Source organism: Cryptomeria japonica, chromosome 8, assembly GCF_030272615.1.
Source record: "Cryptomeria japonica chromosome 8, Sugi_1.0, whole genome shotgun sequence".
In the NCBI taxonomy this organism is placed as follows: Eukaryota; Viridiplantae; Streptophyta; class Pinopsida; order Cupressales; family Cupressaceae; genus Cryptomeria; species Cryptomeria japonica.
The window spans coordinates 168,359,916-168,432,004 of record NC_081412.1 but is presented as its reverse complement, the minus strand read 5'-3'; positions in this window follow the sequence as shown (position 1 = coordinate 168,432,004).

Below are 72,089 nucleotides of genomic sequence, written 5' to 3'. Positions count from 1 at the left end.
ATACTTCACAGGTGTCTCAAGTGCTTGTTCAAGTTCATCATCTTCTGCATTTGACTCTTCTTTGTCTTCCAAAACATCCTTCTCTTCTACAACAATAGGAGCATCCTCTATCTCAACCTCAGGTTTAGGTGCAACATGATTCCATTCTCCATGAACTTTTAAATTCATACTTTCTATAATCTTCTTTAGGCTCTTTATATAACATCTATATGATTTGCTCTTCATAGAGTATCCAAAGAATATTCCTTCATCTAATCTACACTAAACTTTCACAAATCTTCTTTGTAACACTTGCTTGAAAATATCCTGAAATATTTGATAGTAGGTGATCTTCCATGCCATAGTTCATAAGCTTTCTTTATGTGATTCACTCTTACTTGTACCCTATTAAGAATATATACAACATTATGCACAAGTTACTTCGAATACATATTAGGCAGGTTAGAATATTTCAATGTAGTTCTATACATCTCAACAATAATCATATTCTTCTTCTCAACAACTCTATTATGTTGAGGAGTCTTAAGTACAAATAATTGCCTTCTAATACCATGTTGTTCATAGAATCTATCAAATTCATTTAGTGTAAAATCTCCTCCTCTATTAGACCTCAAACATGCGATATTAACATATATTTGACTCTCAACCATAGATTTGAATACATTAAATTCATCTAATTATTTATAGTTTTCCTTTAAGAAAGTAACCCATGTCATTTTAGAATAATCATCAATGAGAAACAATAAATAAATTTCACCATTTAGTCCTCTTGTCCTTGTAGGTTTGTATAGATATGTATGAATCAACTCCAAAGGATTTTTAGTAGAGTACTTGTTCTTGATTTTTTTCCTTGTTTTCTTTCTAATCTAACATTCCTTGCATATCATATTAACAAGTTTGACAATATTTGGTAAATATCTCACAATATGAGTAGAACTAATCTTCACCATGCTGTCAAAGTTAGCATGTCCCAACCTTTTGTGCCATAAAACCAACATTCACTTCTCTATGCTAGCAAACAACCACTTCCTTTATTTTCCTTCACATATTACACATTGTCATTTGTTCTTATATCTTCTACAACTAATCTTCCAAAACCTCCGTTTTTGATCTCACATCGAGATGAGTCATGAAATATGAGCTTGTAGCCATTACTACACATCTAACTCATACTCACAAGATTGTTTCTCAAACATTTAACATAGTAAACATCATTTGCCTTATGCTTTCCATCAATGGATATGGTTCCTTTACCATAGATAGGTGCGGCCTCCTCACCAACAAACTTACTTGATCCATCATTATACTTTTCAAAGTATATGAAATTTCTTTTGTCACCTATCATATCATTTGAGTATCCCGAATCAATTATCCAATCTTTAAGGTTCCACTTTTGCATGGAGTGTAGTCTTTGCAATTATTATTCTTTCACTATTTATCACAACATGCAAATTATCGTACATTTCAACATTGTTCTCTTCAATGGCTAAAAAAATTGATTCTTCATTCTATTCATCACCATCTTCATCTTCAGATGAGTAGGGTCTCTATTGAATAAAAAATCTTCTTCGTCTTATCTTTGTAGATCCATGTTATGACTTTTCCTCAATAGCATACAACTTAGGTTTTTAGGTTCTAGGCGATGTCCTCATTACTTTTCTCACAACTTCATTTTCCTTCAATTCTCCACCAATACCTTTGATTGCACTTACTATCTAATTTAACGGGTGTAGGTAACCTTCAATATTATCATCTTCAGTCATCCTTAGTGTCTTAAATCTATACATTAGATTTTGTATCTTGATATTCTTGGTCTTCTGATCTCCTTCATAAATGTTTCTCAACTTATCCCAAATTTACTTTACAGTTTTGTATCCATTAACCTTCAAGAACTCTGAATCACTCAAACTAATAATAAGTATATTAGTTGCCTTGTTTTCATTCTCATGTTTCTTGATCTCATCCAAAGTAGTAGGTTCAAAGTAGTATGACCAAACTTAATAATATCCCATATTCTAAGTGACAAAGAATTCAAATGATATTCCATCCATGACTTCTAAGAATAATAATCTATGCCATCAAACTTTGGTACCTTAAGATTGATCTTTTGAGAAATCTCGAAATATCCTCAAGTGGTTAAGCTTATCTTAGAGGAACCTTTCTCTAATACCAATTATTTAACACACCATAAGACTAAGAGGGGGGTACATTAGCTTGAGACTTAATACAACTTACTTATAATCCTTAAAAATTTAAATAACAATTAAATTATCTCTACAATTATGAAATGTGAAACCATGAAATATTATACACACAAGAACAATATATTTACATGGAAAACCCAAGAAGGGAAAAACCATGGTGAGAATCACACTCACAATACAAATAGCTAATTACAATGTTTTAGGATCAAGACTGAGGTAGCTCACTGCACCTGACAGGACTTGTGGGGATAAAGAACACAACCTTAAGGAAAGATATATAAGGGAATTGCATTATTAAGATGCACAATATTAGGGAAAGATACAAAGGACTTACATTATTGAAGTGCATTTCTCTAGGCTAAGATACAAAGGTTGCACAAGTTTCCAAAAGGACTCATTTTCTTCTAACAAGTATAGACAAGTGATGAGTTAAAATAAACAAGATCTCCTAGTTCTGAAACTATCTTTGAACCACTATGCCAAGCAAATAATATTATGAAAAACATATCTCACTTCATTCACTATCTCAAAACACTGTCACACTAAAGATATGATCATCAAATCTCATCACAAACTAAAATTTGCACTTCTACTTCTTCAAATATGCTTTCATACCATTCAAATGAAATTCACAACAATCCACACATCAATTCATGCATCTAGACTTCCATTTATACTGGGTTATTCATTGAAACCCTTAATTAGGTCAGCCACATACATGAATTACATAAAGTCAGTCACCACAAGAAACTATAAACAATGTGGTTCACTCCAAAAGATAAAGGGGGCCTAAATACATCACAACATATTTTTTTGAGGAAATTCCAATCAGCTACACACGGAGCAGTATATCCTCCAAAGTCAAATCCATTGTAATGTGTAAAAAATTAATATAATTTGTTAAATAGTCAGCCCAAAATAATATCTCAAGGCAAATTACTCAATGTGGATCTACAAACACTATGGTAAGACCCATATCAACCTTCTAACTCAACCTCCAATCCATAGCTAGACCAAAAAAAGAGTATAATTCAAACAAGATAAACTAACTGAGTTGGTTAGAGACCAATAGAATTGAACATGCCAAACCATAGATCAACATAACTTCACTTGTCGATCAAACCAACACTTAAGGTTTGAATTATATCACTGCACTAACCATATGAACATGTCCTCCAAGCCATAACACGTCAAACACACATACAAGAGCAATTTAGAGCATTCCCTATACTAGTCTTAATAGACAACCTCACTATCAACAAGCTGCAACAACTAATATTCACAATTTGAGCAATTAAGTACTTGACAACATAATAGTATAACATCCACATAATATAAACATTATGTCTAGAACCGCAATCAATAGTCTTTAAAAATCAAAGGAATGCGAAGAATTATTCCATAAGGAATTTAAATACTCTTTCCTACATATTACAATTTTCACTATTGTTACCTTTCGAAAACACCTCATACTTACTCAACATCACCAACAAACAACATTATAATATATAAACACTCATTTTCAAACCATATACTAAATACACACAACTAAACAACTCCAACTTCCTCTTCTCATCTTATTCATTAACACTTTGTGAAATTAATTTGACAATACAACTTAAGTTTCTAACAAAAGGACTTCAAGGCATAGTGATATTCCTCACTTGAGGAAAATGTTACAATAGTCATAAAGTTTGAATTGGCTTACCCATAGCCTCAAGATATTGAAAGGAGATTATACAAGGAGCTTTCATATAGGTTGAAAGTGTAAAGACACTAGATGATAGTCTATGATCACCAAGGTGTCAAAGTGATAGGCTTGGTAGTGATAGTATTCTCCAACTATAATCATACAATTTTAAAATATTTTGCAACCAAGATATTTTGTTGGAATAATGAATCAACTTCCAATTAAAAGAGTGGTAAGATCTCTTGAAGACATAATGATAAAGTATGATAATATTGCTTCCAATTAAATTTTTTTTAAGGTTTCTTAATATGAATAAAGTCCAAAATATGTATTAGTGAAAGGAGGAAAGGTGTACTATAGACTAAAGGATAGTCCCCTAGTGGATATTGCATAGTTTATGACAGTGTGAAGATGTAATGGGTAGAGAAAGAAACAATCCAAGAATATTTTGAAAGAAGCAAGAAATTAGGTCTTAGAGAACATAAGATGACAATCAACTGCAAATTATAAACATTCTTAAGGTCATATATAAATGCAAGGAAGAAGGCTCATTCCAATTATACAAATATGTTTGGAGAGTCACAATCCAAAGGAATGTTTGCTAGAGACATCTATCACCAAGAAGTAAGGAAACCAACTAAGAATCTTAAGTATTGAACAGAAGTTTCCAGTGACAGTATGACACAAGCTATCCATCATGCATGACAATTTTTTAAGAATATGACAAGAATGGTACATATCATTTTCAAGGGGTATTCATGTAACAAGATAGAAATCTCATGGGAATCTTCCAAATGATAGTGATTAGAGATGGAAGATAGTTTGTGTTACTTAAATGAGTAAGACTATGCTACAAACAAATGATGACCTATGATGGAAAATACATTGATATGGGAAAATATGTGACCAAATACAAGAAGAATGACAAAATATATAAATATGACAATTAGAAAAGACATGCATAGAAAGATAACAATGAGAGAGAGAAAGTACCTAAAATGCATTAGTAACAATAGTCTTATGACTCTTTATTGGCATTTTTGATATGAGTGAAGGTTCCTATTGGGTATAGATTCATTCAAGTATTAGTTTATGGCCTTAATGATTGAGTTTCAAGTAGTTTGAGGGGTCTTTATTGTCTACAATCTATTTCATTTGACCCAAGAAACTTAGGAGGCTTGTTGTAGTCTTTTAGGAGATGGTTGATCAAATGGATGAGGTGGAGACATCATGAAGAGCATCTAAGGTAGATAGGTGAGTTGCTCAAGTGGTAGAGAAGATTTAGGCAGACAATGTGGACTATTTCCAAAGCATTTTTAGGCATCTATAAGTAGATTTAAGGAGCTTCTCCATAGACAAGTCAAAGAGGGAGGTTTTACTTTTATAAACACCACCTTTTCGAGTAGATTTGAAGGCTCAAAATTAGCAATAAAAATATTACATGAACAAGAAGATGATTAAGCAAGTAATAGACATCTTCTATAAATTTAATATTCTATAATGATGTAAATATTTGTTTCCTATCTATAAAGAACATCTCCTTTATTTATTTTCAATTATTTCTTTCTTTCTTTCACAACATATTATGGCTTCAAGCTCTTTTAGGCAATCTATCAATATTGTAACTCATTTACAGTCACTTTGTGACTATCTTCGCATTCTAAGTTTTCAAATTTGAAAGAAAAACCATATAAATCCTAAATCTATGTATGTATGACAACTTTATGCAATAAAATTTTATATTTTTCCTTCCATATGGCTATCCAAGTTGTGATTAAGTGATTAATAGGCATATTTTTTCTGCACATTAAGTTTCAAGACCTCTAAAATATGATCAAGAAAGCATTCATAGGTAATTTTAAAATAATTACTAACATGTTATAAATTGTGGTCACGCTCATAAAGCTATCTTATTGTGAAAATTCACATTTTCCTTTGAAAATAATGTTGTTGAATGTCCCTTTTTATAAAATATTAATTTGAGTGATGTTGAAACAATAGGTTGTGCATAGAATGGAGTTTTCTTTGAATCATTGTAAGTTTGAAGAACAAGTATAATTTTGATTTAGCTAAGTGCATCACCAAAATTAGTTATAATTTTTTCTTAAGCTATTTAATCCCCATTCCTATAAAATTTAGTAGTTTAGGAGTAGGATTTAAGTGTGTGAAAATGAACTAGCCTTCCCTGGAGGTTGATCTCTTCCTTTAGGTTACCCACAACCATAGAGTTCATCCTATGCATCAATACATAGTTGAATACAACATTAACAAGGTGCATATTTGATTGATAGTAGGTATGTTAAAGAATACAAATATGTATTATAGTGGAAATTCAAGATAAATTCATATAATTTAGATAGGCTCATTTTTATGCAATTATTTATATTTTATGGAAAAAAGCATGAAACTATTTTTTTTTGGATCATTTGAATTGTAGATATTTTATTTTTGGTAAGCATCATTTATGAAAAAAATAATTTTAAAATTCTTTAGATATAATTGATGTCTCTATAGAAAATTGGTGCAATAGTCTCAAGTCTCAATTAAGTTTATTTAAAAAGCTTGTTCAATATTTTTAAAATATAGAATTCTAAAAGAAAGTGTACACTTTAACTTTAAACTATTAAAACTATTTTCAATGGTTACTCATGAACATACAATAATAATATCAAACTAGATCACAACTCTAACAAAATTGCTTTTGAAAAAGGTGCTATAAGAACTAAAAAGTTAGAAAGTCTAAAGTACTATTTAACAAGATGTTAAAAAAACAACTTAGAAATCTTGAGAAACACCATGTAAAATGTTATTCCTTACATCCACATCAACAACCTTATACTCATTTGTTAATGTTCAATTTGAGTAGCACTTTAATGTTTTTTATTACAGGAAAAACAGGTTTTGAAGGGACCCTAAAACCCTTTACATCAGATTACATAAGATAGATCAAATAGAGTCCAAACAAAACAAAATTACAAAAACAAAAACCAAACAGGACTGAGAGATGACAGAAGACAAACAAAAGACTGTTCAACCCAAAAAAATGACAACAGGCTAGCAAAATTACAACAAAGAACCAACAACAGAAAAAGATGAACCTAGATTTTTAAGGTTCTCCTCAACATCAACACTAAGCTGATGGATCTTCTTGGCTGCAATCTTCAAGTCCAGAATGTCCTAGGGCAGTTCAATGCCTTTCTTCTTCATACTGGCACGAGTGTGCTTTCCCGGAGGACCTGAATTATCAACACCAGCAACCAACTCCTTATCAACGTCCACAACAACCCTGTCCATATGAGCCTTCTCCAGCTTGTTGACCATGGTTGACATAGTGTCTGCAGAAGCCTTCACAATGTTCTAACTAGTTTCCATAATTCCCCTGAGGGTAGTCTCACACTTTGCAATTTTAGACTCCATATCCTCAATTTTTTTGTCAAAAATTTCCTTAACACATTTGAGTAGCTTCCATATTCTTAGCCAAACAATCTGTCAACACCTGTTTTTCACCTTCAGTCCATAAAACACCAGCCAAAGTACCCTCAACCATCTCTTTACCAGCATCGACAAGGTGAGCTCTCACAGTGCTATGCGACAAATCTTTAGCATTAGCCTGTATTACTTCCATCTTGGATGATAAAGAACACTACTTAAGAATGATGTTATAGCACTTTAATGTTACCATTGTTAATTGTAATATTTATAATCTATATGTTCATAACTAGATTGCTTTCAATAATTAGCAAAACTTAGATAACTACATCAGACGAATTCTCATTTTATAGTGTTAATAATAGACTTGTGGACACACTCAACATTTATACATAGACTTAACAATAAGTTATGTTCAAGACTTGACATGACTCAAGCAAATTAAAATGTAACAAATTTTAATATGTATCTTACTTTCATAATATTGATATTTTCTTAATCATTTTATAATATAATTAATGAAATCGATGGACTATAAAATTTTGTTTTTTTTTGTTTTTTTTTAAATTGCAGAAATGGAGTAGGCCTACTATAAATTGTAATGTGAGAGGTAAAAATTTTAGCGTGATTGATGATGCTAGCATGACACATGGGTCGAGGGGAGAGTGGACCTCATGATCTCGTTCCTACCACATGAACCTCTTGTGAATCGAACGAAGCCCCCAAACCAAGTTATAATTAAACTTGAAGCTCAATCATTTTTGTAAATTATTCAAATTGTTAAAATTAAATAAACATTTTTAAAAAAATGATTGTGAGATAAATATATTTATGTATTCAATTTAAGGTTAAACCATTAAAATATAACCTTCAATTAGTTGTCATAATTTTATGAAGGTGAGATCATTGTAGATAAAAGGATTTAGTGGAAAATAGTATTTATTATAGTTAAACTAAGGCTTTGTATTTGTGAAAATAAAAGAGTAATCGAAGGAAGTTTTAATAGAAAATTTTGAACTTATTAGATTTAAGGAATCTAATTTTTTTCCAGTAATCATTTATTTTTGCTAAGTAGGTTGTATTTTGCATTAATATTAAACAAAAATATTACAGTAGTATAAGAGTATTCAAAAGCTGCATCATGTACCTCACAGCTAGAAGCTAGAAAACTAATAATAGTATGAAAAACTAATAATAGTATGATCGGCTCATTGAAGAGCTAAGCATAATAATAGTATGTCACTAAACTACTGCCTATATCAAAATAAAAGGCCAAAACATGCCTATATCAAAATCGTATGGAGAGTATGCTTTTTGTGTTATTTCCGCTCAGGGATCTTCAGTGTCGATTCCGTTCCATTACGCTTTCTTGGATGTTCCAAAGCTCCCATTTCGGCATAGGCCGCCAAAAACACAGTGAAATAAAAGGTGCCCACGGGCTGTGATCAAACATATAGGCCACGGTCATGAAATCCCAGATTAAATGGCTTTTATATAGTGAAACTAGCGGATCTGAAATCCCAGATTAAATGGCTGTGGATACCAATCTGTTGAATGAATGTGATGCGAAGGGGGAGAGGGGATGTGAAGGGGGGAGAGGGGGGAGGGGAGAGGGGAGAGGAGTCACGAGGGATAATTTTGTCAACATGTAGTCATCACATGGAATATCGTAAGATTTCTATATTTTTTTAAATCTAAAATGGACACTTAACTACTTACAACTAAGAATTGAAGTTGTGACTCATCATGCAACTCATCAAATAACACATCTAGTGCAAAGTGTCTAAAGAATGATTTTTTAAAGATTCGACCAAAACTTAATTCAAAAATGCCTAGTAGTTGAATAAAAAATATCATTTATAATTAATATAATATTATATTTTTATGTAAAATATAACTTATATGCAACTTAAATGGACCAAATTCCTATTAGTAATTATAAATGTGTGTTATCTTTAACTTTTATATCAAACACCAAGGGACCAATAGTTGAATACAAAATAATATTTGTTGTTATAAAAACAACATATTATTATATAAAATGCAACTTATATTGAACACCAAGGGACAGATTGTTGAACATTAAAACCTTTGGACAATCCCTCACATTTCTTGGGAGAAAACAAGGTATCTATTGTGTTCAACTATTATATTTGTGACAAGATAAATTATTATTATGAAATACTCTAATGCATATACATTGCTACCCCAATAATTGTACACATAAGAATTATATTTTTTCACTATGATAAGAGTACTTGTTTAAGTGAGCATCTTTTTTATAAATGACACACTTATGGTGGATAACTATAATATTTTATTTCAAACAAAAAATTATTTATTTCTCTTTTTAAAAATGTATTTATGCCTTTTTTATATAACATTTATAGGTTCTCTTGTGTTCAAGTATTAGTCCATTTTGACCAACATTTGGTAATTTTTTTATGTACATGTGGATTATTTATTTACAATATATAGTATAAATAGTTGGTAAGACTAGATATTATAAGAACAATTGCTATAACAACCATTGGACCCTGTTCAACTATTGGCCCCTCTCCCCTATGTCTGAAAGAAAAACCATGAGTCAATTTGAAAGTTGATGTGACTAACCACATGTACGAAAGTGGCAATGTAAAAACAATGGATGTATAGGTGGTTGCAAGATGAAATGACATTTGCCATCATGAAAAAAATGTTATGTTGACATTGTCCTTGAGTTGATAAAATAAATGAAACTTTGAAGGTATGGATTTGTTGTCACTCTTAGGAGTTCGTAGGCGACAACTCATCAACTTGTCTAAGGTTGGAAGAATAGGTCGTCATCCTATCAACATCTATGTTGGACAAGCGATTTGCTTCTTCATTGGCCTCATGAAAGATATATGATCAACGAGGAGATTAGGGATGTGTTTCAAATATGTTAGGGCCTCCTTGGATAGATTGAAATTTCTAGCTAGGTGTAGAATGCCTCCTTAATCCATTTATAACAACTAATGAATCCCCTTATGTTTCAAGGTGGGTGACTCAATGTGACACACTTATGTTTAAACCATGGAGGAGAGCTTGAAAGTTTTCTTCATTATTGGTTCCTAGAATGAAAGGGAGAGAGGATGAAAAGAGTGCTTTCCCTTGGGGGTTGTGAAGAATGTAGCCAACTCCAGAAGGTCTGGGGAGGTCTCTAGAATCTCTATCAAATTTTAGTTTTGCCCATCCTAGATTGGGTGGTGTCCATACTACCTTAGTGCATATAGAGGAGAAATGAGCCAAGATTATGTTTTAGAAGTCACTTTTAATGTATAAATTTCACTTTTTACCTGGCGAATTCCGAAAAAAAAAAAAAATTTGCATAATATATTGCTTTTTGGGCTGCCCAGTTGCTCGAGTTTGACCTGGGTCCGCCTGGTTTTGATCTTGGTCCACCCGGGTTCGAGCTACGTCGAACCCTCTCTGAGAAATTCGAACCTTGGTCGAACCAAGGCCTTACCGGACCCGAACGAGGGACCCAGACCAGACTGGACCAGTACTAGGGGTGTCTAGGGGTGAACCCAGTAAGTTTACTAATAAGTAATAACCAATCCTTTTATGCTTCTACAAATTTTGGCATGTGCCCACTAAGTTATCCTCAATTAGTTTTGACTATGATTACCACCATTTTTTGGTAGGTGGGAAAACCTTTAAAAGTGCAAATAAAATTCTTCACAAAAAATTAGTCTAACCAATCAAGCTAATTTTCTAGTGCATCAATTTCAATCTTACCTTCAAATGGAGGGATGTCCAAATTCATTGGAACTTTGAAAGGTGATGGCCCTCAAATGACTTGCTTCTTGTTGATGACTGAGTTGAGGGCATTAATTGTTGAAGGATTTGAGCAAGCTGGAACATCATGTCTTTCCCTGCTTCTTAAGTGTTTCCTTAAGCATCTCTTGAAGATGGTCTTGTCTACCTGCATCACATTTTATCCAAAATTGTCTAAACTGGCAATGTAATCTGAAAGCTCACACATCTTGTCAATAGTTCAATAGGACATAACATAGAGGAAAACAACTCTAATATCATTGCTCCAGATCCTAGGAATAATTTTGGGAAAAAACATTAAGTCAATGGAAATTTAATGTGTTATATAGTGAGGTGAAACTATGTTGTCATGGTCCACCTTACATGGAAAGGAGAAATTTGGCAGGAAGAATCTGTTTAAATTTTATTCATATGAAAGTTCTGATATGGAACAAAGATAGCATTGGGAGTATTGAAATCAATGCTTTTATTGTTGTTTATTTTTTTGCCTTTTCGGGTGCTGCCCCTCGACTTTGGAAAGGGCTGCCCCTACCCTTGATCCTGCAGGGGATCAAGGGAAATGGTAATGCATTGTTTGGGGTTTCTGGGTACTTGACCACTAGGGCTCTTAGAAATTCTTTCCAGACTCCCACTTGGACCATAAAGGGTCTTGACACCTTTGGGGTAGTAAACAAGGTTTAAATCTAGTTATTTTTATTTTCAAAACAAAATATAGTGAGGATTTTGCTTTTATTATTTATTAACCAACTTGGTAAATTTCTCTTCAGCTTGATGTACTTTGATCATCATCTTGCCTGACGTATAGAATTCAAAAATCAATTACATTAGACTCCAATTGACATGCAACATTTTAGTTCTCTTAAAAAATGAAATTCTTGGATTATTCTGGAGCTCCCCATCCCTACGATCATTTGAAATTGTATCCTTGGCCTTGTGGATGTTACTGCAATAATTTTTCTGGATTACACTGTAAGACTTTGTAGGCATCAACATTTTAGATGACATTCCATGATCCATCATCAGAATGAGAGTGAGAGAGTTGTAGGAGTGATCCATCATTTTACTCCTACAGCTCTCTCACTCTCATCTTGATGATGGATCACAGAGTGTGATCCAAAAGGTTGATGCATACAAAATCTTACACAGTGTAATCCAAAAAAAATATTACAGTAATGACAATGGACTGTGGAAATTTAATCACTCCTACTCGTAGATGTTATTAAAAACTTTTATTTCATTTCATCCTTGGAACCTGTGGTACTTATGTGTATCTTGTATATTCTGATTCTAGCTCGAATGGCTACTTGATTTTCCCCCTTAGATTTATTTGTTATTCACATGCTAAAGAACTATAATAGAAAATATTACTGTGTAGCTTGCATCCATCAGGGATCACACTGTGTTCCAAATGCTTCAATGCAGCCCTATATTGTTTGATTTTATAGGGTGGAGTTTGGTTCTTCCAATTAGTGAGCCACATCTTGTCTTTCATTACATTTTTATAGACAATGTGAATGGAGGATGAGATCCTCAATTGGTATGTCGTATGCCCAATACACTGGAATTTTCAGGGTTTTGTAAGGCTAGGTTATGGATATCTACTTTATTCCACTCGTCATTATTTTGCTCAAATTTTTCATGAAGTTGCAGTTATTTTCTGGGACTACTTCATTTTCCATGTAAGGACAAGTCATTAAATGTGTGTGACCTGTAGTGTTATTATAGTTTAATATGTATAGAATTTTTAGGCGTAGTAACCATATGCTAAGATGCATGTTTTTCTTTCTTCCTTTGTGGGAATGGATGTCTAAACCCAGATTATAGTTTTACTTTCCACTTGTCAGGAGATTTTAAACAATATAATAACTTGCATGCATGCCCGTAGTATGGCACTATTGGTATTTTGTTATGGTTTTGTCATTGATGTCAACACCTACTAAAACTCTAGCAATTTGGAGATCCAGCAACATTCACCGGCAAGCAAGTGACTTTTGCACAATCATCAATATATGGTACACCGATAGGAAATAATGATCACCGACACTTGGAATGACTTGGAAAACACTTGGTAATGTCGAAGACATTGTTTGGACATCTTATCTTGAAGAATTATTTATTGTCATATTTGTATTTGCATATTTTCTATTACCGGCAAATAGGTCCAAAGCTACACCGACAGGTTTATCTTTTCCAGATCAGCATGGCACGCTCTGGAGATGATTAATTATTGTTGTAAATGCATTAAGCCAACATGCTCAATCGGTTATTGCATCAGATATTTGTATTATTTGTAAAATGATTTTATTGTAATATATTCTAGAGCCGACCTACTAAAATTGGTCTTAGGTTATGGTATAAATTTAAGGTCTTGATTGTAAGATCAATGGTGGTATGCGAAAAAGGTTTTGGGTGAAGGTATATGCGAGATTAAGCAGAGCTATACACGTAGACATCATTTGAAGGTGAAGCTAGGTTTTTGTGAAAGCATATCAGAATTACACCAATACTATATCCAGCATATGAAGATGCTATTTTGAGCAATACATTCTTATTGGATTTAACCATCCAATTGTAGTCAGTGTGACTCCCATCTATGTTTGAGCAGTGAGCTCTAGGCGCTTGGCCTTTCTGCATGTGCAGACCCCATTTATGTACACTTACTATCTGCAGTAGTATCATCTGATTGTGGGTAAGGTTTCCCACCATGTTTTTTCCCCTTACAGGGTTTCCACGTACAAATATTGGTGTTATGTGTTGTGGATGACTTTGTCTTTTTGTTTCATGCCTTAATCTTTATCGGTATTGCATTTATCTATTGAATCTGTCCATTGGTATAATAGATTATTTCACCAGTATTAAGCAGTAACTTGATTACGTTGTTTTTGGTTTAATATTATTAGACAACTGATTCACCCCCCCCCCCCTCTCAGTTGTCTCCGAGACCTAACAATTGGTATCAGAGCTAAGTCCTCTTTTTGCAGAAGTTTAATAGCTTGAGGAGATCCAATGTCTAGCAACTATTTCAGGAAGGACAATCCTAAACTTGATGGAACCAACTATGGGATATGGAAGATCAGGATGGAGACACATTTGAATTGCATTGGAAAGGACATCTAGGATGTAACAAAGAATGGCTATACTTCTCCTACTGTAAGTTAGCCTAATCCCCCAAATCTGAATAAGGATGAAGAGAATGATTGCAAGGCAAGAGAAGCACTCTTGAGTGCTCTATCAGATCAGCAAATCATGGGATTATCAGATAGGTCTACTGCTAAAGGTATTTGGGAACACTTGGAAACACTAAATGAAGGAGATTCCACAGTCAAAATTGCAAAACTTGAAAGCTTCCAGGTCAGGTATGAAAGTCTGAAAATGGAAGAGGATGAAAGAACTTCTGCTTTTATGGAAAGAGTAAATGAAATTGTTTTGGGTATAAAATTTTATGGAGGAACCTTAAGTGAAGATGAAATTGTTTCAAAAGTTTTAAGAGGATTGCCACTAGCATATAAAATGAAAGTTACTGCAATAAATGAACTTAGAACAATTCCTAACACATCAGTAACTAGGGATACATTGATTGGAAAACTATCAACCTTTGAAATTGAGGAATTTGGTCCTATTGCTACTATAAAAATAGATTTAGCTTTCAAGGCGTCAACATCATCTATACCATCATTTGACAAATCTGATTGGAAAGCTTTTTATGCAAGAGAACTTAAAGAAAGTAGGAGAGAAAATGAAGAACTTGAACAACTTGAAACACTATTTGCAAGAAAAATGCCTAAAGGTCCAGTTGGAAGTAAGTATGAAGGTAAAGCACCCTTTAAATGTTTTAACTACAATAAGATTGGTCATATGGCTTCAAGATGCCCTGATAGACATGCTAGGTTAAGAGAAGAAGCTAGAAGGACATACAAACCTAACTCTGAATATCAGAGATACAAATTCAAGAAGAATAAGGACAAATCTTGTTATGTTGCTTATGAAGGAGTCACTAATGATTTTGATGAGGATCTGATAGACAATGGATGAGTTTTTGCTGCTATAACAAAAGATCAACTAGCACCTATTGTTCAACCGATAGAACAGGCCTTGGCTGCTAGAATTGAAACTAAGGATGAATGGATCATTGATTCAGGATGCTCACATCACATGACTGGTGACAAAAGTAAATTCTTAACTTTTCAGAAGTATAATGGAGGTCTAGTAAGATTTGGAGATGACAAAGCTTGTTCAATCAAAGGTAAGGGTACAATATCTCTTGATAGTAAGCATAATACTGACAATGTTTACTATGTTGAAGGTTTAAAACACAATCTTTTGAGTATTGGTCAATTAGTTGAGAAAGGATTTTAGTTACAATTTAAGAATGGAAAATGCAAAATCATGAACAAAAATGGTTTAGAAATTGCAACCGGAAATCAAACTAGAGGTAATATCTTTCATTTGAATAACAGTGAAAAGATATGCTTGATTGCACATATTGATGAAAGTTGGCTATGGCATAAGAGACTCTGTCATGTAAATTTTGATTGCATAGTAAAGATCAGTACTACTAAGGCAGCTAGAGACTTACCTAAGATTGTTAAGCCTCACAACCCGGTATGTAAGGAATGTCAATTTGGAAAACAAGTTAGAGCTACTTTTAAAAGTATTCCAAAAAAATCAAATAATGCTCTTGACTTAATTCATACTGACTTATGTGGTCCAACTAGAACTAAAAGTTTACAAGGTGATAGATATTTCATGCTAATCATTGATAACTATTCTAGAATGTGCTGGGTTACCTTTCTCAAAGAAAAATCAGAAGCACTTGGAAAACTCAAACTATTCAAAGCAATGGTAGAAAATGAAATCGGTAAGAAAATCAAATGTCTAAGATCAGATCAAGGAGGTGAGTTTACATCTAAGGAATTTAATACTTTCTGTGAAGTGAATGGAATCAGAAGACAACTATCAGCACCCCAGACACCACAGTAGAATGGAGTTGTAGAAAGAAAGAACAAAACTATCTTGGATGCAGCAAGAAGTATGTTGTCTGAATCAAATCTACCACATGTATACTGGAGAGAAGCAGTAAGTACAATAGTCTATACATTCAACAAAGTTCACATCAAAAGTGAAACTGGTAATATCCCTCATGAACTATGGTTTGGCATTACTCCTACTCTTAAATATTTCAGAATTTTTGGAAGTAAATGCTATATTAGAATAGATGAGTATATTGGAAAATTTGATCCTAGAAGTGATGAAGGAATATTTCTTGGTTATTCATCTAAGAGAAAAGCATACAGATGTTTTAACAAGAGATTGCAGAAAATTGTTGAAATCACAAATGTAAAGATTGATGAACAATTTAGAGGAACTTCAAGGTATATAGATTTTGAGCCGGCAACAGAAATTCTAACAAATGAACCTACACCAAACCCACCGGCACAGAATGAAGATCCAGTCACACTGGTATCATCTAAAAATTCCACAGTAACTGAGGAACAATAGCAAACAAAGACACCCTGGTATGTAAGATTGAATCATTCTGAAGATCAGATAATTGGAAACAAATATAGAGGAGTTGTGACAAGAGGAAGATTGGCAAACAAAGAGGTGTGTCTTATTTCTCAAATTGAACCATCATCAGTTAATGAGGCATGTGAAGATAAATTTTGGATTAAAGCTATGGAAGAAGAATTAGAACAAATTGAGAAGAATAACACATGGACATTAGTTCCCCAGCCTAAAGATAAAAATGTTATTGGAACCAAATGGGTATTTTGAAACAAACTTAATAAAGATGGTAATGTAATCAAAAATAAAGTAAGACTAGTGTATAAGGGATATTCTTAGAAAGAAGGAACTGATTATAATGAAACCTTTGCACCGATAGCTAGAATTGAGGCAGTTAGATTATTCTTGGCTTTTGCAGCTCATAAGAACTACAAAGTATATCAGATGGATATTAAATGTGCATTTTTTAATGGAATTCTTGAAGAAGAAGTTTACATTGAACAACCTGATGGATTTCTTTGACAGAGACAAAGATATGGTTTGTAGGTTAAGGAAATCTTTGTATGGGTTGAAGCAAGCTCCAAGAGCTTGGTATGCAAGATTAGATAAGTATCTTTTGAAGATTGGTTTTTCTAAAGGAAATACAGACAGTAATTTATACTATAAAGTGACTAATGATGACATTTTGGTTATAGAAGTTTTTGTTGATGATATAATCTTTGGAGGAGAAGATGGATTATGTAAAGACTTTTCTATCAAAATGTAGCAAGAATTTGAAATGTCTATGATTGGAGAAGTAAAATTCTTTTTAGGATTGCAGATCTCACAAACTGATAAAGGTATATTCTTGAGTCAAACTAAGTACTTAAAAGAGCTACTAAAGAAATTTGGGATGGAGAACTCTAAACTGGTAAGTACACCTATGACTACAAATGACAAATTATCACTAAGAGATGAATCAACACCTGTTAATCCAACCAGGTACAAATCTATGATAGGAGGTTTACTGTATTTAACACAAAAAAGACTAGATATTATGAATGCAGTATGTATTGTTTCTAGATTTCAAAGTAATCCTAAAGAAAATCATGAATCAACAGTAAAAAAGTTTTTCCGATACTTACAAGGCACTACAAATCTTGGCTTATGGTATCCTAGAGATGAAAACTTTGAATTATGTGCATACACAACTGCAAATTGGGCAGGAGATGTAGATGACAGAAAAAGCACCACCGACAGAGCATTTTTCCTTGGAAATAGATTAATTTCTTGGTTAAGTAAGAAACAAAGTTGTACGTCTTTATCAACAACAGAATCAGAATATGTTGCAGCAGCAACAAACTATACACAGGTATTATGGCTTTAAAAAATGCTAAAGGACATAAAGGTAAATTGCAAGGAACCTATAACTATCTATTGTGACAACACTACAACAATTGATATATCCAAGAATCCGGTACAACATTCTAAAACTAAACATGTTTCTATCAAATTGAACTTTCTGAAAGAAAATGTTGAAGCAAAAATAGTCAAAATGGTTTATGTGAATACTAAAGAGCAGATTGCAGATATTTTCACTAAACCTCTGCCTAAGGAGACTTTTGAATATCTAAGAGATAAGCTTGGGGTCATACCCCCACCGGTAGAGACTTAGACAGTTGATGTCTGTCATCAACTGACAGAAATAACAGAAATATATTCCTACTCCAGCTTTGATGAGGAAGCTACTTCTCAAGGGGAGTAGTTGGTATATTGTAATTGGTTAGTATTTTGTATAAGGACCTGATCTTTTTTTGTCACTTTGGCATTTGATGTCAAAGGGGGAGAGATGGATATGGAAAAACATATAGTAAACACATGTTACTCTCAGGGGGAGAGATTGTTACTTTGGGGAGATTATTGGTTTTTATACTTGGCATTTCTGTTTCGGCACTTTGATGGTTTTTCCATCTTGTGTTGCAATCAATGCCAAAGGGGGACATTGTTGGTATTTTGGTATGGTTTTTTCATTGATGTCAACACCTACTAAAACTCTAGCACTTTGGAGATCCAACAACATTCACTGGCAAGCAAGTGACTTTTGCACAGTCACTGGTATATGGTACACCGTCAGGAAATAATGATCAACGACACTTGGAATGACTTGGAAAACACTTGGTAATGTCGAAGACATTGTTTGGACATCTTATCTTGGAGAATTGTTTATTGTTATATTTGTATTTGCATATTTGCTAATACCAGCAAATAGGTCCAGAACTACACCGACAGGTTTATCTTTTCCAGATCAGCATGGCACGCTGTGGAGATGATCAATTATTGTTGTAAATGCATTAAGCTGACATACTCAATCAGTTATTGCATCAGATATTTGTATTATTTGTAAAATGATTTTATTGTAATATCTTATAGAGCCGACCTACTAAAATTGGTCTTAGGTTATGGTATAAATGTAAGGTCTTAATTGTAAGATCAATGGTGGAATGCGAGAAAGGTTTTGTGCAAAGGTATATGCCAGATTAAGCAGAGCTATACACGTAGACATCATTTGAAGGTTAAGCTAGGAAGGTTTTGTGCAAAGGTATATGCGAGATTAAGCAGAGCTATACATGTAGACATCATTTGAAGGTGAAGCTAGGTTTTTGTGAAAGCATATCAGAACTACACCGGTACTGAATCCAGCATATGAAGATGTTATTTTGAGCAGTACATTCTTATTGGATTTAACCATCCAATTGTAGTCAGTGTGACTCTCATTTGTGTTTGAGCAGTGAGCTCTAGGCGCTTGGCCTTTCTACATGTGTAGACCCCATTTATGTATACTTACTATCTGCAGTAGTATCATCTAATTGTGGGTAAGGTTTCCCATTGTGGTTTTTCCCCTTATAGGGTTTCCACGTACAAATATTGGTGTTATGTGTTGTGGATGACTTTGTCTTTTAGTTTCATGCATTAATCTTTACCGGTATTACATTTATCTATTCAATCTGTCCACTAGAATAACAGACTGTTTCACCGGTATTAAGTAGTAATTTGATTAAGTTGTTTTTGGTTTAATATTATTAGACAATTGATTCACACCCCCCCCCTCTCAGTTGTCTTCAGGACCTAACAGGCACTAGGTATTGGACAGTATTAGTGGGTATCTTTCTATTAAAGTATTTTATGTATCTTATCCCTCCAGAATAGTTGTATGGTGAGAGTCTCTTATAAGGAAAATTTACTATCTCATGTTTCATGATACATATTGACTCTATTAGGGTACAAGGTTACCCACATTCATTCGTTAAGCTTATTCTCTACTTGGAATGTTGGTTCTTTATTAATTGTTGTTTACATTGTGATGGCCTTTAGAGTGTAATCAGATTGGATTAATAATTCTTATTGCAGGGAAGAAAACACCTGATAAGATAGGTCATTTGGCAGGCAGTGGTAAAGTGACAAGTGAAGCTAGCAGCAAAATACGTAACAGATTGTCAAAGAGAACAAGTATAAGCTCCATTGATGATGCAATAAATCAGTTTGAGGTTGCTGCCAATGCAACAAATGATCTTGCATTTATATGGTTAAATAGATTACATGAACAAGAAGAAAACAAAACCACGGATTAAGGTATGTTGGCTTGCTCCTTTCCCATCTTATGCTGCAAGATCATTAACCTTTTTGAAGGCATTTGTAACGTATAGAATCTGTAAGAGTTCAGAAAAGATGCTTTGATTTTTCCTTTGTATACAAGTTATGGTGTGCTTTTGTTCCAACTACAAATTGATGGTCAGACTTTGCTAACATTGAATTATAGTTATTTTTTGACTTTGATGATAGATCTCACAATATCAACTAAAATTATAATCTCTATGTATACATAATTGTTTAGTGAGATTTCTTAACATGAATTTTTATATTAGGACAACTATAAGATGAATGCACTTGCAGCTATGAAACAATAGAGATTAGTGGAATTAATGGTTGCTTGTGGGTCTATGTGGCATATATATCTTGTCCAATCCAAGGTGAAATGATTTACTAATCACAACCAGCCAAAAGGTGATCATGAATTATAATTATATGCTTGAATATATAGTACCAACTCTTTAAGAAAAATATTTACAATAATAACACTAGGCTTGTTGGCAAAGAGATCTTGATGGTTGATAATTAGTAATCGCTTAGAAATCAATTGTTATTATTGTAACGGATTGATTAATGGTGCATCAACCTTGGTTATGATTCAAGTGAATTTTGAGTGCAAAACATTATTGATGTCTGCCATCAAGGATAAATATTATTGCAGGGTCTTCAACATATTGTTATGGCAATAATAAAAATTCTGATATATCAGCTCTGAATTCATATCCATTATTTTACAAGTGAGGGCCAATTTGTCAAGTTTGAGTTTTAGCTTAGGAAGCACCATAGTTCAAGCCTTGTACGGAACAGAGAGTGCCCAAGAATTCATGCTACCATGCCATGAAAATAATAAAATTGCATGTTTGTTTGCGGATTTTTTTTTAATTTTAAGGGGCTTTAGAAATCTTTGTTGAAAGCTGTGTTGTTTGTGTCAAGATTGTCCTTGCTTGGACAAATTGAAAAATCCAAGGTCATTGGACAATTTAGACCTAATTTATTAATATTTATTATAGGTTATTATGGAAATATGATGCTAGAATATATGGTAAAATAATTGTGTATCAATTTTACGTGTTTTTTTTTCAACACAATAAAATTATGATACTATCTTTAAAATCCATAGTGATTGTGATTATTAATCAAATCAACAAAATGGTTGTTTAATTCAATATTCAAAGGTTCTAAAGCAATGAAATCTTGTATTTGAACTATTTGTCATAATTAAATTACACACCAATGTGCATGAACAAATAAGTTGAGATTGGTTTATTGCATAGAGTTATAAAAGTGTCTGAAAGATAAGAGAATTTATTACTCAATTCCACAAGAAGGCTATGAGATACATGAAAAAGAACACAAAAAGTTATTGGAATAGTATGCCAATGAAAACTATGAAATTAATATTCTTGTAAGAATTATTAAATTCTAATCGGTTAGGTGGAGAAGAAGTTGTTCATTTTTTTTCCTAATTGAATACTATTATTACAAGATGATCATATTATTTTTTCTTCTCAAATTAATTATATTATAAAATGATGAGGTGGTTAAATTTTTGTTCAAATGTTAGTTTGGATTTAATAATTTCTCCAAACTAGTTTTTTAATAAATTTTAATTTATTCAATATTTTAACTTTTCTTTTTGAAGTGTAGCTTTTGATTTAGAATTTTTTTTTGATGACTATGGTCACATGTCTTTAGTTGTTTTCAGCAAATTTTAAAAAGTTTCTACTATTTTTTTTTTTTGGTAATGGGCAGAAGTCGAGTCACTTTTGACTGGAGCTATGAATCAATGAGTCCACATTTTTTAGATTCAAATACAAGATCTTGCTTGAAACAAGGCTCACAACATCCATTGCGTTGTGGGGTCATCACTCCAAAAGGTTTCTAGTACTGGTTATGTTGAATATTTTAACAATTAATTATTCTTTGTGAATCAAATTATTTTAATTTTTTTTTTTTTTTGGAATATTAAATCAATTTTTATTTTTTTATTTTTCTTCTTTTATAATTGTAATGTTAAAGGATACGAATACACATTATACTTGAAATTCAAGATGAATTTATACAATTTAGATACTCATTTTAATGTAATTATTTATATATTGTGGAAAAAGATATGAATCTATTTCTTTTTCGAAAATGTAAATTGTAGAGATTTTTTTTTGGTATGTATCATTTAAAAGAAATTTTAAAATTCTTTCGATATATCTGATGTTTCTAGAGAAAATTGGTACAACAATCTCAAGTCTCAATTAAGTTTTATTTACAAAGATTGTTCAAATTAATTTTTAAAAAGGATTCGAAAAGAATGTACACATTTTAAATATCAAACTCGATCTCAACTCTAACAAATTATTTTTGAAAAAGGTGCTATAAGAAATAAAGAGTTAGAAAATCTAGTACATATTAACAAGGCGTTAAACAACTTAGATATTTTGGAAGACACCGTGTAGAATGTTCTTCCTTACATCCACATCAACCACCTTATACTTGTTTGTTAGTATATTTGAATAGAATTTAATATGTTAACATTCTTAATTGTAATATTTATAACATGTATGTTTAGAATTATATTGCTTTCAATAATTGGCAAAACTTAGTTAATATCTTCAAACATATTCTCGTTCCATAGTGTTAAGAGTGGACTTGTTGTGGACCCACTCAACATTTATATTTAGACAATGATAAGATATGGTCAAAACATGATGTGACTCAAGAAAATTAAAATCTAACAAATTTAATATGTATCTCACTTTTATGCTTTTACATTATATTGAAAATTTCTTAACCATTTTATAATAGAATTAATGAAATGCTTGTACTATAATTTGTAGTTAATATTTGTTTTAGATTGTAGGAATGGGGTAGCCCCTATTAATTGCAATGTGTGCGGTAATTTTTTTTAGTGTCATCAATGACTTTATCGTAACATGCCTTAGTACCACATGGGCTAGAGGAGACTGGACCTCATTATCTTGTGTCTACCATACAAAACACTCACCAATTGAGCCAAGCCCTCAATTCAATCATGCCACACTAGATTCCGTCACTCTTGTCAATTGCAGATTGCTAAGAATTCTTATGCAAGGTTGAGTATTCTTCATTGAAGGATTCTAGGGAAACATATGCTTAGTAGTTGGATGGTAAAGTATTCCAAAGATGTACTCACTATGGTATTCTCATGTGGTCACACCAGCCGTTGGGGTTCATGTATTGGAAAATTTTTTATTTATTTATATTTTTTTGATCCCTATTCACATATCTAGAGCAACTTAGTTCAATTTATGTTTATTATGTGTAGTTTGTTATTTTAAATTTATGGAGGTGCTTGTTGTTAGTGTTGGTTTTTATTTTCTCTTATGTTAGGGAATATTTATTTTTCCTACACATTATTAAGCTCGCTTAGGTTATATTAGAATGGTTAGAATGAGGACATATGACATAATCCTACAATCACGTGTCATTCACAGCCACATTTGGGTGGTTGTGTCATGTCCCCTTAAAATTCTATAAATGTATTATTGCACAGGAAAATAGTATTTATTGCAAAACAATATTCTATGGTTTTTGATTGTGTAAGCTAACTAAGTGTTGGTTTAATATAGAATGGAATTGGTTAATATAGCGAAACATTGGTTACAACCGTTGCTGAAGAATGTTAATCATTATTACTAACCACAAGTCGATAACTAATGGATCGTGGATGTTTAAATAAGGTTATCAATAAAACAATGGAAGGGGTGGCGACTTTCCAAGGAGTCGCCACCACTACGTCTGAGTACTCCATGAGCGCGACCCCTCAAAAGGATGTAAGACTTATATAATTGGACTCCGCCTTGGATAGGAAGACACGAAGACCATTTGGTGGGAAATCTTACCTTACATACTACACAAATCGAAAGGGACAATATATGTAACCACATCAATCAAGAAAACGGTGAAATCAGATTCATGGATAAGAGCACGAGCATATTCCTCCAGGTATGAGTTTTTCATGTATAATCATGTGTCTGATAGATTCATGAACTAAGAAGGATAATAAACTAAACAAGGCACAATATATTACTATAATGGATACTTGATAAATTGGTGAACTGTGTTAATTATGAAGGAAATGGTAAATTAAATAGTATGTTGGGCGGTGGTATTGTTTAACTGGTAAATGGTAGTTAAATGGCAGTTGATTTGGTAAATTCAATCTATGATACGAATCTGTGCAATAATTAATATGAATCATGATATGAATGAATCAATAATCTAACAATGGATTAAACTGAATTCATATCTTCTAAGTAAGGAGAATAGCCAATACTAACCTATAAGACACCTCCAAAAGGGAGAACAACCATAGGACACCCCACAAGATACGTTGAGTAGGGAGAGCAGCTGTAAAGGGCACCCTACAATTGCACGTTGCGTGAGGGAGAACAACTATAGGGCACCCTAGAGTGGCGTTGCATAGGGATAGGGCACCCTACTCTAGGACATATGCATTCATCTTTGCAATGCTACATAAGTTATCATAATTTAAATATACATAAATTCATAGAATAATTATTGGTTTTTCAATTGATTCTAGGTATTAACAATCAAAACATAATCTTGGGTAACCTAGTTAATCTTAAACTGCACTATTCATAATTAGATTCATTATGGGACATTACAGGTTGAATGCCACACCCTCTTTTGGATTTACTAGCCACCTCACCATAACCATTTCTTGCCTTTACCTGAGTTGGCATAACCATGTATTTGGCATTTCCTAAGTAGGTAAAACTCCCTCCTATTTTGGGTTACAAGGAGTTATTATTCCTTTTGGTTTTATTTGCACATACTTATCTATATAAACAAGCCCTCACCTCTCCTTATGCTAAAGTACTAAGAATCATAGCACTAGCTCAAATTGTGAGTCTAGTTCAGTGCTAGGAGAGTGCTAAGTTTTGTTCATCTCTTAGATTCTTGTCTTGCTTTCCTTCAATCATATTGATCTTGGGTGGCTTCACAGTTAAGTTCAACATGGTATCAGAGCAAGCTGTGGGTTGTGGGTTAGCAGATATTTAAAGAATCCAAATTCATTTTGTTCTTGAAAGCAAATTATGATCTCTTGCATCTGAAGCTAGCATTGAGAATTAAAAAAACTTGATATAAATTATAGTTTCTGGGGGGGTTCTTTTTTCTTTCTTATCATGCAAGTGTTTTGGAGCTTCTTGGAACAAATCTGAGCTCACCATTGAGTTCAGAGTAGCCAAGAAAGTCAAAATTGACCTTTATTTTGTCCAAATCGGACACCGGATGCAAATTTTGTGAAGGTTCCTAGCAAAGGTTTCACATCCAGATCCAGAAGGTAGCTGATCTCTCAATGCATTTCTAGGCCAAACAGACTATGCCATCATGTCCAGAAGGCCCAAAAATATAGAAATTGATTGGCAATTTGTCAATTTTGAAGACAATCAAATTTGAAGGAAATTATTTTTAGCAATGAGCCCTATAGCCCACCTGCCCATTATGGTATGGATTTGATTTTTTTTTCTTTTTTAATATTTTATTTTTTGTGATTAAAAAAATTGGTTGAAAAGAATCATAGTTTTTTTTTTTTTTAAATAATTATTTTTATACGCTTCTAAAAAAATAGTTTTTTTGGAAAATTATCTTTCTAAAAATCAAAATAAAATTTCAAAAAATTTAAAGTCAAAATTTGTAGGGTTGACAGACCTTACAACCCTGTCGACCCCCGTACCATCTTTACACTCAAAGGTACATGATACCATGTGTCATGGGCCCCACACCTCTCTTAGTACTCTTGCACCTGTGTGTAGGGTTCAAAACCCCACAAGAACCTTGTAAAGGGTGTGAGGAGTGGCTCGGCCCCCCACAACCTCTGCACATGCATAGACTTCCAAATCCCTACACAGAGCATGTGAGTAGGCTTGCGTGGTGTCTTTTGCCTACATGCTTCTTGTGTTTGAGCCCCCATGGCCTCTTGCCTACCGACCATTGCATGGAGGTTGAATGAATGAATGAATGTTTTTTAATAACGTCCACGAGGCCAAAAAACCTATGGGACCCACATATAGCTAGCAAAGAAGGCATGCAAAGTCTAGCCAAATCCAAATGGTTAAACCTCTTTCTTGTTCTCCTTCTACATCTTGGATCTTCTGCTATGTAACTTGATTAGGAAATTTGCAACTCTTGGTATCATTTCTTCGTCAAATAAACTACTTAAGGTGTTCACATTTAGTGTCTCAACATACTTACTTTGGATGTCACTGTAGGCTAGGCACTCCATGATGTAATGCCAGTCAGTCTCCACCACCCCTTGCGTGCAATATCTACACTTTCTATCTTTCCATTCCTCTTTGGGTATCATCCATCTCCCATTTTCGCATCTAAGTTGATGTGAGCTGGTCCTTATTTGAGCAATTAGCAGTTTTGCCTTCCACTTTATGTCCATTCGTATGTAGTTCTTTTGTGTATGGTCATGTGTAGGATCGAAGTGTTTGATATAGTATTCTTTTTTCCTCCCCAACTGACTTGCCCACATGCTTTCTCTGAATTTTTCTTATACGCATTTTTTATTTCTCCATTATTGTTTGGGCAGTCTTGTAGGTTAATACTCCATTTATTCATCCATTTAATATTTTGTTTCATCCATGTGCTCTTCACTCTGTCTAACTTCTCCCCTATTGCCATTTTTGGCCAGCGATGTATCTCTATGTTTTTAATCATTGTGTTTAGCAATCAGAACATAGCTAATGCCTCAATAGGGAAAGCCCTCGCCTCCGCTAGGACAATCTCATATGGGATAGATATTTAATCTTGAGACTAGTTTTAATTAAATGCTTTTGTAATCTCTCTATTTGCCTCCATTTCCTTGTTGAAGTGTTGTTGTCCCATACCTCACATCTGTACAATACCACCAGAACCACAAGAAGCCCATAAAGAGTTTTCTTAGTTTTCCAATCCCATAGTTCTGCTCTTCTGTATCTATTTTGGAGTGAGTATAAGGCTTTCCATCCCCCTTGGATCCTTTTTGTTCTACATGTTTCCCAACTAAGTTTATTGTGGAAATCTAGGTCAAGGTACTTATATTCATTGACCACTTGTAAGGTGTTTCCCTCAAAGACAAATTCTCTATGGACCTTCTTTCTTTTCAAGGTAAAGATCATGACCTTGGTTTTGCTAGTGTTCACCTGCATCCCACCTCTTGGCAAAATTGTTTTAGAGCCTTCAAGTGTTCTTTCAAATCTTGTGTTGTTTTTGCCATTAAAACAAGGTTGTCAACATATAAAAGCAACTTGATTACATAGTTGGTCAGATGAACTCCCCCACCCCCAAACTTGTCTATCCATTCCTCTAACCTATCAATGTATTGCCCAAATAGGTTAGGAGATAATGGGCAGCCTTGCTTGACCCAAATGTCGCTTCTAAAACATTCTGATAGTCCCTGTTTTGTTCATAACTTAGCCCAAACTAGGTCATGCAATCTATGAACTACAACTCTATATTGCACTGGAATTTCCAACTCTCCCATTCTACTCCACAATTTGCCTCTAGGCACCATGTCAAATGCTTTTTTGAAATCCACAAAATAGCAAAAGACTTCCCCTCCTTGTTTATCCCATACCTTCTCGATCAAATGTTTGAGTGTTATGCAATGATCAATGGTAGAATACTTTGGTCTAAAGCCCTCTTGCCCATTTGCTCTCTTTCCCTCCTTTTCAACCCAACTACTGATTCACCTTTCTATCATGCTCCCAAAAAGTTTACTGAAGAAAGGATTTATCATTATAGTGTGGTAATTTGACGGGTTATTGATGTCACCACTTTTGAGCAAAGGGATGACCACACTAGCTGACCAATTTGTTGGAAATCCATTTTGGATGACTCCATTGAATATTCTTTTGATGTGAGGTGTAAGGATTTCTAATCCCCACCTTAAATATTTTTCTTGTATGCCATCTATGTCTCGAGCTTTAACCATTGCAAATTTTCTAATCCCTTCTCTAATATTGTCTGAGGAGAAGAGTTTACTTCTTGATCTGATCATTGGAGGGCTATCTTTGTCTTGATTTCTCTCATATAGCTGCTTTGCATATTCTAGACATTGAAGATTTGTGATATTATTTTCTTTGCCCATGTCTCTTTGCTGCAACTCTTTCCAAAAGCCCCTTGGATTTTGTCTCCCAAGCTTAATCAATTCTTTTCTTCTTGTTTGCATGTACTCCTCTTTCTTCATTCTCACTAGTTTTGTATATTCCTTTTTGTTACCTCGTATTTTGACCACTTTCTTTGCTGCCTTACATTCTTCATCATACCATGGCTTTGTAGGGAAGCTATTCTTATTGTCCTTTTTAGGTCTAGACCTTTTGCATGAGTTGAGAGCGCTGAGAAGATGTCAACTTTACGCTACCGATCATTTCCTTGCTTGAATTGACCAACCCATTGACACTCTCTTCTTGCACCTATTTTTTGAGCATTGTTTGAAAGATTTCTTGATTTTCATGTGTCAAGAGGATAACTCCTTGAGTGACATCCTTCTTTTCTAATTGTTGCATCTTCTTTTCATATTGATTGTCTTTTTGCATGCCAATCTTAACATTTATTGGGCTGTGATCTGATTTCATTTCTATGGGACAATCCTTCACCATAATATCTATTACACTTGTCACAAGCTTCTTTGAGTTAATAACATAGTCCACTACACTCTGGCCATTATAAGTGTGACACGTAATGTTTCCTGAGCTCGGCCAAGCCTTTAAACTGTTGCATATTATCAAATCATACAAGCTACAAACTCCTAGCAATTATGCCCCATAATGTGTGATAGCTCCCTTCTCATCTTGGGACATTCTTTCCCATTTTTGACTCCATTATTCCTCTAAACACAAAGGATTTCCCCCTATTCCCTCCTCACCATTAAGGCAAAGGGACTGGTTATTGGTTGTTCTAGCATTAAAGTCTCCAATTAATATGATCTCAACTTTGTGATTATATGCTGATATATCTTTTTTCAAGGCTGCATAAGGGTACTCTTTGTCTAATTTCCTCTTATAAAATTTTGAGCCATAAGGAGCAAAGTAGCATGTTGCAAGGTAGATTGTGAACTCTTTTTCCTCTATTTTTATCCATATGTACTATTTATTGGGGTCTTCTTTTTCCACATGTACAATTCTTTCCCAAGAATCTCTTACTAAGATTATTACTCCTCCATAGCCTTTTCCACTTTCAATTAGTTCATTCCATATTGATACCTTCTTATATCTCTCAAAATTTGGAACCTTACATCCTTCATGGTCATGTGTTTCTAGGAGGACAATCACGTCCATCCCCTTTGCAATGGGCTTTAAACCAAGCCCCCTCTTGAAAGGGTAACTGTTATCACAAAAGCTTACACCCCTGCTGAGCTATCAACTCAGCAACCTTGTGAAACATGGAAACAACCCCGAAGTGTGGGACCTTGTGCAAGGGGTTGAATCTCTGGAGAAGGCCGGTTTCCTTCTCTATCTAAGTGCAGGTGTTGAACCAACTCAACACTTTGAAGCTAATTCCTAAGCCTACCCTAACAACTTGTAGAGGAAAAGAGAAGAGAGAAATTACTTGAAACAAAGGGTGGTGACGCACCAAGAAGAGATTGTTCCTCTCCCTACCGAAATGACACAAGTAATTAACTAAAGCACCCTGAGGATGCACAACTTTCAATTGTATGAGTAACCCCAATGCATAGATGATGGTTAGAATCCACTGAATGCTAAGAGGGGAGAAGGATTCCCACAAGTCACACTCAGAAAACAAGTTAACACAGCATATATGAAGAGAAAGAGCCACAACATGCACCTATGATGAAGGTAAGAAATCATACATGACATACATAGTTTGAAATAAGGCAAGAATAGTGTTCTTTAATTAATCATAAGGCCAAACGCCAATCTTACAGTTGTAGAAATACAAAGATTACAAGTCTTCAAGAGAAGAGGAGAGCATAAGAAAACTGCAGGCAGCAGGGAGAGAACCTCTTACAATGAGGCTTAACAGCCTTATATAGAAAAATGGGTTACAATAGTGATCATGACCCCTGCATGTCAGTCTAGAGGTGCAGGGAAGTGCATGCACTTGACTTGTACATGCAAGCAACCTAGCCATACCCACAAGGGCAATCCTGAGAAGGTGGATTGACTAACCTTCCAAAGTCAGGCATGACGTAGGTCACCAAGCATGGCCCCATACCTCCCTTGATGAAAATCCTACCAAAAACATTAAATGCACCCCTGTGGCTCCACAAAAAAAAAGTGCATAAGTCACCAAAGTTGTCGGAGCATTTAAAGCTTTGAGTGTCGATCACGCCATCCAGAAGTGTTGTAAGTCAGAAGTAGTTTGGAAAACCTCGAAGACCGGGGTCACTGTAGTTGGGGAACTTCGAAGACTGGGGTCAATGTACCTGGGGAACTTCGGAGACCGGGGTCTCCATAGTTGGACAAGGAACTTTGGAACCTGGGGGTTCCGGAATTCTGGGGTCGAAGACTAAGGAACTTCAGAACCTGGGGGTTCCGGAATTTCAGGGTTGAAGACTAAGGAACTTTGGAACTTGGGGGTTCTGGAGTTCTGGGGTAGAAGACTTAGGAACTTGGGGAACTTTAGAGACCAGGGTCTCCGTAGTTGGGGAACTTCGGGGATCGGGGTCTCTGTAGTTGGACAAGGAACTTCGGAGCCTGGGGATTCCAGAGTTATAGGGTTGAAGACTAAGGAACTTCGGAACCTGGGGGTTCCGAAGTTTCAGGGTAGAAGACTTAGGAACTTGGGGAACTTCGGAGATCGGGGTCTCCATAGTTGGGGAATTTTGGGGACCGGGGTCTCCGTAGCTGGACAAGGAACTTTGGAACTTGGGGGTTTCGGAGTTCCGGGGTTGAAGACTAAGGAACTTTGGAGAACTTTGGAGATCGAGGTCTCCGTAGTTGGGGAACTTCGGGGACTGGGGTCTCCGTAGTCGGGGAACTTCGGGGACCGGGGTCTCCATAGTTGGACAAGGAACTTCAAAACTTGGGGGTTTCAAAGTTGGACAAAGAATTTCAGAACGTGGGGGTTCTGGAGTTGGACAAGGAACTTCAGAACTTGGGGGTTCCGGAGTTCCGGGGTTGAAGACTAAGGAACTTCGGAATGTGGGGGTTCCGGAGTTTCAAGTTAGAAGACTTAGGAAGTTGGGGAACTTCAGAGACCGGGGTCTCCGTAGTTGGGGAACTTCGGGGACCAGGGTCTCCGTAGTTGGACAAGGAACTTCAGAACTTGGGGGTTTTGGAGTTTCAAGGTTGAAGACTAAGGAACTTGGGGAACTTCGGAGACCGGGGTCTCCATAGTTTCAAGGTAGAAGAGCAAGAGGCTAAGGCAAAGAAACTCAGAACCTCGGGGTTCCGAGTTCTGGAGAAGAGAAAGAGAAGGCCAAGGAACTTCCGACAAGGCAACACTTCCAACCATGATTTCACTGCTTTTCTCCTTGATCAACTGGGAAGCACTTGTCCATGGAACATATCTCTGATCAGTTCTCACTGATGCACTAAGGGTGTCATAAAATGACAACAGTAACCTCTACAATTCTAGCTTACCATTGAGAGGTGTGCCCAGGGGGGCTCACCTTCCTATTTATGATATGTTGTTTTGTCGCTGAACTGGGCTTTCCCTCTATACATCCACACTTCGTTACCTGCACTTCTTGCTTCTATGACTTTCCCATTCTTTCCTTCTCTCTTCTAGTTGTAAAGGGGTTAAATATTTATCTATGAAGAATTGTGTGCCTTTGAGAAACCTTTTTTTCTTCAAAATTTTGTTCTTGTCCTCTATACTTTTCAATATTACTCTAACATTTCTATTTATGCTATCTTGTGATACACTCCTAATTCTATTTTCTTGATAAATATGCCCCATCCACTAGAAAGTCTTTAATTAACCTATCGGTATGTTCACCTTCCCCATAATCCTTCAAGCCTTTAATTATTATATTTGCTGCCCTATCTTTTCACTATCTTTTTTCCCCTATTTGTACTTTGATCTGTTTCTCTATGAGTTCCTTTTGACTCTCTATTGAACCCTTTGTTTGAACCCATATGGTAGGCATTAAAGCCTATGCCTTGGCTACTTAGCCCCCTCTTGTACTTGTGTGCACCACGTCCTTTCATAGGCTACTTGCGAGGAGCATGTGAAACATAGTGAGACTCCTGTCCATGGGTCTGGGGTGTGGCCTTCATATCACGAGCTGTGAGCTTTGAACGCTCCATACAACTTGGTCTTTATGTACTACTCCTTGGCCTTCGTGACTACACTTTTGGGGCCACTGCCATATTTGGTGGCTATTTTGATAGTGTAACCAATATTTGGCGGGTACTCTAACTAAGCTGGTGGTTTTTCAAGTTCAAGAACTACAAAACTTGGCAGTGAAGACAATTTGGTGCTGCACTAAATTAAGTGGAGGTTCAAATATTTTTGGTGGTATCTCCACATTTAGAAGGATTTTCACAAATTTGGTGGAGCTGATTTTTCAAATTTTTAGACCCCTCCATTGCAATTTTTAATTTTGCACTCAAACTTCAAAGAGTGATATCTTGGTCACATGAAGGTGTTTTCAAGAGAAATTTTTGATTTATTTGTGGCAAAATTTCACACTCTTCATAGTGGAATAATCAGTTTTTGCTCAAGTGATCCCATTTTTCTAGAAATTTAGTTTTCTCATCAGATCTGAAGGACAATCCTCATTTTCTCGACTTCAAATGTATGTAACTTTCACATACGACCTCGGATCGAGGTTATCCATTATTTGAAAGTTGATTTTTTTTTGAGAACTACACATTGGTGCTAATTTGACATTCTTATATTGAGATTATATTGTACTTTCAATATTTGAGTCCATTATCGGACATTGTAAAACTCTGGAAAACAAACTCCAACATTGTAAATGCACCGATTTATAAAGTTCCAAAGTCCTTTTTTGTTGGGGGGGATTATTGATTGAGTGAAAAAGGGGTGGTCTCTCTTGTTGTGTTTTATTTTTGATCTAGTTACTTGTGCTTTTATTTTCCTGCACCTATGGATCATTCTAAGGTTCCTTTGCTAACACCTTATAATTATGCAACTTGGCAACAACATGCATGGAATGCACTAATGCAACTAGGGTATACTCCATATGTTGAGCAAAAGGTAGTTGAACCAACAAAAGATAAGGAAAAGATAAAATAGATTCTTGAACAAATTAAACCTCTTGGATGTCTTCGTAGTTTTGTTTCCCTTGATCTAATGTTTCAGATTGAAGCATGTAAAATTTCACATGAAGCTTGGGAAAAGCTAAAAACTTTGTATGGTACAACTAACGAACTAAGAGGCTGTCCAATTGATAATGATTTGATGAGCCTTGATCCAAAGAAGTTTGACAACATCTAGGACTACATAACTAAAGTTAGTGATTTGAGAGCACAATGTAAAGAATGTGGTATTGAGAAAAGTGACATTCTGTTAATGTACAATGTATTGAACAAACTTGTTCCTGAATATGCATCTTTTGTTTCTAGCTTTCATACTCATAGGCTAACTATGGGAATGACTTATGTTAAGCTTTCTTTTGCATCTTTATCTGAGATGTTGATCCACGAACAACATAAGCTTCTTTCTACGGGTTTCATAAAGCCATCAAGGAATCAAGCCTTGTTGGCTAATCAACTTAGGGGATAGAAAGAGTCAAGACAATCTAACAAGAAACAAAATAACTTCAAGAACAATCCACATATAGATCAAGCACAAAATGAATCATCTTCAAAAGGTGATTCATCAAAGAAGGAGAAGTCTACTTGTGCATATTGCAAAAGGACTGGACATGAAAAACATTCTTGCTACAAGAAGGATATTGATGAACTCAAACATCTTCTTAAGAAGAACAATATTGATCTTCCTTCTAGAATGTCTGACTCAACTTCTTCTTCCAATTCAAAATAGTCAGGATCTACGAAGGTAAAAGGTCATGCAGGACTTGCTTCTAAAGCAATTAAAGGTAAACGTAAAGCTCTTTTTGCTACTACAAGTTGTGAATCAGGGAGATGGCTCTTGGATTCTAGGGCTTCTCATCATATGGCTTCTATATAGTCTATATTCTCTTCTTTTGAGCCTTGTGTTATGCCACCTATTCTGATGGCCAACAATACTTACATGAGTGTGATTGGGAAAGGTTCTATTGATATTGGGGATGACACATTCAATAATGTTTTGTGTGTACCTCATCTATCAAATAATATTCTTTCCATCTATCATATTACTCATGTTGGAACAAGGAAGACTGTGGAATTTACACCCAATTCAGTTATCATTCAAGACTTGGAAAGTAGAGAGATAATTGCTATCGGGATGGTTGATCATGCATCTCAGTTATATACCTTTTCAGACTTTGCACCTGATAATGGTTTTGATCCTTTGGCCATTGATCACACTCCTAGTGTGAATCTCTATTATGAGGAGAAATTTGGTTACTTGAACTTGGGTATTCTCACATTAGATCCAGTTCTTGAACCTTGCATTCCTTCTCCTCCATATATTGTTGCTTCTGAGGATACTTGTTTTGCTACATGCATGGCTACTTGTGATTTAGTGCAATAGGAAATGCATCGTCTTCTAGATATAGTTTCTTGGGATGACTATTTGACTGACATTGCAAGTTTGTTTTTGGAGTCTCATATTTCAGACTTGGGAGACACTATTTAGGATATTCATCTTCTCTTTGATGAAGTTGATTCTTATTTAATTGTTGTGAAGGAAACTTTGGATCCTCTTGTTCATTCTGCATATGATCATTCATCAAAGTTTGACATGAGTGTGGATACTCGTGACCAACACTTGGATGAGGCACCTTTATCTTCAGAGGAGATACTTGAGTCTTTGGATCTTGCTCAACATATATCTCTACTAGTATCTGGATTGTCATCTTCATGAATATGGCCTAGAACGTTTGATTTGGATGTGACAATTTTCAACATCGAGATGGAGACACCTAAGTAGTATTCAGACACTTCATACATGTTGCAATTTCTTCCTTCATCTTCCTGCATATTCATTTGAAGAATGGGAAGATATTCTTCATGCACCTTTGGTTTTATTTCTTCCTAAGGGGAGGAATTTTGTTTGATGATTGTGGTCCATCTTCTACATCGAGTTTCAAGCATCATCCATTGGTACAGTTGATTACTTTAAGGAAGGCTACATAGTCTTTCTTATCCTTTCTATCTTAGAGAGGATTTCTTCCTTGTATAGGATTCTTTCTTGTGTTAGGAAACTTGTTTTCTTTTCTCTCTTTTGGGGAGGAGTTTTGTCCCATTGGATTTTCTCCTTTACTCTGTTTGTGAGAGATTGTTTTGTACATGGGTACCTAACATGGCCTTGTAGCTGGGACCCATCTTTGTGTGTTTTAGCCACCTAAGTTACGTTTGAGGCGGGGGGGTGTTGGTGTAGGTTTTTATTTTCTCTTATGTTAGGGAATATTTATTTTTCCTACACACATTTATTTTATATTACAAATAGTTCACCAAACTTTCATATAACTAACTTGTCTGATCCATATATCACTAACTACATCTCTATCCAAATGAGTATCATATGAAGCACATATAATAAAAAATAACTACTGCTAGCCATAACTATGTGAGTACATGAACAAAATTGTAGAACAATGGGAGTTCAAAACATAACAACATGATAGTACATGACATCAGTCCCATGGCCCAATAATATTATTATTGGCATCTGCCTAATCACAGTCATAAGCACCCAAAGGAGGTTCAATATTAGGATCTGCTACAACATCCCACCTAGGGATTTCCGTATCTTGCACAACATCATTTACAACCTCAATGTTTTTCTTCTCAATGCCCTTCTCTTCAAGCACTTGGTTCAAAAGCTCTAGTTCCTTCCAGTCTAACATGTCCTTATATTTGTTGAAGAAATGGGCAGATTTGATATCACCCCTATAAATTAGTAGCACTCCTTCCCATGCTAATATCATAAATCTTCTTTTTGGGATTTCCAAGACAATCAACACTTGCATCATGATCATATAAAGGTGAGTTTATCATTAAACTTAGTAAGGCTCATCACTTGGCCTTGAAAGACCTCTTCGTTCCTCCTTTTCTACAAATACCATAGGATCTCACAAAATAATACAGACCAAAACTTGTTCAAATTAGCATCAAAATAATCCACATAACCAACTAAGATTTCAATCCAAGGTAGACCAGGCCAGAAGTTCCAATGGATGGGAGAGCCAAGAAACAAAGACCACATAGCCAAGGCAAACTTGCATTCAAAGAAAAGATGTATCATAGATTCAGGCACCTGAGAGATAGGGTAGACCAAAGGGGTAATACCAATAGAACTCTGAACATCACCAACAACAATTTTATTAAGAATAATAAGCCACCTCGGACATGTTTTTTAAGGTTCAGATTGGGAGTGCCATAAAAAAGAAAAGATTTAATGTCATTTGGGGTCCAACCAGTCAATGCTCCAATTCGTATTAATCTATTTAATAATGCTATCACAATCCTTCATCATCCCATATAGAGCTTTAACAAAGATATCCATCAATTTTGTCCCATCTTTCCAAACCAATTGATCTACAAAATCCTCCCCCAACAAGGTTCTACCTAGAAAGGTTGATCCAAAAGCCTTAAGAATTAAAGTGTACGTCTTTTTTGTGAGTAGGAGGAATACCATATTTATTGCATAATTCTATCCAAGACCTAAGTCTTCCCCCAATTAACAAATCACTAATAGAGACTATGCCCACAGAATGCGAAATTTTCACAGAATAGTTCCGAGTCAAAGCCAAGGGCTTATTATTTAGTTGAACCCCCCATCATATGGATCTATCCACAACTGAATATGTAGGAGGGCCTCCAAGAGCCCCTCTCAAGCCCAACAAATTCCTCATATGAGTCCAAGCTTCCCACAATGAAGAAAAAATTACAGAGCCAAACTTTTTCACTGGAAAATCTTCCAACAATATATCTCATATTGACAAATCATTCCATGTTTTGCCACCCTTAGGTTTTGAAAGTTTGATACTATTCTTGACCATAACTTTCCATAGTTGATCCCCCCTCAATTCATTGAAAATCCACTTTGAGGCAAGAACAATCCAATGAGCTTTAGGGTCTTTGAGACCTAGTCCTTCAAGTTTCTTACGAGTACAACACCATTCCCAAGAGACATAATGTCTCTTTCTAGATCCTTTACCATCAAACCAAAGAAAATCCCTCAATATTTTAACCAACTTGTTCACTTGGAAGTTGGAGAATAGCTAGGTGGAGGAGAAATACATAGCATGTGAAGATAATACCTTCTGAACAACTTGGGATTTGCCTGCAATAAAGAGAAGGTGTGTTTGCCATTTTATATGTTTCTTTTCTATCTTGGCAAAGATCCATTCCCACATATCCTTTGTGGAAGGGGAAATAGCAAAGAGGATCCCCAAATATCTAACAATTTTAGAGGGGCCAGACCAAATCCAACCCTTGTCAGTAATCCACCAAGGAGGGGTAGCATTCCACCCTATTACAATAAATTTGCGGGGGGCAATCTTGGAACCAAAGGCAAAACAAAAGAGTTGAAGCCTATCCAAGACATTTTCAAAATTATTTACTGAAAGCTCCACAAACAGGGTTGTATCATTGACAAATTGAGCATTGATAAGACTTTTCCCATTAGGAATCTTGGTTCATTTCATTGGAGGGCCAAGCTCAAAGCTTGTCAAGATATATTACAAGGCATCTGCAACAATAACAAAGAGAGTTTCCTGGCAATAGGACATCCTCGTCTTATAGAAGATTGGAGCTTAATCGATTCAGAGATCACCTTGTTGACATCAATCACTATGGAGGAGTCCTTAAAAATAATTCTTATCCAATTACAAAAGAATGGAGGAAAACCAAAAGCTTGTAGCATTTTGATCACAAATGGGCATTCGATCATGTCATAAGCTTTCTCAAAATCTAACAAGATCATTGCCACATTTTGTCCATCCTCCCTAGCCTAATTCATGGCCTCCCAACTGGTAATCATGTTTTCCAAAACATATCTGCCTTTTATGAAGCTAGTCTAAGTCACAAAGATAATCTTCTCCAAGATTCTAGATAGTCTTCTAGCCAAAATCTTTGCAATAATCTTATAGGACAAGTTAAGGAGTGTAATTGGTCTCTAATTTTTTACTAGAGTCCTATCCCCATCCTTAGGAAGGAGTTTAATAATACCCATATTAATGTCCTTCCCCAAAGAACCCTGCATGTAGGCAGCCTGATAGAGTTCTAGTAGTTCCAAGCTAATCCACATTAAATTCTTCTTGTAAAATTTTGCAGGCAATCCATCAAGATTGGGAGATTTGTTATTTGCCATAGACATAACAATCTCTTGTATGTTGATCTCCTTTTCAAGGTTCTCAATATCCTCTATTCATAATTTTTGGGGAATTAGGTGTAGACATTTCACTAATAAAGCATCATTATCCCTACAATGTTCTGACATAAATACTTTTATAATATCATTGGGATCTTTGGATAGAGCCCCATTAAACTGCATTTCTTGGATCCTCTCCCTTTTTTGCTTGCTTTTGATAAGCTTAAAGAAATAGTTTGTCCCCTTATCACCTTCTTTTAGCCAAGTCATTTTAGCTCTTACTTTTTGCCCTTGGAATTTATAGTTCTGCATCTTTTGAAGCTTCATTTTCACATCAACAAGCTCCTTTTCTAGCTCAAGATTTCGCCCCTCAACCTGCAACTTTTGTTCAATACCGTTTAACCTAGTTTGTAAGCATCTTCTGCTCTATTTCTGTCAAAAGCTTTCTTTTATCCCACTAACTGAAATATCCTCCTCCATACTTGAGTTAAGGAATTCCACCTCTCAATAGGGCTCTTGTCCTCATTGCAAAATTTAGAGAGGCTAGTAGCCATCCTCATAGCACTTAGATTATCTTCATCATGTAGAAGTGAGGTATTCAACTTAAACAAATTCTTATTCTTTGTTCTCCTAATCTCAGTGTGTCTAGAGTCCAAATTAATACATGCTGAAATGGGGGAATGATCAAACATAGCCATCAGTGCAACATTGATCGGGCTTTCACCAGTAGGGTGCTAGAATGTGAAACAAGGGAATCAACATATATTTGGTTGAGCCTACAATAGATTGTAAGCATGTCGGATTGGTTGTCACACCAAGTGTGCCATATCCCAGATAGGATACATTTCTTATTCTTCAGTGGGTCTACTAAATTGACTTTCCTTTTGACTTTAGCCCAAAAAAATTGCTCATTACCTTTCTAGCTGGTTATCATACCTCCCAATTTATCATCTTTGTTTTCAACCATATTAAAGTCCCCAATTAGGATCCAATGTGTCTTAGGGAGTGAAAAGGCCAACCATTCCCATAAGGTAGCTTGTTCTCTATAATCATTTGGGGCATATATAGCACAACTACCAAAATGCTTGTCTAAATATTGTATAGTAACCCAACACACTCTATTACATGGAGAGCATCTTGAAGACACAATTTTATCCTTCCATTTGGGGCCCACCAATAATTCCACTCCACCCTTACCTCTTTGATGCTCAGTAATGAAACAAGAAGCCCGATTCCAAGTAAAATTCATGGTGTTTGATGCCTAGAAGCCAACCACCTTAATTTCTTGAAAACATATAACATCTTTATATTTTAGCTCCCTACATCAATCTCTAACAACATATTTTTTGCCACTCATCTCTATGCCTCTCACATTCTAGCTTGCAATGTTTATCATAATTTTAAGATTGGGATTGGGGGGTTTTTTGGTTCAAGTATAGCCCGTTAAAACATGGGGGGATCTCACTTCCTTTCTTAGGAGGCTTTTTGTCTGAACCTGAACCAGACAAGGATTTTCTATCCATCAACTTCTTGTTCTTCTTCTCATTCTTCGACACTACTTTTTGAAAAGGTTTTCCTCCATCAAAAACATCAGTCCCATTCTTCTAAAACAGGGGGTACTTAATATTATCTCCTTTCTAGACGTAAAGAAGGAATCCATATGATGAGGAGGTTCACTCATTTTTCTTATCTCACTGTAGCATCGTAAATTGTACGCACTCGCTAGGGTGGTACAATTTCACATCTAGTTTAGCACCCGCCTTAGGGCATTTCTCCTTTAGCACTTAATTAATCAAATTAATTAGGTCTAAGGTCATATTTCATCATCCTCTACATCATAAAGTTGGGCCCTTTCGTTAAAATGTGCCCTTTTCATTTTATTCCTCCAAATACATCACTCAATCAAAAACCCTAATTAAGTCCTATTTTGAACTTGGGGGCTTGGTTTCGGAGTCAAAACATCTCAAAATCACCTGTAACTTCGGGATTCTCTCTAAAATCATCATATCCGACGGCCCTAAAAATTTGGTGAAAAGTTGTCGGGACCATGGCGCCCGGAGTGCACATGGTCCTGGACATTTTTCCTAAAATTTTAGGAGCACAATCCAATCATAAAATAAAGCTTAACCCCAAGAAATTGGCGGGATATTCAATCTCTAGGTCAGCCAAAAGACGAAATTACGATCTAGGGTTTCCTACATAAGAGCTCTCTTTCTTCATTTGAAAGGATCCGATTTTTGTTTTCAGGAACCTCATATGCAGCGAAAGAGCAGATCTTTGAAGACTTCAACAACATTCAACATCCCTCTATCAAGCACTTATCAAATTCATTCATCCATTTAGGGCTTGGAAGGCATTGAAGAACAATAGGAGATTACTGACTGAAGATTGGCTTGTACTCCTCCCTTGAGGGTTGGGTATGATTTCATGTTGTTTTCATGTCTTTGCATAAGATTCAATATATCCTTTATTCATGCTTTAGATCAATTTGCATCTTGATTTAGAGCATTTACATTGTCATTTACAAGCAATTAGGGTTTACTTTCTAGGTTGCTGTAGTTTGCTTTCTTGCATTTTAGGACCTTGCACACACACTAGGTCTGCACACACAATACATTTTACAAAATAACTTGGCTATTCGTGGAGGTGGAAATCACCGAAGAAGGGGTTTGACTAAGGAAAAACCCTATATAGCCGCCCATATCATTTTCAGATATAAGTGCAGGTTTCAGGATTCGGACGATGTCGCAAGTGATAGATCCAAGAAGAGCAGGTCGAGACAACACTCTGCATCAAATTGCAGTGAAAAAGACTGGGACAGGGGTGCTGGATGCCCTGGTCCTACCAGGATGGGGGTGCTGGGTGCCCTGGTCCCTGGGAAAGAGGCGCTGGGTGCCCTGGTCCTCCGGACAGACAGCATTTCCGACAGTTTTCGACAGTGTTCCAGAGTGCAAAGAAGCAGTTTCTGGTGCAGTTTTCAGAACAGAATCAGGATAGTGGTGCCCGCGCCCCCATCTCGAACATTTTCAGTCTAATTTTGACTCCGGGTACACATCTGCATTCTTATTTCATCCTTGTATTTACAGTTGTTCATTGTTTAATCTCGATTCTGCAATCTTGTTATTGGTTCATACTTGCTTTTTTGGGATTAGGGTTTGAACTTGCATCATTTGATCTTCCAATTTCAACAAGGGAATAGAAATCCTAATAGATATCCCGTGGCTCTCTCTTTCACAAAAAGAAGTAGCCAATTGCGTGATATCTCTAGGCTCTTTCGTATTCCGTAATGTGTGTCAAAAGGTAGGATTAGGGCATGTTAACCTAGTCTCGCTTTTTCCCCTACACATTTTGGTGAACCCGACGTGAAACTATCATTGCTTCCTCTTGCATTGCATTTTTTAGATCTAGATCTAGATTTAGTGTGTTTTCATTTCATTTTCATTAAAAAGAAAAAAAAAAAGGGGAGTGTGTTTTCTTTGCATTGTGTGTTTAAATTTTATGCAACCTTTATTTCAAAATGTCAGATTTTTATTTGCAAAATGTTCATGCTTTCGATGATTATTATGAGTATAGCCAAGATGAATTATATGAAGCTTTAGATGAGTTTTTAAACCCTAAAGATGCCAAACCTTCATTTTACCAAAAACTCATAAACCTTGTTACTATGCCATTTAGGTGTGATGAGAAAGATAAGTCGAATGATTCCTCTCAAGGATACATTCCTATCAACTCTTCCCCTGAATCTAGTAACATGGTTGTTTTCAATAATCCCCTCTATGAGGAGATGTCTCCTTTTGAATCAAAAGATAAACCTTTTAATTGATATGATCATGCTTTGTTGGATGATGCTCTGGATGACTTTGTGGCTTTATCGAAATCTTTAAACAAGAACAAGACTTCTAAATTGGTTAACATGATAAACTTGAATGAACATAACAAGCCTCTTTTTGAAGTCCAGGGTGTTTATCCTTCTCCTACTTTTCAAGTTCCTAAATCACTTCTCCTTACTGTCCAAGGAGGGTATGATCATGATTCCTTTCGTACCCCGAATAAACCAATTATCACCGTGCAAGGAAGAAAACCTATAAGTCCTTATAGTTATGCCAAGCAAATAACTAGAGAGAGTTATCATGCAGTTGCCCATACTTATCACACCAGAAATAATAGGCAACCTAATCCTCCTCCTGTTATTCTAGTTTCTCTTCCTAATCCTCAACCAATCCTTCCACAAGCTCCCCATATTTCGCAAGTTATGGGTAAGGAATATGATCTCATAGAACAACTTAAAGCTACCCCTGCTAAGATATCCCTTTGGGATTTGATTCAAACTTCTTCCGCTCATCATGGAATGTTACAAGATGCCTTGGAAGATTTGAATGTTCCTCCACCAAATACATCTAGTAATATAGCATCTTTAGTTAACTCTGTGATGAATCCTAAAGCTCAAATTGTGTTTACCCAAGATGAGTTGCCAACTAGTGAAATTCAACAACAATATGATCCCTTGATGATTGTGGTTATCATGAAAGACACTGCTATAAGACGAACACTAGTAGATAATGGCTCTAGCCTTAATGTGTGTAGCATTAATCTATTGCATAAGATGAATGTGGATACGTCTCTTATTGAGCCTGACTCTCGTCCCATTCGTGGCTTTGACAATGTGGCTAAGACTTCATTAGGTATCATCACCTTACCCCTCACAGTAGGACCTGTTACTTTGCCTACTCCTATCCATGTTATGTCGGGAAATTTAACATACAACTTGTTATTAGGGAGGCCTTGGATTCACAGCATGCAAGCTGTCCCCTCTACATTGCATAGACAAGTTAAATTCATCTATAACAATAAGACATATACTTTGACAGGTGATACTAATTTTCAAGCTTTTCTACAAACATCTACTTCCAAAGGGGGTTCTTCTAAGCCATCCTCGTCTAGTGATGACTCTTTAAATAAGAAACCTATCGATGAATCCTCGCTCTCCGATGATCAAAATTCTTTGGATGAGTCTGGAGCTCCTGAAGAAGATTCTTCTTGACTTGAAACTACACATAAGAAAGATTTTGATCCTGAGAAGGTTCTCGTAGAAGATGATTGGGGATCTCTTGATTTCAATCCCACCTTTGTGGGTGAATATAAGGTTCCTTCTAGAGAGCTTAAAGTTGAAAAGAAGGAAGAAGCTAAAAATCAATCAATCTTACCTGAACTTATGAGTAATAATTTTGTGGCTGCTTCTCAAACTTCTTCTCCTCACACCTCTAATTATGAAGAGTTTGATTCTTTGTCTTATGAAAAACCACCTTCTCTTCCTGAAATGGCTGATCGTTATGGTCGTGGTTTTCATATTTTTGCTAAGCATGGGTATCATGGAAATGGTTCCGGTGCTCATGAACAAGGGATAAAAGTTCCTCTAGAGACTAATTTTCACAATTATGCCTTTAGACTTGGCTATAATCCCTGCAAGCGCACTAAAGCTTCTAAAAGACCATGCATTAGTGTTAATACTATTTCTACATCTCTATAAATGCAACACCCTGAGTATATTGATGGGGATCCTTCAAGTGACTGTGCTTTGGATGTCTTCCCTACCGATGACACTTTAGCTGAATTTTTGGGAGCCTATGACACTCTTCCTCGTTATCATCACAATAGGGGACTCCCTTATTATTTGAACATTGAAGCCTATTTTGGAAAAGAGACTGATAATGATGAGATTGTGAAAGAATTCCCTCAGTTAAAGGATACTCCTCAACAAAGTAATCTTCTCATAAGTGACACCACTGATGTTAAGATGGACCCTTGCAATAAAGAAAAAATTATTAAAATTGGAAAATGTTTGGATGAAGAGGAGCAGAAACAATATGAAGATTTATTGCATGAATTCCCCGAGATCTTTGCTTGGACATACTCTGACATGCCTGGTATAGATCCTAAGATTGTTACTCATAATATTGTCTTAGTTCCTGATGCTAAGCCCGTGAAACAAAAGATTTGAAAAATGAATCCCAAGGTGGCTTTGCTTGTTAAGGTTGAGATTGAAAAGTTATTGGAGGCTGGACTTATCTGCCCTATTGACTATTCCCCATGGATTTCAAATATTGTCGCTGTGGCTAAACCAGATAACAAAATAAGAATGTGTGTCAACTTTCAGGATCTAAATAAGGCTTCTTTAAAAGATGATCTTCCTCTTCCAAACATTGACATGATAGTTGATTCTACGGCAGGACATGCCTTGTTATCCTTCATGGATGGTTTTTCAGGATACAATCAAATTTTTATTAACCCTCAAGATCAATTCAAAACTACTTTCACCACTCCTTGGGGTACGTTTTGTTGGATAATGATGCCTTTTGGACTTAAAAATGCTGGTGCAACTTATCAACGAGCGATGACCCTTATCTTTCATGATTATATGCATAAGATTTTAGAAGATTATGTTGATGATATTTTAGCCAAATCCTTTCTTCGCATGGATCATATTGAAATCCTTTGTCAAATCTTTGAAAGAATTTGTAAATATCACATGCGCTTGAATCCCCAAAAATGTGTTTTTGGTGTGGATAGTGGAAAACTATTAGGGTTCATAGTTTCGCATTGTGGGATTGAGGTGGACACTAAGAAAATAGATGCTATTGTCAACATGCCACCTCCTAGAAATGTGTCTCAACTTAAAAGCTTACAAGGAAAGATTCAAGCCATTCGTAGGTTCGTGTCTCAACTTGCGGATCGTACCTTTCCTTTTACTCAACTTCTTAAAAAGGATATCACTTTTCAATGGAATGAAGATTGTCAGCAAGCATTTGAAGATTTAAAAGTGTATTCGGCTAGTCCAGCTATGCTTCAACCTACCGAACCTTCTAAACCCTTCCTTCTGTATACAACTGCTTCTTCTCATGCTCTTGCAGCATTGTTGGCACAACATGATAAAGATGGTAAGGAATGTCTGATTTATTACATATGTCGTACCTTACTCGATTATGAGACCCGATATTCTCCGATAGAAAGACAATGCTTGGCCTTGGTGTTTGCGACTCATAAATTGAGACATTATCTTTTAAATTCAGAAGTCCACATCATGGTAAAGTTTGATCCTTTGAAGCATCTTTTCTCTAAAACTGATTTATCAGGACGCCTAGCTAAGTGGGTTATGATGTTGACTGAATTTGACCTTAAATTTGTTTCACAAAGAGCAATTAAAGGACAAGCATTGACTGATCACTTAGTTGAGGCCCCTTCACCTTTCTCCTTCCCTAACCCTGAGTCTTTTCCCGATGACTTCATTCTTTCTATAGAGAAAGATGAAACTTGGGAGTTATACTTTGATGGCTCTAAGTGTCGTACAGGATCGGGGGCAGGTGTTGTTCTGATTTCTCCTACAAGGAAATCTATTCCCTTATCCTATCGTCTAAATTTCCTGTGTACCAATAACATTGCTGAGTATGAGGCTCTTATAGAGGGAATAAAAGCAGCCTTAGCTCTGAACATAAAACACATACATATCTATGGAGATTCGCAATTGATTATAAGACAAGTAATAGGAATATATCAAGCAAAACAAGACAAATTATCACAATATAAAGACCTTGCCATCTCTTTATTACAAAAATTTGATTCTTATACCATGGAACCTGTTCCTCGAAAAGATAATCGACATGCGGATGCAATGGCATGTGTGGCTTCTCTTGTGTCTTTAGAGGACCTTGTGGTTGATCTTAAATTTGTTATTCACAACCTCATTTCTCCAGCTATTGTAGACGATACTAGTCTAGTAACATGTTGTGACTTTATAGACTCAGATGAATGGTACTCGCATATTGTAAGATATTTGACTGATGGTACCTTTCCTGATTCCGCTAATAGGAACACTAGGGCTAGAATCTGCAAGCTGTCTGCTAGATATATTATTCTTTCTAATGTTCTTTACTGAAGGGGTTATGATGGTCTTCTCCTTCACTGTCTTAACAAATCAGAAATCCCCGTTGTTCTTGAAGAGGCACATTCAGGTGCCTATGGGGGGCATTTTGGAGGCAAATCCTTGGTTCATAGATTGCTTTGTATGGGTTACTATTGGCAAACTATGCAGAAGGATTCCTTTTCATTTGTTAAAAAATGTCATCAATGTCAACAACATAATAATCTGATTCATGCTCCTACCCAAGAACTTCGTTCTCAAGTAGCTTCTTGGCCTTTCTCCGCATGGGGTTTGGATCTTATTGGTAAAATCTCTCCTCCTTCATCTCAAGGACACACCTTCATTATAACCGCAATAGATTACTTTATGAAGTGGGTAGAAGCTATTCCCCTTCGCTCTACCACTGCTGAAGTGATTTGTCAATTTCTTCTAGAAAACATCATTTCTCGATTCGGGATACCTTCCACTATAATCTTAGATAATGGGACATCAATTAAGAACAAGGACGTGAAGAGATTCCTCGAGAAGTATCATACCAAACATCGATTTTCTACACCATACTATCCTCAGTCAAATGGTCAAGCCGAATCATCCAATAAAATAATTGAACAAATTCTTCGCAAAACCGTGAATAAGCATGGTAAGGATTGGAGTAACCAGCTAATCTATGCTCTTTGGGACTACCAAACGAGTGTACGAATTGCTACGGGAACTACTCCTTATAATCTTGTTTATGGTGTTGACGCTATTATGCCCTTAGAGTTAGAGATTCCATCACTTAGGGTTTCTCTCAAAGGTATAGTAGATGATGACTCTTATAGAGAACAACGACTTCAATAGCTTGAGATGCTTGATGAACAGTGTATAAACGCTCTTGAGCATATTCAAGCGTATCACAAAACTCTACAACGAAGCTATAATGATAAGGTTATTCAACGTTCCTTCTCAGTAGGTGACTTAGTCCTCAATGAGAATCGCGCAATGTGAATGCCTTACCTGCAGAAAAGGGAAAATTTAGTCCTAATTGGCTTGGACCATATATCGTTATTGAGGATTATGGATCAGGTGCTTACAAAATAGCGGATGTAGACAGTACGCCTCTTAAAGAACCTATCAATGCTATGCACTTGCGTAGATATTATGCTTAATTCTTCATTCCTTATTTATCTTCTTTTCAGTTCTTCAACATTGGATAATATGTTAGTATCTCCTAATTAGAGCAAAATAGAATTAAATGTTATGGTGTTTAATCTATATTGCTTCGTTGTTGACAAGTGTGTCTTCTTACTTCATAGTTTGTCTTGAATTCATTTATGTAAATTGTAAAAGATTTACGTTTCCATTATGCTAGCATATTATACAATGTCTTTATGTGTTAAGTAGAATCGTATCATGTTGTGTTTAAGTTCAAAATTAAATCACATTAGTTATATGATTCTTAGACTTAATGCATATTTCTTCCCTATCATCAATGTAGTACTTGATTAAATATTTTAATTAAGTCACACATGTATCAATTTAATCATGGAGCATTGAGAAATCAATCACATGAAAATTAAATTCTGAACATACATGTACATTTACCAAATGTATTAGATTTAATCAAAGCAAAATATACATTGTTTTAAGCATTAAAGATAACACATTTGAGACAAAAGAGAAGCATGTATATATACATATATATATGTGGATCGTATACAAATATAGGTCACTATACATCCAAAATGTGACCTCTCCTACATAATAACATCATCTCCTATCCCTAGGACTAGTGGCTAGAGAGTGTTGACTAGATGCTCCCTCCTGATCTAGCCGTGAAGGTGGACCCATGGGTGTGTAGCGCGATACAGACCGTGAGTGACTCTGAGAGGAACTCCTATGATCCCTATCCATAAGGATCGCGTGATAGGTGGTAGCCTCGGCCTGAGCTGCTACTAGATCTCACCGCGCCCGCTGAAGGTCCTCTGATAGGACTCTCTCTCTCTCCCTCCATATGTCTACCTGTACTCGAAATGGGGAAAACAAGTCCTCATGCCTACCCACGTTCCACTGAGGCCTATAAGAAATCCGTGAGGAACTGGGGATCTATGCTATCGTGGAAATGTCTATCACTACCTGCTGAATCAGGGAACACCACTCCTGCACATTAGCTGTGGCAGTAGAACAGATTTTTGTATTAGTATCATTCTATATCATCAAAACATTAATAAATCAATATAAACCTACTATACCTAGATCTCCCTCATGCCAGTAGGGATCATGATATGGTAGCATCTGTGACTGGGATCTACTAGGCTCCCCTCACTCGACTAATCTATGCATGATGGGTGTAGGCTAGGTGGTACTAGGAACAGGTCTCCGTATCGCCTCATATTCTCCCTATTGGGGAATAAGAGGAGGATCCAGAGCTATGGTATCATCTCCTGAATGGTGGGGAGCTGCATCTGACTCCTCCTCATAATCTCTATCCTCCTCCTCCTCCTCATCATCCTCATCCTCATCCTCCTCCTCGTTCGCATCCTCACCTGCATCCTCATTCTCCTCATCTCTATTTGTGTCCTCCTCCTCCTCCTCAGCACTAGGCTGATCTTCGGTAGGTGGATCAGGATCTCCTGCCTCCTCATGACCCTCTCCCTCCTCTGGCTCCTCTGACCTGGATCCCTGGTCCTCATCTTGGTCTCCATGTCTCCATGGGCTTGAATGGCCTGTCGGGTGATCTGGTGGAAAGATAGGACCTAGATATGATCTCATAAACCATGAGACATACTTGCGCTGTGCACCAGGCTCTGCAGAGTAATCAGTGACTACATCCTGATCAGAACCCTCTATATCTATAGTCTCAATGTCATCTATCGTCGGTCTCGCTACTGCTCTAGGTCTGGGAAGGACTCGTGAGTGTCGAGTATAGATGGGCACATCGGTTGGAACACACTGCTCTAGCCCGAACTGCCTCCGTACTCAGTCAAAGTAGAAAGGGACTATGATGTGTGAATATTGTCCCCGCAGTAGGCGGTTCCTCTGTAAGCATGCTAACTGTCTCTCCATCCCATCCCATCTGTGCATCCGTAGGTAGGGTCTCCACACTGTCACCTCGGCTGTCAATCTATCAAAAATCACTCTCCAATATAGTAGATCTCCAAATCTCCACTTGCTGGTAAGTGGATAAGCAAACACCCTAGGTCGTTTGCTAGCCATACTCAGCGGAAAGCCAACAAGCCTGGTGCATGTGAAGTGCTCTAAAATCCACACCTGTAGAAGTGTGCATGTCATCAAACTGCAACCCTGTCCAAATACATACTCCTCAAGGTCGTGATAAAGATGTGCAAGCATACTCCGACCCCAAGCATACACTCTCCTGTGTCTCTCCATAGCTCTGATGCACCATGTGAGACCCCCATGCATGTGCATACCTCGCCCGTTAGGGGAGACGGCTAGTGCTATGATGGTGATCATAAGGCATCTCAGAAGGGGTACTTCCCCTGTAGGATGTAAGAGCCAGCTGACCATGATGCGACCTCTCATCTCGCTCGGCATGACTCTCCCTATGCAATATACCTTCTCTCTCTGATGATCCTCCACTGACCGATCGGTCGCGTATGTAACAGTCACTCCTCTGATAGGAAGATGAAGTATACGGTACACATCCTCGAGTGTAACCATCAGCTCCCCTACTGGAAGATGAAATGTGCATGTGTCAGGATCCCATCGCTCCATCAATGCCATCAGCATCACAGGATGGAACTGAATGGCTGGCATGAGGATCACATACCATAATCCCATGATCGACAAAGTGTCTCTCTCTACCTGAGTCAGCCGCAGAATCTGATCTCGCAAACTGTGAAGAATATGTCCTGCCGTATGCTCTCTCATGTATGGGAGACCCTGCAACACAAAAACATAACCATAATCAGTACTCGATCATCAAAATCACTCATGCAAACTGTCGAACATCATATGCCAACCTTGAAACCCCTCGCCAAGCCCTGATTGGGACCATGGCGCCCTATCAGGGACCATGGCGCCCTGGTTGGGACCATGGCGCCTTGTCAGGGACCAAGCCGCCCTGAGGGGACCATGGTGCCCTGTCAGGGACCATGGCACCCTAGGGGGACCAGGGCGCCCCACAGGGACCATGGCACCCTGGGTGGGCCCCGGGTCAGAATTCAGGGCCCGCAAACGATCACAAAAAAGTCAAAAGCAGAAAAACAAAAGTCAAAGCTCAGTCAACTCACCTCGTCTAGTGGCTCGTCATCGATAACGGCTTGGCGTAGGATCTCAATCCTCGTGGGACGCTCCGGTCATCATGAAGGCATGATGATGGCTATGTGGGCTCCGCTGCAATGAACAGTATTTTGAAATCAACAAAGTGACAAATACGAATGTCACTTTCAAAGTATATACTTTCATTTCTTTATCTTTTACTGTCGAAACCCTAATTTTCCTCTATCATTCATTTTATCATAACTTGGGTTTGGGAGATGCGATTTTCGAGCCGTTTGTTGCGTCGGAATTGTATTTTCATTCCCCTACTCTCGGGATGTTCCAAAAAGTGCTCTGATGAAGTATATTTAGTGAACGTCCCTCATCAATACTCTCTTACACAATTTGTCGCAAGTAAACATGTTACCCTGTTTCACCTCCCTAATAAGCAAGTCGAAATAAGGGGGGCATATAGCTACTCACGAATTTCATCACTTTCCTTAGTAAGCATTAGGTAATTTTGTGATCTAACGTGTGTTTTGTAGGGTGCGGTTCCTAACTGTGTACTCCAGATACCGTTGGGGGCTTCGTCCGACAACTTATGGATATATCTTTTTTCAAATGATGTTTACTTTTCTATACTTTAGCTTGCATATGCATGTATTACTCATATGATCGCTAAAGTGGGGGCTAAATGTAGCGTCGTAAATTGTACGCACTCGCTAGGGTGGTACAATTTCACACCTAGTTTAGCACCCGCCTTAGTGCATTTTACATTTTGCATTGCATTTCTCCTTCAGCACTTAATTAATCAAATTAATTAGGTCTAAGGTCATATTTCATCATCCTCTACATCTTAAAGTTGGGCCCTTTCGTTAAAATGTGCCCTTTTCATTTTATTCCTCCAAATACATCACTCAATCAAAAACCCTAATTAAGTCCTATTTTGAACTTGGGGGCTTGGTTTCGAAGTCAAAAAATCTCGTAATCACCTGTAACTTTGGGATTCTCTCTAAAATCATCATATCCGATGGCCCTGAAAATTTGGTGAAAAGTTGTCGGGACCGTGGCGCCCGGAGTGCACATGGTCCCGAACAATTTTCCTGAAATTTTAGGAGTGCAATCCAATCATAAAATAAAGCTTTACCCCAAGAAATTGGCGGGATATTCAATCTCTAGGTCAGCCAAAAGATGAAATTATGATCTAGGGTTTCCTACATAAGAGCTCTCTTTCTTCATTTGAAAGGATCCGATTTTTGTTTTCAGGAACCTCATATGCAGCGAAAGAGCAGATATTTGAAGACTTCAACAACATTCAACATCCCTCTATCAAGCACTTATCAAATTCATTCATCCACTTAGGGCTTGGAAGGCATTGAAGAACAATAGGAGATTACCGACTGAAGATTGGCTTGTACTCCTCCCTTGAGGGTTGGGTATGATTTCATGTTGTTTTCATGTCTTTGCATAAGCTTCAATATATCCTTTATTCATGCTTTAGATCACTTTGCATCTTGATTTAGAGCATTTACATTGTCATTTACAAGCAATTAGGGTTTACTTTCTAGGTTGCTGTAGTTTGCTTTCTTGCATTTTAGGACCTTGCACACACACTAGGTCTGCACACACAATACATTTTACAAAACAACTTGGCTATTCGTGGAGGTGGAAATCACCGAAGTGGGGGTTTTACTAAGGCAAAACCCTATATAGCCACCCATATCATTTTTAGATATAAGTGCAGGTTTCGAGACTTGGACGACACCGCAGGTGACAGATCCAGGAAGAGCAGGTCAAGACAGCACTCCACATCAAATTGTAGAGCAAAAGACTGGGACAGGGGCGTTGGGCGCCCTGGTCCTGCCAGGACGGGGGCACTGGGCACCCTGGTCCTTGGGACAGAGGTGCTGGGTGCCCTGGTCCTCCAGATAGACAGTATTTCCGACAGTTTCCAATAGTGTTCCAGAGTGCAAAGCAGCAGTTTCCGGTGCAGTTTTCAAGACAGAATCAGGACAGTGGCGCCCGCATCCCCGTCCTGAACATTTTTAGTCCAATTTTGACTCCGAGTACACATCTGCATTCTTATTTCATCCTTGTATTTACAGCTATTCATTGTTTAATCTCAATTCTGCAATCTTATTATTGGTTCATACTTGCATTTTGGGATTAGGGTTTGAACTTGCATCATTTGATCTTCCAATTTCAACAAGGGAATAGAAATCCTAATAGATATCCCGTGGCTCTCTCTTTCACAAAAAGAAGTAACCAATTGCGTGATATCTCTAGGCTCTTTTGTATTCCGTAATGTGTGTCAAAAGGTAGGATTAGGGCATGTTAACCTAGTCTCACTTTTTCCTCTACACACTCACTAGCCTTTGCCTGAATAGATTCTAGAGCTAATTGTTGTGCATTCTTAACTTTGACATCACAATCTCTTGATTCCTTCAATTGGGGAAAGACTTGAGGTTCCTTATGTCTCTTTTTAGAGGTCGGGATAACGTCCAACTCCTCAAAGAGAGGATTACATAAGGAGATTTTAAGATTTTCCCCCAAAATAGGACCATCCCCAGACTCACCCAAAGACTCAGATTATCATTAGAAATGTCTCAACTATTGTAGTCATTGGAAAAACTTTATCCTTAGAAGAGTCACAATTAACATCATTTATAGAATTGGGCTTATTAGGTTCAAAATAATTCAAGGGCTTCATGACCTCGAAAGCCCTATTGTTTACATTTTTCAACAGTAGACACTCCTTTCTAGTGTGCCCATTTCTTTATAGTAGAAACAAGCATTCAAGCTACCTAAAATTTCCAAATCCTATACCAGAGTGTCCTCATCAAATTCACAAAGAATTTATCTAGGATAATGACAATGGAGTCAAGAGCAATTAGGACTCTAGCATTCAAGTGAGGGAGAATCACCCTCGATTCTTCAACCTGTAACACATTCCCCAAGGCTTTTAACAATTATGGCAGAAAGGGCCAATTTCAGTTGCAACTCCATGAATCTCTAACCAGTTAGGGGAGGACCTAGCATTAACTTTCTCCAAGTTACCATTACGGGACCACGAAAAAGCCCTAAATAGCGAGTGACCCACATTCCAATAATCGTTTCTAAAGAACACGTTCCTACATATTGTGATTCTTGAAAATGAGAAAAAATAATCCTTTATGCATCATTCTAGAAAAATTCACATATATACCTAATTTTTTCCCCAAAACATTAGAAATACAACCATCAAAATTTTGTCTTGATGGCCAAGAATTTCCATCCATATAGACAAAGAAAAATGCCACATTTTTAATATAGTTTGTTCACTTCTAATAGCCTTAACCATATCATCATTTGGGGTGAGTGTGAGGATATTAGGGCTAGGGGGGGGAGTCTTACTATTACTTCCTCCTCTGGGTTCTCCACCTTCAATGTTCCCTCCATCTCTATCTTTATGTCTTTTGACCCCCAGTAGTCCTCCATATTCCTAGTCAAAGACTTGTAGGAATCTTTCATGAAACACTGCAAAGGAACGACACACTATGTTACTGTCGTCTGCAGAGAGCTCAACCTTGTATGATGGTTTTTGAAGATTATTATTATTCTTGTAGCGTCCTAAAATTGTGACACTTGCAATTTCGACTGCATTTGGGTCTTCACGATGGCGACGCAACACTGAACCTGAATGGAGACCCCGAAACTTGTCCACGACATCAAAAACTGCATTTTTCTTGCACCCTGGCCTGATCCTCCTTGCACCCTGCTGTCCCGAGAGGTGGGACCAGAGTGCCCAGTGCCCTAGTCCTTCAGGACCAGGGCACCCAGCGCCCTGGTCCCTGGCCCTATTTTGGGCCCGATCTCTTTTGGGGCTTCGGGTCTTTTTGTTTGCAAATTGGAAAATAACATTTCTTGGTCGGCCTAAGGTCAAAAAAATTAGTCTATCAACCCTAATTGGAAAGTATATAAACTACATTTCCTCTCCCATTTTGGGTAGATAAAAAAAAGAGGAAGGACATATGTGTACAAGACGCATTCAAGCATTCAAGCATTCCTTCAAGTAATTGATCATTCTAAGTCTCCATTCAAGGCTAAGTGTTGCATTCAAGACAAGGATTCAACCATTGAAGAGGAGATCACATACAACATACAACATACAACATACAACAACATCTACACCTTCGCATGTACGAATACAAACATTCTTACAACAAGGTACTAGTACTTGTTTTGCATTATAGTCATTTACATTTACAACATTTCTCATTTCTTGGTTAATTCCAAAACCGAGGTTTGACCTAAGGGCAAACCCCTAATCCCTAACCCCCCAATCATCTTCGCTTTTCTGTGTGTAGGTTTCAGGTACGCGGCTGAAATTGAAGATCTGGAATCCTTGTGCAGAGACAAACAGATCCCCCTTCGTTTCGCGGATTTTTCGGAGGACCGTGTGCACGCCGGGCGCCATCGTCCTGTCAACTTTCGCTCAAATTTGCAGGACAGCACCGTCTTGACATTTTACTACTAATTCCAGGTCTGCAGCTTCATCCTATATCCCTATCTCTGTTTATAAGCGAATCTTTCTCACTTTTCATGCATTCCTAGCTTGATCCTTCTATCTAAATTCTTTACAAAAGAGGGTAGCCTTACTGTCTTAACCCTTGAAACTCATTTAGAATCCAATCTTGCATTGTGTGGGATTGGATCTTGTGGGTTTCAACCCCTCTTTCAAATGTAAAGTCTCCCCTAAGTGAAAACCATCAACCCTAGTAACCTCCCTTCTCTCTCCTTGGAGTTGGAAGAGGGGAGAGCAAATAGGGTTCGATTTTTCCGCTTTACATTTTGGTGAACCCGACGTGAACATCCTTTCTAATTATTCATGGTTAGATCTGAAAATTGGATTCCTTGATTACATTTCCATGTTTGATCTTTTGCAAAATTTTAGAGGTTAATTGCATAAAAACCCTAAATTTTCTTTTTAGTAATTGAGCTTGCGAAATGTTTAATTGTTAATGCTTGTTTCAGATCTACCCTTCTATTACAAATTATCAATTCATATTTGTGCTTTAATTCTAAAAATTAAGTGGTTAAGTGTCAAAACCCTAATTTTTGAAACCCTCTTGATTCAACCTTTGTCCGACAATTTCACTGATCAAAACATCTCCAAATCAGCTGTAACTTTGGATTCCGCAATAAAATCATAATATCTTTCATCCCTGAAAATTTGGAAAAAAGTTGTGAGGATCGTGTGCACTCCGGGCGCCATCATCCCTAACATTTTTTCCGAAATTTCGGGAGTTAGATCTTACTGTATTTTTCTGCTAAAATCCAGAATTTTGGCTGATTTTATCAATTACAACACTTTCAAAAATTAAAGTCAAAGTTGGTCTAGGGATTGCTTGGATTAAGGCTTCTAATCATTCAAAAATTGTTGAAATTGAAATTTTGTGTCAAAATTATGTTCTTACTATCCTAAATCTGAAAAGTGTGTTAGCATTCATTCAAAATTTCAGTGCTTTATTCAAATTTTTGCAATTTGTGACTTTTGAAATTAAGTGCTTAATTACAACAACTTTGATTTCCGCTTTCAAAATTGAATTTTGCGTGAAATTGAGTCAACTTTTAAATTTCAAAACTTGCATTGCTTTTGGTATTCCCTCTAAAATCATAAAATTCAAAATTTCAGTTTCCCTCTCTTTTTCAAAATTCAAATTTTGCATTTTTTCGACAATCTGGGTAGGGTTCAATTTTGAGATTGCAACTTTAATTTGGCCTATCTACAAATCATAAAATCACTCAATTTTTTCAGATTAACTTTAAAATCATCATAACTTTCATCCCTGCAAATTTCGAAAAAAGTTGCGAGGACCATGTGCACTCCGAGCATCACGGTCCCTGACATTTTTTTCGAAATTTCGGGAGATTGTCATGATTGCATTTAACAGCTTAAATCTAGGAGATTGGCTGATTTTACTGAAATTTGCTACCTCTAAAATTCAAAATCTTCTCTCCCTCTCTAGTGCATGAGTTTTACAGCAATAAGCCCTACTTACACTATTCTCGTTAGACGAAGCCTTAGAATTAAGTCTTTCCAAGGTTTAATTACTGAGGAGATGGAACCTAATTTGAATAGCCTTTTTAACGAGGACATGGGTAATTCCTCTAATCCTCTTAATGATGAAGAAGCTCTCCATGAGGTTTCTGTAGAACAACTTTCGAAATTGGATAATCAATTTGATGATTTTTGACAATGGATGTCTCAAGAATACCCCGATAGTCAAGCTCTTCCTTTAATTGAGGGTCTAAAACATATGCTTCAAAGTGATAAGAATGGAATTGATATTTTGCGTGGTATTGCACACATTGTGGATTCGAATGTGATTCCTATGAAGAGTTGTGCTGAAAATTTGGGTTATACACAACCTCCCACTCAAGTCAATCATTCTATTCCTTTGACAACTTCTATTGCTAGCATACCTACTTTTACATCAAACATAATGACTACTTCTATACAAGACATTCCGCCTATGATCACCAGTCATGGGGGCAATCCTTCCTCTTCAATTAACCCTCTTCCTTCATTCAATCTGACTTCTTCATTCATTCCTTCAATGAGTGTTCCTATTACATCTCCACAAATGAACATGACACAAGGGGGCAATTCATTCAACCATTCCATTCCTCCTTGTAGTGTTCCTCCTTTCCAATCCTCTCCTATGACTAACTATCATAGTGTCCCGCCACCTTACTCTTTACCTTCTTTCAATAACATAACACCTCCATCTCAATCTAACACATCTAATATGAATTCTTCGACTGAAGCGACCATTAACAATCTTGCACAAACTGTCTCTTCTTTACAGCAACAAATTGCCTCTATGAATCAATCTAAGTTTAGTGTGCCCACATTTGATGTTGCGAGCCCACTTTCTCTTGACATTGTTCGAGCTATCCCCCCTAAACATGTTGAAATCCCGCATTTGGAGCTTTATAATGGTAAAGGTGATCCTCTAACACATGTTAAGACTTTTCAAACAATATGTACTGATTTTGCTTATGACCAAAGGTTGCTTGCAAAACTGTTTACTAGGACATTAAGAGATAAAGCCCTACAATGGTATTGCTCGTTGCCTTCTTATTCTATTACTTCTTTCAAACAAATTGCAAATGCTTTCATTCAACAATTTCAAAACAATATAAGTCCTTAAGTTACTTTGATTGATTTAATGCATTGTAAACAAGGTGTTAAAGAAAAAGTGACTGATTTCATTGGTAGATATAAGCATTTGTATGCTCAAATTTCTTTTCCAGTGCCTGACAATGATATTTAAAGAATCTTTATTTCTAATTTACAAAAAGATATTCAAGATAAACTTCTGTTTTCTGAGTTTACTTCTTTCCAACAGTTGTGTGCAACTCTTCACAATTATCAACTGACTGTGAGTCAAATGGAACAATCACATCCTATGGCTCTGAGTGATAAGGGTGATAGCAGTCAACAACCATTTGGAAAGTTTAAACCGAACAAAGATTCCATCAAATTCAATGAAAACATCATCAACAACAATGTGAATGTAGCATCAGGTGTGCCTCCTATTTCTAAATTTTTCAAGAAAGAAAGAAAGTTTACTCCTTTGAATGAATCACTGCATAGTATTATGAATAAGTTATTGGAACAAAATGTGCTTACTCTTCCTCCTATAAGGCAAATCGATCCTACAAAGATTAATTCACCCTATTTTGATAACAAATCTTTTTGTCAATTTCATCATCAACCTGGGCATGATACTGAAAAATGTTTTGCTTTAAAGGGTAAAATTCAAGATTTGATTGATAATAATACTATCTCTGTTTCTGGAGTGAATGATAAAGGCAATACATCTATAGCTCCTCCTAACCAAAATCTTCAGATTTTTACTGATCCATTACCTTCTCATTCCTCTAATGCGATTGAGACTAATGATTCCTCTTTCTCATCTGATGGTCTTGTGTCTATGACTTCGAATGTGATTAACTTTGTAGAGCAGCAAGAAAACCCTAAAGAACCTTCCATCACATTTGATTCTAGTGAAACTATCAGGGCACCTGATGGTCCTTTATACATAGTTGCAAAAGTCAAGAATACACCTTGTCGTGGAGTGCTTATTGATCCTTCGTGCATGGTTAATGTTATTACTGAAGAATTTCTTTTTACTTTGCAATTGAATCAAGTGATCTATGACAAAACAGATGTGATTGTGAAATTATTTGATGCATTTTCTTCTCCTACAATTGGTTCTATTACATTACCTTTTGAAGTCCATAACAAATCCCTTGATGTGAACTTTGCTATTATTCCTTCATCCGAACAATTTCGTGTGAAGCTCGGCTATCCTTGGCTATCTTCCATGAAAGCTATTGCTTCTCCTATTCATAAGTGTTTGAAATTTCCCCATAATGATGAAGTTGTTACTGTCAATCATAGTCTCTTTAAACCAGCTAAAAGAACTTCTAGCGTTCCTATTGATTACTTTTGGCCTAAACAATTCCAATCTCTTCCTCCGCGAAGTGATCATCTTTTCAAATCTTATCAAAAGGGGAAAACAGATATGATCCTATCTCTAAGTGAACCTAGAACACCCAAACTTGATATTCCTATCGTTCTTGAGAAGGAAGTTCTTCCTTTGAAAGATAAAACTAATGTCTTTCCTCAAGAAGATTCCCAACCCATTCCTATGGATGTGACTATGTCTATGCCTAATAAACTTTCTAAAAGCAAACCTATACCTCCTCGTCATGATGGACTTGGTCTCCTTCCTAAACCAAATATTCTTCCTTTATATGGAGTAGTTCCTCCTCCTTCCTCTTATGGAGAGAAGAGACCTTCCTCTTCTCCTATTATCCAGCCTAAGAGACCACAACCTAAACACCCAAGTGATAAGGATGAGAACATTCCTCCTCCTCAATCTTCTCAACTTCCTACTAAGACTAGACGAAACCGTTCTGCACGTTAACGTCGACGAATGCGTCGTCTTAGAGCTCAAGAAGCTACTTCTCAAACTTTGCAATCTCCAAAAACACCTTCAACAAGCATTATTCCATTTTCTCCAAAATCTCCTAAACATAAGATACATGATGATCTTGATCCTGTGTGAGTTAAAGATCCTATTTTTATAAATCTTGATGATGCTATAGATGAAAATGTTATTCATGATGAAAATGTTACTCCTCTTGCTTCTGATAGTGAATATGAACTTGTTGATGTTGATAACCATCTATCTAATGAATTTTCTAAAGCACTTATCCTAGCTCCTAGACAAGAACAACGTGGCTTGGAACATGAACATAGCCCTTGTTTGGATCTTGTGATAGCTCCATCTGCTGTGTTGGATGTTCCTCCTCTAGCATGTTCCCTACCTTCCCGAAACATTGATCAGCAAGATCGGGAGGTAGATGACATGCTAGACTAGTTTCATTAGCATAGCAGATTCTTTCCTCCTCTCTTGTGTTACTTCTTCTATGTGTTATTCTCATTCTTCTATTCGTTGTCCTTAGTATTGTCTACTTGAGGATGATGCAAAGCATTGAGATCTCTTTTGGTCTCTCTCATGTTGACTCAAAAGACACATGTGTTCCCTTCTTCTAGGTGACCTTCCTTGATTGGGGAATGAAGAACAATTATGCATACATACATATGATATACATGAATTATCATACAGCATACTGACCCCAAGGAAAGAGAAGTCACCTCATGCTTTGTGTTTTGTATCTATTATCCTTGGGTTTATCTCACACTTGGGGGCTAAATCTTTGTGATAACATGCTCCTTTCCCTTCTTATTTCTTATGTGTATCACTACCTTAACGCAATCACCCCCGTTGAGGCGTGTGTGATCGCTTTAATGTAGGGGGGCATACACCCTGGCTATACCTTCAGGATACTTGAAAATTTCTTGGTGAACTTAGCTTTGCCTTGAAAATTTTTGGTATTTCTCTTGCATGACTCATAGTGAGGGAACCTTACTACTGACAGTCATGGTTCTCCCTCATGATCTTCCCTTTTACTTTGTCAATCAAAGTTGTAAGATCCTTAGTCCACTGGGGGCTTGGTGTGTCTTGCCTCCTTGACATGGTGAAAGTTTTTTAATGTTGTTTCCTTGTACTTTACTAGAAGTATGAGCGTATGCTTATACTCCCGCTAAAGTGGGGGCTAAATGTAGCATCCTAAAATTGTGACACTTGCAATTTCGACTGCATTTGGGTCTTCACGATGGCGACGCAACACTGAACCTGAATGGAGACCCCGAAACTTGTCCATGACATCAAAAACTGCATTTTTCTTGCACCTTGGTCTGATCCTCCTTGCACCCTACTGTCCCGGGAGGTGGGACAAGAGCGCCCAGTGCCCTGGTCCCCTAGGACCATGGCACCCAGTGCCCTGTTCCTTGGCCCTATTTTGGGTCCGGTCTCTTTTGGGGCTTCGGGTCTTTTTGTTTGCAAATTGGAAAATAACATTTCCTGGTCGACCTAAGGTCGGAAAAATTAGTCTATCAACCCTAATTGGCAAGTATATAAACTACATTTCCTCTCCCATTTTGGGTAGATAAAAAAAAGAGGAAGGACATATGTGTACAAGACGCATTCAAGCATTCAAGCATTCCCTCAAGCAATTGATCATTCTAAGTCTCCATTCAAGGCTAAGTGTTGCATTCAAGACAAGGATTCAACCATTGAAAAGGAGATCACATACAACAACATCTACACCTTCGCATGTAAGAATACAAACATTCTTACAACAAGGTACTAGTACTTGTTTTGCATTACAGTCATTTACATTTACAGCATTTCTCATTTCTTGGTTAATTCCAAAACCGGGGTTTGACCTAAGGGCAAACCCCTAATCCCTAACCCCCCAATCGTCTTCGCTTTTCTGTGTGTAGGTTGCAGGTACGCGGCTGAAATTGAAGATCTGGAATCCTTGTGCAGAGACGAACAGATCCCCCTTCATTTCGTGGATTTTTTGGAGGACCGTGTGCACGTCGGGCGCCATCGTCCTGTCAACTTTCGCTCAAATTTGCAGGACAGCACTGTCTCGACATTTTACTGCTAATTCCAGGTCCACAGCTTCATCCTATATCCCTATCTCTGTTTATAAGCAAATCTTTCTCACTTTTCATGCATTCCTAGCTTGATCCTTCTATTTACATTCTTTACAAAAGAGGGTAGCCTTGCTGTCTTAACCCTTGAAAATCATTTAGAATCCAATCTTGCATTGTGTGGGATTGGATCTTGTGGGTTTCAACCCCTCTTTTGAATGTAAAGTCTCCCCTAAGTGAAAACCATCAACCCTAGTAACCTCCCTTCTCTCTCCTTGGAGTTGGAAGAGGGGAGAGCAACTAGGGTTCGATTTTTCCACTTTACAATTCTCAATCTGTTCTAGGGGTTTATCTTCTTCCGTCGAATCATTATTAATTCCCTTCGCTCCTGCATCATTTCCTTCCATCAATGTGCCACAAGTGGGACAAGCTTAAGTTACCGAGTCTTGTGACCGAACCCCTAGCTAAAGGGAATAAGGATAGAACTAGGAATAATCTCATACAAGATAAAAACAACAAACACATACGAGCGATAATCACCAAGCAAGGCAATAAAAACAATAAAGGCAAACAAAAAACCAGCCAAGTAAAAACAAGCAACAACAAAATGAGGCCAAAGGAACACGAAGCAAAACAACCAAGTTGTAGGCATAGGTTGCAAAGAAGATGAGGTGGCCATTCACCTCCCTCAGAGCGCTCTCATTATTCTCGATGACTTTTATGAAATAGTCTTTTTGTACTCACATTATTAAGCTTGCTTAGGTTATATTAGAATGGTTAGAATGGGGACGTGACATGATCCTACAGTCACATGTGTCATTCACACCCACATTTGGGTGGCTGGATGTCACACACTCTTTTGGAATTATTAGCCACCTCCCCATAACCATTTCTTGTCTTTACGTGAGTTGGCATAACCATGTATTTGGCATTTACTAAGTAGGTAAAACTTTCTCCTATTTTGGGCTATAAGGAGTTATTATTCCTCTTGGTTTTATTTGCCCATATTTATCTATATAAACAAGCCGTCACGTCTCCCTATGCTAAAGTACTGAGAATCATAACATGTAATACCCACCAAAATACCCTAGAGAAATAAACCAAAATCTACTAACAGAAAGAGAATTTTTTATTTTTAAGATAACCATTATAACTATGTTATTACTAGGCATTTATTAATGCAACATTACTACCATTATTCATCAATGCATCATTAACTATATACATGAATACATAAATTAACAATAACATAACCATAGAATCACTAACATAACTCTATATAAACTCATACAATGCAAATCCATTCCCTAGGGTATCTTAACGTCACTACTTGAGAAAATCTTAACACATCATATTCTATTATCCATCTATTCATTTACTTTCCATACAACTATGATAAATCCTTAACACATATGCATAACTTAGTCACATAACATACTCTGTCAATTCTTTTAGAAACTACCAAATTGAATACTCCTAATATACATTCTTTCATTCATCATAAAAGCAACATAGATAATATAACCATTCTCTTTAAAAAGACTAGAATATCCTTTAATTTTTTACTATAAATCTCTAAGACAAGGGAGATCAACATGCCATCTCATATGGCCCAAACCAAATAGAATTATCTTATTAGGTGAAATCCAAATCCAATCAATTATTAAATGTTATCACTGAATTACAAAAAGGAAAACTCTCAATGTGTGCCCTAGCGGTCTAGGTACCAAGCAACCTAACTCACATGATCCTAATCATCACAAGGAAGACCACTCCCCCTAATCATATGCCAAGCTATAGGGAAGCACATAACAAATAACATGAATCTCAACATGGAAAGCATCCAAAAGTCATTACAAAACTGATACAACAGAATCACAAAGATAGTCATCAACATAGAACCAAGAGACACTTAGCAAGGATCAAGCCATAAGCTCATAATGCCAAAATGCAACACTAAAGAGAGCCTCAAGAATGTCAAATACACATAAATAGGGGCAATACATGAATCCAATAACATAGAATGATCCTCCACAGTGAGGCACAACATAACCTCTCATTGGATCTACAATTAACCACCCTCAATAGTAAGGAATCACTCAATTTGCTGGAGAAACATATCAAAACCTCAATGGACAATCACAAAACCACTTGCTAGAGCCCAAATGAATTCACACACATCACAAATGAATGGCACATTGCCCCAAAACCAGCAAACATAATAAAACAAGCCTTTGGAGTTAAGACCTAGCAAAGAAATCAACTGAGGGACTAAAAAACCAACCTAGAAATCTGTTGACACTACTTTAGTGTTATTGAAGCCTAGAGCAGCGCTATTGCAACTAGGGACTAGCTCATGAAAAATACGATACAAAGATACTCAAATTTGTGCAGATTCGAGCAGGGGCCTTACAATGGCATAAATATGACCTAGAAGTCATTAAAAGCCAATAAGAAACCAAAACAAAGCCTTGTTAAGGCCGACAATACAGTGTATCCAAGAATTCCAACTTATACTAGTAATAACTTGCACATAAAAGATTACAGACATAGCCACTCTATATCTAATCAAATTAAAAGGACATAAGACAGGGTATGCAACAACAAATAAACCTCACAAAACCAACCATTACCACAATGCATTCATAGGCAAATTATAATCAACATATCAACATACACCAATGCCCCTTTTTTGGTAATACACACACAAATTCATAAAATCATATATAAATCTTTTCCCAAAACATTACTCCCAATTACTGATAATAGAATAATCATTCATTCCCAAATCTCCCCAAACAATCTTTTAACGGTCATGAAGAAAACAACTAATTTAAAAAATAAAAATGCAAGAATGGTAAAATATCTCTAACCTGGAAGTAGAGTGATGGTAATGCAATTGCAGAAGAGAAAAAATCAAAACCAACAAGCTTTCCAAAATTCAACTCAACCAAGCAATTCTCACTCCAAGCAATTCTAAAATCCAAAAGTTGCAAAAAGATATCCAGAAGCATACCAACAAAAATGCTCACAAAGCCAATAAATAGAATCTCATTCAAAACTATAGAAGAATATCTGTCAATCAAAATATTCCAATAAAAAATATTCTATACCAACACCCCTTTCCAAAAATTGAGGTAAGAATATAAAATAATATTATATACTTACCCTTAAATCTCAACCAATAAAATAATAAGGTAGGTATAAACATAATATTTAATTACTCAATTAGTAACAAAAGAATGTAATAATAATATAATAAACAATAATAATAAATTAAAGCCCAATAAAATAAATCAAAGACAATATAAATAAATGCTCCAATTAAAATATAAAACCACAAATAATATAAATAAATAAATAAATAATTAAATAATATTATCCTCGCAATCACAACTCCCAAGAAGGCCAACCATAACAAGGGGTAGGTACATAAATAATAACAAATAAATAAAACAACAATGCAAATAAATAAATAATCCAACAATAAATAAATAAATAATCAATAAAGATGATAAATAAATAAATGTATGGACATACATAAATATCCATCCACTAATTAAACAATAAATAAATAAATAATAATCCAATAAATCAAAAGCTTAAATAATAAATCAAAACCAATATAAATAAATAATAAATAACCAATAAATAGATGAGCCAAAAATAAATAAATAGATAAACAATAAACAAATAATTAAATGTACAGATATATATAAAATAATCAAATAAATAATAAATAAATAGATGGATGTACTGATAAGCATAAATACTGAATTAATATAGTTCCACCAATTTAATTATCAATTAATTATAAACTCCCAATAAATAAATATGTATAAATATATTGTATTCATGCTAACCATTATTTAATAATTTATGCCAATGGCTATATGTAGTAATTGATTAATTAATTCCATAATTCGAAATAACCAATAAAATATAAATCCATAAAAATAAACATTAATGAGTAATAATTCTCCAATAATAATAATAATGGCACATTAATATTAAATGTTAATGCCATCTACTGATTTAATTTAATATTTATAAACTATATAAACTGATTAATTATTAATTAATAAATAATCACAAACCCACAAGGCAACTCGACATAAGGTTGAACAACATACCACATGACGTAGACCAACGACTCAAGCCAAGATAGTAATTGACAAGGGTATCAACTTAAGCCTAGAGTATGCGAGTGAAACACATGCCATCTCCAGCAACTTGCCATTGGGATAAAGAAATGCTCAAGCCTGTGAGACCAGGTGAAGTCGATGTCTGGTACCTGCAATCTTGTATCCACCACTAAATGATATATATATATATATATATATATATATATATACAACACATATACATCATAAATGATCAGACAAGTGATAGAAAATCACGTCATATCGTGCTCGCAATGAATGGTATGACATCGTCTCTAATCATGAAAACACTAGAAGATAATCACAAACATCGTAGCATCAACTCAATCATCATAATCATAGAGTAGGGTTAGCATAATTATAATGTCATCAAATCCCATAAGAAATATGATCCATCATCATATCCAATACAATCATGAAATAGGGTTAGTACATAACATGATACCATCAAATCATCATAAAGTAAACTAAGCTAGATTAATATATTCCTTTGATGTACAAAAAGACAAGATGAATCAGAGAGGGACACTCCATAACACTAGCTCAGATTGTGAGTCTAGTTCAGTGCTAGGAGAGTGTTGATTTTTGTTCATCTCTTGGATTCTTGTCTTTCTTTTCTTTAGTCACATTGATCTTGGGTGGCTTCATAGCTAAATTTACCACTTATATGTTGTGTGATGTGTTTGAGTGTGTATGCTATGAACTAAGTTAAAGAAAAAAATTATGAATGTTTATCAAAATGTAGGAGATTCTAGATAGAGGTATAGGAGAGGAAGGCAGATCTCATAATGGAGTGTTGAGAAAAGTCTATGCCTGAAAATTGAAACAAACTATGCCAAATAGGGGTAGTGGATGCTAGGTTTTGAGATAGGTTAGTGTAAAAGACACTACTATAAAAAGAATTAGAAGTTCCTCAATCGGTAGCCCTCAAAATATGGAGTAGACCATGGAGACACTAGCACCTAGCTCTAGTGTTTTAGAGTTTTATTATTTGAAATATGAAATTGTTTGTTTCTTTGTTCTCTATTTGCGCATATATTCTTGTCATTGTCAATCTTTAGATCTAAACATGCACACATAAAAAGAGGAAACAAATGTTTGTGTTATAGGGGCTTGAATTAGTCAAACCCTATGTTGGTGTTCCAACCTCCACAATAACAATGATAAGTGATATTCATTATGTACTTCCTTAGGAGTAGAGGAAAATAAATAAGTGATAATAATGAAACAACAATGGTTACCTTAGATGTGAAGGCCTTGTTTAAATTCTACACAAGGTTTTGATGGAGTCCTACAAATGTTAGTACTCAACATAACAATCACAATAAGAATAAAATTAATGTGTTTGCAAATGTCCTCAAACTTCTGAACTCAATAAACTTTTATGGCTTAATCCTTAAAGCACTAGTTTGATTAGAGTTCTTAGATATACTTTCAAATGGATGAGGGAGTCACCTTTATATGCAACTTAGACCTTTTTATTGACAAATACTCATAAAAGCCTAGCACATGAATAGAACAATAAGGTCTTGACATAGGCATTCAAGTATTTAAATTTGGAGCCAAATTGGGAGGACACTAGCATTGGGTTCTCTAATGTATATCCTAATTAGGCTAGACAAAGGTCAATGCACTAGTGGTGAGACCAATGTTGCCTATTTGGACCTAGGATGAGCTTGCTTGCATTGGATCATGCATAAACTCCAAAATGGGTGCTAAGCATACCTTGAAATTATAAAGGGCCTACAATTTATGATGTTACACTTTCATCTTATGCTTGTGCTATATCCTAAGACAACGCACCACACACACCCATTATTCAAGGTGTGATTGAAGAATCAATGGAGATGGATAAGGTTTGTGCATGATGTAGTATAGTTTTTTATTAGAATTGTTATATTTTCCTTTTCTCCATTGAGTGATCTAAGATGTTGTTATTGTGTTTATTGCTTATTGATATATTCTCTTGACAAGAATCTTTCATAACATACAACTTGAATATGAAAAATAGAGAAAGGGCACAAGAGCCATCAAATTATTTTGTGTCCATGATGATTAACTAGGAAGTAAGCTAGAGGCTAAGAAGTGGTGAATGCAAAGGTAGGTTCCAAATTTATGGAGGTAGAAATAAATGCCTAAGGTTATCTATGCAATTTAAATTAATTTCCAAGAGTGGTTTTTCCATTAGTAGTTAGGAATTTAACTCACTACAACGTAACATATAATGGTAGCTTATCAAGTAGTTGACAATCTCAAGATTGTTGCATTGTGTTTAATATGTTCCATAAACTAATAATAATACTGATGTGAATAAGTTAAAAAATGTGTTAAAGAGATGTGTCATCATCAATTGTAATGATTGTGAGATATACATAAAATGGATCTATTAATAAGATTTTAAAATATCTAAAGAAAATAGAATTAGTGTGGATGGAAAAATTCTACTCCCATTACCAACATAGTTCTCCATTTACCAAAATAGGAGATTTTTGGAATAGAATATGGACATTCATCAAAACATAAAAGTAACGAAATTTTATTAGATGTTTAACTTTGGCTCAAATGGGAAAGCATAAACAAGGAAAAAAATTTGAAATAAATCCTCAAATAGATGTGCTCTCATGGATTATAATGATTGTAGCACATGCATAGAATTTATTATTATTAATTATTTTTAAAAATCGAGTTAATGTAATTTGAAAGTGTAAATTAAGGTTTGACAATGTTTGCCTATGCCAAAATACGAGTTTTGGTATCTTTGGTATAGATAAATAAGAAATATGAAAATGAAGATAAAGTAGGGAATAACATTTGTGAAAAAAATGAGCAAGTTTTGTGTTGCATATCAAGGATGTACAAAATGTATTTGTTGGAAAGGCTTTATAAAATTTTGAGTAGCCTTGCACACATACCTCTAACTGAAAATATTTTAAAGAGAAATGTTTGATTATAAAATATCTAAAGGGATCTATAGTTTGGGTGCACATAAAATAGGACACACCAAATTATTAAAAAATTACTTTCTCAAACCTCTTAGAAAAGGAAAATAAGCTTAGTGAACATCTAGGAATCTTATGAAAGAAAAGAACAAGACATATTTTTCAAAACGCAACCATATAATTTTTTTTACCTAGATAAAATATATTAAAGATATAGAAATAGAATGTGTGGAGATTTCAGGGTTCTTCCCATAGTGTAATGGTTAGGTGGTGGTGGTGTTTTTGTGGCAACCAAATTTCAAACCCCTGTAGGACCATCGTCATCATAGGCTTGTGGCTTCACTGATCCATGGTAAATGCAGGTTTGAGCCTGAGTTGTGATAAATAGGGATGTAGAGCTGGAGAGTTTGTCATGTGAACTGTTGGCATTTCACAAGGAGAGATTGTTGGTATTTTCAATAAGTTTGTTTGTTATGAGGATATTGAGAAGGTTGTTGAAGATTGTTGATATAACTGATGAAGGCTGATTGTTGTCTTAATAATATTATTTTGTCATTGATGTCAAGCAATTGATTTTCTGATTCAGTATGATGTTGCCATATCTTAATGAGTAAGTGTTGATGAGTATAAAGATGTCGGTAAGTGACATGGAAAGAATGAGAATGAAGGGGAGTAATAAGTTATTCAATGGGCAACTATTACCGAGTTAGATAGTGATGAGATTTTGTTGTTTTGATTGTTTTGATATTCTATATATGAGTATTTGAAGAATGAGAAAAGATTTCAAGCAATAGAATGGGTAAAGGTTTGATACTGTTCTATGTTACCAAGTAAGAAGCTAGTCGGTAAACACTAAGGTTATCGATATCGGTTAAAGAAGGCAGAATGTCTACCGAGTAAAGTTCAGTATTAACCGAGTAACAACCGAGCAGTAACAGAACACATTGGATGAATAAAAGCATTATTAAATGAAGGATGCCAATGAGCTGGAGATGTATAGATGATTGGTATGTCGTGCAAGAAGTTTGTTGAGGATCTACAATAATGAAAATGCAAGAGTTAGATCTATAGCACAGATTGAACGGCCATAACCTAGCACAAGTACCAAGGAAGGAATACAAGTTCCAAGGCAAGATAAACATTTTTCAAATCAAAGGATTCAATGAACCTAGTCAAGTATGATGATCTGATGGCTAAGATTGATCATGGGAAATGTGATCAAGGAGATTAAGCGGTCAGGAATTGCTTATAAATGAGGAATTGTTGATAAACAATCATGCGGGCAAATAGAAGAACAGTGATGCTGCTGTAGTAATCACCGAGCACTGAAGATTGAAGATCTGATTGAAGAATAGATTGAGAAGCCCAGCAAGGAGCAAGATAAGTCTTATGACAAGTTTATTTTGAGCACATAGAGTTTGCTTTAGCATTTCAGATGCGAAGTTGCAGATATATTTTATTACTGTTATTTGTTTTGTAAGTGATAGGAAATCTCTTAACCGAGTGGACCTAACAGTCTTATTTGTAAATCCTCTAGCAAGGTAACATTCTGAATAAGTGTTTGAAATCCTTTGACAAGGTCACTTCTAACAAAGTGCAAGATTCTAATAGATCTGGGGGAAATCCCTTAACCGGGTCACATCTACCAATGTGTTTATGTAATCTGTAACAGGATTGGTTTTTAACCAAGCATACTCTAGAAGGGTATATTTCTTAGTGGGTCCAAAATTCCACAGTGGTTTTTCCCTATTTGGGTTTCCACGTTAAATTTGGTGTTAAATGTGTTGTGATGTTTTAAGTGTATCTGTTTATGAGTTTGAATGATTTACAGTTTTTGTTGCATATTGAAGTAAAGGCTACCAAGGTTGAATCTGATGAATATATTGTAGATTGAGTTTATATGATTCGCGCCCCCCTCTCATCTAACTAACAATTGGTATCAGAGCTTTGGACTCTGGAAGAAAAGTTTAAAGGAACTTGAGGCAAGATTCGAAGATGTATAAGAGGGATGCACCAAAGCTAAACAAGTCAAGTTTCTCCACATGGCAGAAAAGGATGAAGCTGCACTTATCAAAAATCAAAGAATATGCAACATATTATCTGGAGAATGATTACATTGCACCTAGCACCTACCCTATGACGATGGAAGAAATAAAGGCCAAGAAAGAACATATTCAAGCTATGATTGAAATAACATCAGTATTGATCGACTCAGAGTTTAATGACCTAGAAGGTTGTAATGATGCCAAAGTTATGTGGAATAAGCTTATATCTGTGTATGGCGGTGATGAACATGTTCAAAGAGAAAAAGTAGACAGTCTAAGAGGACAACTTGAATCCATGAGAATGAATGAAGGTGAGAACATAATCCAATATAGTACAAGGTTAAAGGAAACTGTCAATCAAATCAAAGGAGCACGAGGAACTATTGAAGAAAAGGATGTAACAAGTAAGTTGCTTAGAACACTTCTACCTACTTATGCCATTCGAGTCTCTGTAATTAATGAATTAAGGTCTGTACCAAACATGCCAGTCTCTTTGGAAGCTACTATCGGTAAGCTACATGCATTTGAGTTAAGTAATTTTTATAAAAATGGGTCTTCGGTAAATGAAGTTGAATCTCCATTCAGTTCTTTTCATCTTGGTGAATCTGATTATTACAATGATAGAATGTATAAGTATACTGAAGGAAATCATAGTGGAGTAAGTGAGAGATTTCACAAAAACATGGAAGAAGTACACAAACTATATGAGGAAATCAGAAAGCAAGAAGATTTTGAAGCATTATTGGCCAGAAGGTTACCGAGAGGCAAAGGTAAGTATAAAGGAAAGCTACCTTTGAAATGTTTTAACTGTGATAAAATTGGACATATGGCTTCTAACTATCCTAACAAAGAATCTAGTGAAAAGAGAGAATACCGAGATGACAGATAGAAAGACAACCAATATAGAGGACACTGAGACTTCAAAAGGAGAGATAGAAAGACATGCCTAGTAGCTAATGAGGAATCCAATGATGATAAATCTGATGAGACTGAAACAAAGGAAGTTGTATATGTTGCTATCAAAGATGGATCAGATGAAGAAAGGTATGAAGAAAAAGTCTTGATATTACACATATATAAAAATGATTCTTGGATCATAGATAGTGG